Source organism: Panthera onca, chromosome A1 (assembly GCF_046562875.1).
Source record: "Panthera onca isolate mPanOnc1 chromosome A1, mPanOnc1 haplotype 2, whole genome shotgun sequence".
Lineage (NCBI taxonomy): Eukaryota > Metazoa > Chordata > Mammalia > Carnivora > Felidae > Panthera > Panthera onca.
Genome location: NC_138339.1, coordinates 230,669,855 through 230,737,837, shown reverse-complemented (window position 1 = coordinate 230,737,837; position 67,983 = coordinate 230,669,855). Strand labels below are relative to the sequence as shown.

General features: G+C 49.6%; 1 long non-coding RNA gene across 1 annotated transcript; it reads left to right on the top strand.

Moving 5' to 3' along the window:
• The first annotated feature begins 8,039 nt into the window (after window positions 1–8,039).
• On the top strand, window positions 8,040–25,384 carry LOC132682210 (uncharacterized). Its single transcript, XR_013553133.2, has 5 exons — window positions 8,040–9,306; window positions 16,618–21,499; window positions 21,745–21,850; window positions 22,031–22,134; window positions 24,586–25,384. It is a non-coding gene; the product is annotated as an uncharacterized LOC132682210 (long non-coding RNA).
• Window positions 25,385–67,983: the final 42,599 nt, after the last annotated feature.

The following is a 67,983-nucleotide window of genomic DNA, read 5'->3' as shown; positions in this document are numbered from 1 at the left end:
AGTTCCAGGGAGCACCGAAGCTTGGCTCAGTCTAATATGAGGATTGGGTTATATTATGCAGAAATTCATGAACTTCCCACTGTAATGTTTGGGTATGCAAAATTGAGAAGTATTTTGGGTTACTATATCAGACTGAGGGAGAAATTGGTGTGGAAATTGATTTTTCCAAAGCCTCAACATTTCAAATGCAAAACCTCTTTTATCTGGTTACTTCTGGGGAAGTAACAGCTGGGAGCTAATGAATGGGAAGAGACACCAAGATAGCTCCGCGTTGGTTGGCCCTGATTCCACTCACACCACCAGTCCCAGCAGATGCTTAATCATGAGGCTGAGCACCTAGAAAAAGTCTCCTCTGACTGGCAGCGGGTGGCCGGTGTGCTTTGGGGCCACTTTTTCAGAGGCTGTCACGGTCAGATGCTGATTTATTTACATCTTCTTGCCTGATGGCCGCCTTCCGTGCCTCTCCCATCCTCCACGCCTATGTGAACCACCGCAGAGGGGAAGCATTTCAGGCTGGAGCTCAGGAAGAGAGGCTTTTTAATATGAATGGTTTCCTCCTTCCTCAGACACCTAGGGCATTTGCCTTTATTTCTTCTCTAAATATTTCATTTGTGTTTACCCCGGTCCCAGTTTCCTCTACTGCACTATAAATTCCGTGAGACAAATGCCTTTGTTGTACATTTCTCATTTCTCATATATAAGTGTGTGTGTATATATATATATATACACACACACACTCATATATCTGTGTGCATATATATATATATAGAGAGAGAGAGAGAGAGAGAGTTTATTTACTTATTTGGAGAGAGCACATGCAAGTCGGGGAAGGGCAGAAAGAGAGGGAAAGAATCCGAAGCAGGCTCCCCACTGTCAGCACAGAGCCCTGGCCTGATGCAAGGCTTGAAACCATCAAATACGAGATCATGACCTGAGCCGAAATCGAGAGTTGGGTGCTTAACCAAGTGAGCCACCCAGGCTCCCTTCTCTTGTATATATTTTATTTTATTTTTATTTTTGAGAGAGACAGAGCATGAGCAGGGGAAGGGCAGAGAGATGGGAGACACGGAATCAGAAGTAGGCTCCAGGCTCTGAGCTGTCAGCACAGAGCCCGACGTGGGGCTCGAACTCACAGACCGTGAGCTCAGGACCTGAGCTGAAGTCGGATGCTTAAACTGACTGAGCCACCTGGGCGCCCCTCCTTTGTATATTTTTATTTATTTATTTATTTATTTATTTATTATTTTATTTTATTTTATTTATTTATTTATTTATTTTTCCTCCCTTGTATATTTTTAACCATAAGGAGAGTGCTGAGTTTAGTAGATACCCAATGAATACAGATGGATTAATTCCTTCTTTTGATGTGACAGAAATTTTTGGGGATATTGTGTTTTCTCCAGCAGAAAGCTTCATGAGGACAGAAACTATGTATTTATCATTTTTGCACCTTATGTGAGATCCAGTTTAATTTATCGGTCAGGATACATGCTCAGTAATTATCCTGGAAGAGACTGAACAGATAAGGCAATGATGGGCGGGCCAAGTTTTGTGATGGCCTCACCAGAACAATTCATAGTGTTAGAAAATGGCAATGGGTGGTATTTAGATTCCCTTCCTTGCATGGGACCCCTTACCACGCATGGTTTGACCACTCTCTTCTCCCGAAACACTTTCTTCCTTTGGCTTCTGACACGACTCTGCATGCCTGCTTATCTTCCTAACTCAACCTTCTTTGCTGGCTCCTCCCCAAGCTCCCCAACGGCAGAGAGTTTGGGCTTGGGGGGGAGGATCTCTCGGATGTGTTCTTACATTTAAACCGAATCCCTGAGTATTCTTCTTTACATGTGCCAATTTCTAAGATTCTCTCTCTTATTTTTTTTTTTCATCTCCAGGCCTTTTGTTTGTTTTCAAACCTCCAGACTAAAATATCCAGTTGCCCACTTGTCTACGTCATACATCCAAAACAGAACCCCCCTTGCTCCAGCCCCCAAATCACTTTCTCCTCCAGGGGTCGTCATTTCAACCCATGGCAGATCTGTACTAATTGCTTGGGACAAAGCTTTGGAGTCAAGTCTGACTCTGCTTTCTGCACATCCAGTTCTGAGCAAACTCTGTCAGTGTTACCTTCAACAGACATTCAAAAAAAAAAAAAAAAAAAAATCTGACCGTCCTTACCCCCCTGCCAATCTCTGCTCTGTTCTCAGCTTCCGCCGTCACTTCAAGGGGAGCTCCGTGAGGGTGCCCACCTCGTCTGTTTTGTTCGTTGTGGTATCTTCAGTTCCCGGTGCATTGCCTGGCACATCGTAGGTGCTTGGTTCTTGCCTAGATTATTGTAGTAATTCCCTGACTCTGGATTTCCCAACCTCAGCGCTACTGACGTTCTGGGCTGGGTAATTCTGTTGTGGGGGCTTTGTGTGCGCTGTAGGAGGCCAGCATGCATCCCTGGCCTCTACCCACTGGATTCCAATTGCACTCACCCCTTCCGCCTCAAGTTGTGGCAGCCAAAAATGTCTCCAGACGTTGTCAAATGTCCACTAGGGGGCAGAACCACCACCATAGCTGGTCTTCTGCTTTCTGCGGGGACCCCATGGTGTCTGAGCAGCCGGAGTGATTCTTTAAACACGATGAGTCAAATCATTGCTTCCCACCCACTCGGAGTAAAATTCAAATACCTTACAACACCCGTAAGGCCGCTCTCTTCTCCTCTGACCCCGTCCGTCACCACTGCTCTCTCCGTCTCAGATCCACTCCTTCTTTGTCTTCCAGATATGCCAGGCGTGCTCCTGCCTGAGGGCCTCTACACTTGCTGCCCCCACTGCCTCGAATACCCTGCTCCCAGACCCCTCATGGACCTATAAAGCAGCATGGTTCTATTCCTGGGTGCTCCATATTTCTCGACCTTACTGCCTCTTGATGGACAAATGTGCCTAGAATAGCGCCCGGCAGTGGTTAGGTGGTCAAAACACGTGTGTTGAGTCAGAGACAAATGGATGGGTGGATGAGACGCAGAAGACACTGGTTTATTGAGGCCTTCATGGCCTTCGTCCTCTTCTGTCTTCGGCTCTCTTGTAATTCTTGCCAAATCACGATGGGTTCTCCTTCTTCCTAACGTTGAATATACGACCGAAACTCTACAGATGAAACAAACCAACACGGGCGACCAAAAGCTTCACGGGGAATATCTTTCGGAAACTAGCTTGGGCTCTGCCCCATTTATGTCCCAGGATTTGGGTTTCTTTGGGGTTACCAGCACAGCTCAGTGAACGGTTCCTACAGTTTGGAGGTGGACTTCCTGGGTGCATCCAGGCAACTCTTACCCCAGTGTGGTCACGGGCAAGTTACTTTTCCCGCCTGTGCTCCAGGCCTTTGTCTGTAAAATGGGATCGTGTATAACAGAATTCCTAGAGCTATGGTGAGAATTAGGGGAATTAATTATACACGTCAAGTGCTTAGGCATGTGGTAAGCCCTGGATCAATATTCACTAGCATGATCAGTCTGTGTATATGCTGTCTTCATGAGGGTTTCTTCATGATGCTGCCTTCAGAAGGATCTGGTGCCTGGTGATACGACAAAGCTTTGAAAAAGTTTCTGCAAGACTCATATAGTGACAGCCTACATGCCGTTCTGGGCACTGGGGATATGGGTTGAGTAGGACAAATAAGATCTCTGTCCTCCTGGAATTTACATTTTATTTTGAGGATACAGACAATAAACAGATAAATAACAAATTATGAGCTAGTGGTAAGTGTGATGATAAAAATGAAATAAAATAAGGTGAGGAGAGGGGGAGGGATGGGGGAGGGAATTACTTTAGGTTTCATGATCTCGAAAAGCTGCTCTCCAAGGCAATTTTAAGCTGTTACCTGAATGACAAAAGGCAGCAGCCAGCCAAACACCGAGGGCAAGAATTTTTCAAACACAGTAACCAGTTCATGCAGAGCCTTGAGCAGGGATCAGGCTTGGTGTGTTTGAGGAGAAGAAGGCGGGCCAGTGTTGGTAGGGTGGGGTGAATGCCGTTGGGGAGAGTAGAGGCAAGTGAGGTCAGAGAGGTCGAGTCATGAGCATTGTAGCCCGCACCAAGGGGTGTGGATATATTTTTTAGAGGGCTGGGAATCGTGGGAAGGCTTAAAATGGGAGAATGACATTTTACAAAGATCCCTCTGGCTGCTGCTGGGTTGAGCATGGCCTGCCGTGAGGCAAGCCTTAAAATAGGGACACCAGTGGGGGACAGTGACAAGTAAAACACGTGGCCAATGAGGGTGATTATGATGGAGGTTCTGGCACAATGTGATGCTTAGATGCAGCTCCGAATCTTGTTACTAACACGAGGCATCATAACACCAGCCAGCATGTGGTGGTAGCTGTCTCAGACCAAACCTCCCGACCCAGGATGGTGATTTTGCCTTACCCCTTTAGCCCTCTTGCCTTTTCTCTCGGAGATTTTCCTGTAAACTTGTCATGTGATCAGTGTGGGGGAAAAGGGGTGAGGTTAGATTCCTTTTGCCTCTAGAACTTTCTCCCATGGCTCCTAGGAATATTAAGATAAGCTAAAATTGTGTCGAATCCAAAGGGAGAGAACAACAGTGTCTAAGTAAAGGCCCACCAAGAATTCTGTGCCGACAGCGGACTATTTATTAAATATCAGCTTTTGGACAACGACAGTAGCTATATGTGAATGATATTTGTTTTGAGAATCTTGAAAAAAAACACAGAGAATTCTTCTAAACGTTGAAAACAGCAAGGCCCCTTGTACCCCCGTTCCATAAATTCTGTTATGAATGAGGTTGTATGTTTCACATTTAATAAACAGTCACTGGCTTGGAAGGATTTCTTTTCTGGATCTAATGGACTGAAGGCCAAAGTTGTTGTTGTTTTTTTTTTCCCCCGTTCTAATTTACACCACTATTTATAGACCTGCCATTTTCCATACTTAGCATGCTTTCCAGAATGCAGGAAAGAGGCCAAATGAAGTTGCTACAGGTCTTATGCCTCCTGGTTATCCACACGAGGCAAACCGCCCTGACAGTGAGACTGAGTCCCTGAAACAATGGTCTTTGATCAGCCCATGTCAGCTCCCTCCTCCATTTGTCCAGACTAGATCAATTATTGGGCAGCTTGCTTTAGGGTTGCCAGATGAAATTACGGGACATGCAGTTAAATTTGAAGATAAGATTTTAAAAGATGAATAATTGTTTAGTACCAGTATGTCCCAAGTTTTATAGGGACAGATAGTAGTTGTTTATTTGAAATTCAAACTTAACTGGATATCCTGTGCTTTTATTTGAGGAAGTGGCAAGCCCAGCCCTGGCTGGGGATGGGTGTGAAGCATTTTCAGCAGTAGGGGCCACTTAATGACACACATTGGCTGCCTCATTGGGCCTGTCCATCTCTGGTCACCTACTGCCCTCAACCCAGCTGGATTGCAAATGGGTATTGTCACTGGAGTGACCAGCTCTCTTTACCCACCTTCCGGTGTCTCAATTAGACTCTCAGCCCTATATTTAGGACATTCTCTCCTTTCCCTATAGTAGGAACCCTATAGTAGAAGCTATTTTCCATCCATCCATCCATCTATCCATCCAATAAGTATTTATAGAACACCTTTTAAGTACCAGAGACCAGGCAGAAAATCCATAATCTCCCTGGGAACATGTCATGGGGACAATTCATGCTCTGTCTTGGAGCCAGCTTCTTGGAAGGCCTCCAGAGCATAGGAAGCAGCTGTTGCAATGAACAAAACAGCTCTGATCCCAGCATCTCTGGACTTGTCCAACTGAGCCTATATATCTCAGATGCCACGAGTTGCCCTGGAACTAGCCCTGACCTGTGAGACGTGGCACAGCGAAGCTGAAAGCCAGACAGGACTGTCCTGTCCTATCCGTTAGGGAAGGCTACTTGTAACAACAAACAGACTTCGACATGTAACATCACACTAGAAGTTTATTTTCTGTTCAAGTAATACTTCTGGGCAGGTACAGAGATTTGTGGGGGAACCCACTCAGCACAGTCATTCATGGACTTGAACCGGTGGAGGCTCTGTTATCTTCACCAGGTCACTGATCATTTCCAAGGTTGCCTGGGGGTCATCATCAGCCCACCCGGCCATAAGAGGGTCAGGGCGTGGAGGCGTGCGTGGGAGATTTGACCAAGCCTGGAAGGGGCCCACATTGTTTCCTCTCAGATCCCTTGGACAGCCACATGGCCGCTCCTAGTCGCAAGGGAGGCCATGCAACGTGTGCCCAGGAAGAAGAAACAACACGGACTCAGCTAACTTCTCTGAGCCTCAGTTCCCTCATCTGCGAAATACTCCACCGATTGCCAGTTGGTAAAGTGACTGCTGGGACCCACCACCGGCAAGTCTGACAACGTTCCCCAACTCCCCGATTTGCCAGCATCGGACTTGCCACCCCCAGTCTGGAGATAAAGGAGGTCCTATCCCTCTTCCATTTGCCCAACTGCCTGCTTCTTGGTTCTCACCCTTCTCAGACCAGCTGCCTAGAGCCAAGCCCCTTTATCTCACAGGTTGTGTTCCAGGAGTTCACTTACTGGAACTTTGCAACTTGGAGTGCACTCTTCCATAAAAGCAGCTGTACGGGGATCACGGCCAGGGCCCGGCCTCCATCTTCTGGCCCGAGGCAACTCTAAGGGGTGGGCTGGAGAGAGTCGCTGGCACCCGGGCCGTTCCCACGGTAGCATCTGAGAAGGCTCTGCAGCAGGGAGCACGGGTGGAGTTCGGGGCCCCAGAGGCTTTGTGAGTGGCTGGTTCCCATGGCAACCATGGGGTGGCCTCCACAGCTGCCGGGAACTGAGTAGCCCTGGTTAGAAGCTAACAGTAGGCTTGTAAGCCTGGAGCTGCCTGTGGCTGCAACCCAGAGCAAGGCGCCCTTCCAGCTGGGGTCGTTCATTACCACACGCCCTCTGCAGCCCTGCGTCCATGTCATTGAAACAAATACCTATTGATCATCTGCTTGCCAAACACCGTGGTGGATCCTGAGAACCCAGGAATAAGACACAGCCCTGGTGTGCCAGCCTCGAGGGGTGAGATAAACACGCATCCACAACAGAGAAAGACAGTGCCATGTGACCCAGGCAGGGGACAGGTAGTCGGGAGGCTCTGGGAGGAGAGCTTTGGTCTAACCCATGGCCACGGCATGTGCAGACGCATGGAGGGAAGCTGCAAGGACACTTTGACGAGGTCATGTGGGGTGTGTGTGTGTGTGTGTGTGTGTGTGCGCGCGCAGGGGGATGGCATGGGAGCTGTTGGCAGGCATCGGATCTGGAGCACCCTAAGGAACTTGGGTCATGTGGGCCCAGAAGCCTTCTTAGAGATGAGCATTCGAGGAGGGTGAGTCCAGGGGATCCATGAATATTTTCAAAAATTTTATCTAGTTTTAGATTCCTTGAATTCACATAAAGGGAAGAAAACCTTAGGGATGTTTCTCTAATGTTTGGCAAATCTTACCCACTGACAAAACCCACGTCCACTACCCAAATGATCATGACGGTGCTCTGGCCTGGAGACTCAAGTTGTAACCCTCCGCAAAGTTGGAAGACTTGTCATTGCAGGGTCTGTCCTGCAGGGGGCTTCTCTGTACATAGTGGATATTCTCTCTCTTGGCTCTTCACCCCCTGGCATCTGCACTCCAACCTGAGGCCCACCTTAAGGTCCAGATGTCCACCCTCCCTCGATGACCAACTGTCCCGGTTTTAGTACCAAAAGTCCCACGTCCCACGAAACGTCTCAGTCCCAGCGTTAACCTTCAGGCCAGAGAGGAAAGTCTGAGCCCAGACCTCAGGTTTATAGGATGTTGACCGGCAGGTGAGGAACAGAGAGGGAGTTGGCTTTGGAGCCAGGCCTGCCCAACGGAAGCTTGATTTCTCTGCCCAATCTTTTTCTGTGTGATGTTGGAGAAGTTACTTCACCTTTCTGAACACTAGCTTCTCATCTGTTATAGGTGAAAAAAGAATATGTATCTTTTTTTTTTTTTAATTTTTTTTTTAACGTTTTTATTTATTTTTGAGACAGAGAGAGACAGAGCATGAAGAGGGGAGGGGCAGAGACAGAAGGAGACACAGAATCGGAAGCAGGCTCCAGGCTCTGAGCTGTCAGCTCAGAGCCCGATGCGGGGCTCGAACCCACAGACCGCGAGATCGTGACCTGAGCTGAAGTCGGATGCTTAACCGACTGAGCCACCCAGGCGCCCCAAGAATACATATCTTAAGGGAATGGAAATAACGTACGTTAAACACTGTCACGTAGGAAGTGCTCAGTAAATGGTGTTATTTTCTAGGGGAAGGCATATCAACAGTCACCATATAATGTGAAAAAGCGTATTGGGCTTTTATACTGAAGGTTGAGGATACAAAGGAGTAGAACTGCCTCTGGGGGTCAGAGAAGTCCTTCAATTGCTACCACCTGACAAAACTCCCAGATGTGACTCTCCTGCCTCTCACACACCCACTGTGGACTGTGACTAAAAATTCGAGAAAAAGGAAATGCAAAATAGTGAGAACGTACTGAATAGCAAACAAAATTTGAGGAGTGAGCCAATAGACACCGAGTACAAGCAGTCTCCTAACTCCAGTTCAGTTCATGTAGGGGAGGAACCTGTAAGTGGGAGAGTGTAAAACCTGCACGTGCTCTGGAGCAGAGAACTGGGCAGGCCTAGTGGGAGAGCACAGGTATTCTAGAATTCTCAGGAGGTTCTGGAATATTCCAGTATATTCTGGAGTGCACTTCCCGTGGGTGAAGCCGGAGGGCAGGGTGAAGTTCACACAATTATGTTTGTGAGGAGTGGGTTTGTTGACTTGTCTGCTTGTGGGGTGACCCGAGGAAGATCACAGCAGCCTTGTAGTAACATCTGGAGAGTTCTGCCCCTTTAAAGAGACCAGGGCTCTAGGTAGTGATGAAAACTTCCTCTGAGAGTGTAGCCAGGTCTCAACTGTACCACGATTTCTTTCCCGGAAAGCCTGAATAATATTAAATGTGGAAAATTGGTACCTTCCCCCCACCCCCTCCATACTTGGATGTCTCCTCTTCAAGTTCATCTTCTGGGCTGAAGCTGTTGCGAAGATACTATTCTTTCTTGTTCAGGAATTGTAGCTCCATGACACCCGAGAATGTCGTTGACAATCACATGTAGCAAGATGAGTGATGAGCACGTCTCCAGCCTCTCAAGAATCCAACCTTTCAAGAATGCTTCATTTCTTAGGACCAATGGTTCCAGTAATGGTGATGGGGAAGAAGGCGCTGGAAGGAACAGCTGGATCTCGTGCCTTTGCCTCAGATGCCATCCAAAATGGTGGGCAATTAAGCATCAGCCGCATACCCTCCCCAGAGCTGTGTGAGGCGGCAGCTTATTAACAGGGGCAAGTCTGGGTCTGCTGTCCTGTGGGGACCCGAGCACATGTTCTGCCCTGACTTCTCTGTAAAATTCCCAAGTAGGGCCCCAGGAGCTCAGTCCCATAAAAGGTGGGCGTGTGCTGTAATGAGTTAGGCGGAATGGCCAGGGGAGGTGGGGGTAGAGGGCAGGAGCCCATCACCTTCTCTGTCTATTCATCCGATCTTCTGTTGTCGTGAGTGCGTTATCATGGGGCCTCCTTACGTATCATATAGAAACATCCTTTCCACCAAGTGCAAAGAGAGCAAGCTTTCCCCGCCTTTCCGGGTGTAGTTTTGTGGTAGTGAGAGATTTGCAGGCAGATAGGTCGTGGTTTGAGCTGCGGGGGGAAGAGCTCTGTCCAGATGGGCTGACCCCAGCACCACAGCCCCTTCCTGTCACCCTGCAAGGCGTCCCTGTGCGGGATGGGGCTGACTCTGGTGCACACCTGCTGAGCCCCCGCGCTGGCAAGCAGCCCTTCAGAACAGCGCCTGGGTGCCCCCTCCCCCGAGGGCCTGCTAGCGAGCAGGGTAGGGCTTCTGGATCCCATTAGGACGCAGCTGTCCCGGTCTGGGCACCGCGAGCAGAGCGTGGGCCTGGTTTCCATCACTTGGGTGTTGATTTGGCCTGTAATCATCATCAGAGGGCACATTCCAGGTTCGTGGTTTAAGAAAAAGCACACTTTTGCCTGCAGTTGAGGAGCCGTTCCGTTCCGAGCCTTTAATGCTTCTGGCTGAGCACCGTGGCTCCTCCCATCTGAATCTGACCATGCAGCTTTGATTTCCGAGGCAGGCGGCCGTGGTGCTTGGAAAGGCACACCGGCCCCTTTTCTGGATAGCCCCAAATGCTTAAAAGTGCAAATGTGGCCAGATAAATGTGTGCCGGGTTACTGTGCCAGGATTCCGCTGGGAGGCCTCGGGCTCTGCATCTTTATTGGAAACACCCAATAAACCACCGGCCTCAAGGCTCTGTTGTTTTCAGTGCAGGGCTCACTTACATGCAGTCTCCTTCAGGCCACCAGGAAACCTTTGGCCAGATTGTCGTTTGAAGCCCCACGCCAGTGCAGCTTCCCGGACCCCCAGCCTGCTCCAACGGAGCCAGCCGGTTTGCTCTTACACGCAGGGGTGGGTTCTCAGTGCTTGAACTCACTCTCCTCTGCACATCAGGATGACACTCGGGGGCAGGGGAAGTGGATGAGCTCTGCTCTCCCCATTCACCCATCTGAGACTTTCCAAGCCGGCTGGCTAAGGCCCAGGATGTACCCCGGGGGCCAAGGGACAGAGTTTGTCTCCGGGTGCAATGAACCCACCTTCTCCGTTTCTCTAAGTGATAACTAGCCCGGGCAATAGCAGTCAGCTATCTGACAATCAAGGACGGATGGAACTTCTATTGGCCAGCTAACCAGAAAATTAAGGCTTCTGTTTTAAATAGCCTCCCTTAAGAAAAACATTGCACACTTTAGCCACAGGCAGGTTCTGTCATTGCTGCGTCCCCCAAGGAGGCTGTGGGCTTGGCTGACCCACAGTTAGAGGGTGGCCTTCGAGGCTGAGCTCAGGGTATCACAGCAGATGACACAGCGCAGAAAAGCCAGCGCTGGCCGTGGGGGCCAGTGACAGACAAGTGGGAGCTAGATTCTGATGCTCTAGAATCTGGCTGCGGTCAACTCAGGATCAGTGGTGCGGGAGGATTTGAAACAAAAATGTAACCAGTCGGGCGGCCTCTGGTCTTAACAACAGCTGAAGGCAGGAGGTGCAGGTACAATTGCACTATCCGTAAATTCAGTCAACATTTCACGCAGCGCAAGGCCTTTTTCTCAACAAGTGAGCTCGCCCACGGCTAAGATTTCACCACCTGTCAGGGCAATGACCAATGACCCGATCGGTCACCGTGGATGTAAAATTCGTAGTCATCGGGGGCGGTGTCTGTCGACTTCTGATGAACAGTTGAGGGCAACCTAATCTGATTTCACCCACGCACACCTTACATTTTTAAGCTGTAGGATCTCGTGAGTCTTTGACAAGAACGTTAGGCCGTGATATGTCTCTCTCACTGCTGTGCCTACCTGACATAATGTTAACTTGATGGTAAAGTTGAATTTTTAAAAAAATGTTTATTTATTTTTGACACAGAGGGAGAGAGTGCATGCACACAGGTCGGGGAGGGGCAGAGAGAGGGGGAGACACAGAATCCGAAGCAGGCTCCAGGCTCTGAGCTGTCAGCACAGAGCCTGACGTGGGGCTCGAACTCATGAACCGTGAGGTCATGACCTGAGTCAAAGCCGGCCGCTTAACCGGCTGAGCCACCCAGGCGCCCCGAAAGTTGGATTTTGAACTGCAGGCACCGGGAACTTCAGAGGACCCCATGCAGAGGGAAGTTGGGGAGAGAGCGGAGACTGACTCCAGTGAAGGGATAAGTGAGTTCTCCTGGATTCGCCAGGAATCAGAGGCCAGACGGGACGACCTGGGAACACAGGCTGTGATGCCCGAAAGAGAACAGAACCCTTCCAGGCCTAGCTTTGCCACAAGCTGTTGTGCGAATCCTGAAGCTGGCTTGCCGGCCCGGAATAGTGCCTTAGTGTTCTCGCTACCCAAGCCCTTCTTTGATGAAACTACCTGCTGTGTCCCCCGACGCCAGCCACTTGGACCAAAATGGGGCTGTCATCCCTTTCTGTGACTCTGCCTCCCTGGCCTCAGTCCCCTTGAGGGGAGGACGTTGGAGACGGTCCCTCCCTGACATTTATCGGAACTGCAGCTGGTGGAGGAGAGGGGTCCTCACTGGGAGGGAGAGAAGAGCCTGGACGCCGCTGGTGGTCGTGTCCCCCACGTCCTGGAGGAAAAGATCCACTACCTTTTGGTGACAGGGACGCTGACATGCAGAGAGAAGCATGTGGCAGAAGTGGCTGGAAGGTTCTGTCTGAATTTGGGTCCCTGCTCCAGCCGTCATTCGGTTGTCTGAATCGAAGTGCGCCTTGTTTCACCCAAGTTCAAGTTGTGGTCCCTGCTATTCATTCTACTTGCCAGCAGTTTCTTAGCATTCTACATGTCCTATTGTTACCATTATTTCTGGTGCACAGTTTTGGGCACCTTTTGGCAGCCAAGCACCCATTTTGCTCGGCAACTCCCCACGTGCGGGGTTGGCGTGGGCAGGAATCCTACTGTGCTAAGGCTCAGAAGACAGAGAAGGCTTTGCGTCTTACCATCAGAATCCGGTGCCGAAATCCCGTTTTCAGCTCCTGTTTCAACAACTGAGTCAGTAGTCAGTTATACTCAGTTATAAGTAGCATTTAGATCAGAAACCAGATTTCCCCCCCTGCCTTCCTATCCATCCTACAAATCTCCGTTCAGGTCAACAAATAACGGAGGAGAAGCTGTCTGCTGGAGACAGAAAGGTAAGTCCCGTCTTGGAGGCAGACCCGTTAGTGTGTCTGATACACTGATGGCTTCCTACTACCCAAAGGGACCCTTCAGCAGACTCCCCAAATACGCTCCGAATAAAGTGTTGTCTGGGACGAGCTTTCAAGGCCCCACATGACTTTCTACAGCTAGCCCATCATCCTTGCCTTCTGGGCTCCTGTGGCTAGTCCCCACGCTCGCCCAGTGGCCTGCCTCCGGGAGGACTGGCCTCCATGATGCTGAGAAGGTACTTCCCTCACCCGCCGCCCCCGACCGTCCATATCCTACCCACCCGTAGGGTCCAACTCATGTTCTTCCCTCTTTAAATCTTCCCAAATCTGGTTCTTTTACAGCTTCCTGGTGGAATTTCGCCACCATTTATTCTTAAGCTTTCTCAAATATGGTGGTTTTACATTGTGTCCTTACCCTGTATCCAGTCGTCTCTGGGTAAACCATGCTGTCCTTGAGGCCTGCCAGCAGCTAGGTCACGTGCATGCAGAGTATCCCCAGGGCAGCAGACAGGGCTAGGGCAGAAGGTCTGGGTTTGAGTCTCGGTTGTGGGATCTTGGGCAGCTGTCCAACCCTTCTTCTCTAGAGGGCTGCCTCCGCGCACGGCTCCCCCTGGTCCCTCCGCCTGCAATATACCTAAACCCCTCCTCTTGCCGGCCCGGCAGCCTCTGCTGTCTACAGTTCTTGGCTCAAGGCTTCCTTCATTAGAGGGACCTCCCCAGTCACCCTGCTTCCCACCAGAGATCCTCCCTCTGGACTCCCAATCCTGGGCATGCCCCTAACTGAGTCTTGTCACCCCGTGCTGACCTTCATGTTAAGCTGCCTGCCTTCCCTGCCTGCCAGGAGCCCCTGAGGTCAGAAAAGCCATTCAATTTCTCTCTGGTCCCCAGGGTTATTGAGGACCTGGGGTCTGGCAAGGACTTAATACTGGTTCGTTTTATGAATACGGAGGGGGTCTGCCTACCCCACAGCAGAAGATCTCCCAAATAAAGAACAATAAAATAAGAATTATCATAACGACAGCTGACTAAATGGCCACGTGCCTGGCGCTGTTCTGAACCTCTGTCACGTATCATCTAACGGCAGAGCCCACGAGGTAAGGAGTATCCTTATCTCTGTTGTAAAGATGCGTGTAATAAATGACACAAACCTAAAAGTCTAAAATGGACGTATCAGCAAGACTATACTCCTTCCGGATGTTCTGGGAGAGAATCCTTTCCTCGCCCTTTTCAGTTTCTGGAGGCTGCCCATTTTCCTCGGTTCCTGGCCACATGGCTCCAACCTCCCAACCATGGGCTTCTCTTGTCTCATCCCCTACGACTGACCCTGACCCTCCTCTCTCCCCCTTATAAGGACCCTGGTGATGACACTGAGTCCACCCAGATAAGGCAGGGTGTTCTCCCCACCTCAGGACCCTCCGTGTAATCACATCTGCAAGGTCCCTTTGACCATGTGAAGTCACACATTCACTGCAGGTGTTAGGACAAGGGCACCTTCTGCAGCCGCCGTTCTGCCCACCTCGTGAAGACGCCGAGAAACACAGAAGCGTTCCGCGACATGTGCCGAGGGCCATAAAGCACTTTCTGTGTAGAAGATCTTAATTTCCCCCGGAGCTTCAAGCACTCGGGAGGTGCTCAGTGAATGCTTTTGAGTTACTGAAGTGACTCTTACAAAGTGAAGTGAACTGTCCCAGGAGCTACTGAAATACTTGCTCGGAAATCTAAAAAATAGTTTTCCAGCGTTGTTTATTGTCTTTGAATTCTAGAGGCCCTCTTCGTCTCATTTTTCAATGATCCTGTGAACATTCAACCACTGCTTAGTTACTGGTTATTCCCTAGGAGCTCTCCACGAGGCGGCGTAGATGTTTACCATCTCAGGGAACAAGGTCGTCCTGACTCTCTCTGAATAAGAAACAATTGCATTCCGTCTGCAACGAAAACAATGACCGGACAGATCCTTCCATCTGGGGAATGTGGGTCGGAGGCACGAAGTTTCTATTCCCAGGCCGCCATCCCTTCGTTCAGCCTGCCATTTAGCACGTGTTGCGTGCCTTCCGGGGGCCAACCCTTGGACGACAACCCTTGGAGCGCCTCGGCGATGCTCACCGTTCGCAGAAGGGACGAGTGTCTACACGTGCAATTATGAGGTCGTCCAGAAGGAGTAGGACCGGGTGAGAAGAAGCAGGCTGTGCCAGTCTGGCTGCATCGGAAGAGCCGAAGCGCCGACCCATGTAAGGAGGAACTTCCAGAAGTAAATGTGGCTGCCGGCGATCCAGGGAACAGAGGGCGGAAGAGCCTGCGGTGGCCGATGGATCCAGAGGTCTGTGTGGGAAGCAGAGGGACAGTGCCTGCCAATGGGCGGGGCTTGAAGATGAAGGTAGAGTGGGCTTCCTCTCTCTCTGCCTACGGGTAGCACAGTACCTCAATCCTGCACCTATTTTCTTTTGTCTCTGATGTCTTTCCATTCCCTTGAGTCTTTTTTTTTTTTTTTTTTTTTTAATGTTTTTATTTATTTTTGAGACAGAGAGAGACAGAGCATGAGCAGGGAAGGGGCAGAGAGAGAGGGAGACACAGAATCGGAAGCAGGCTCCAGGCTCTGAGACATCAGCACAGAGCCCGATGCGGGGCTCAAACTCACAGACCGTGAGATCGTGACCTGAGCTGAAGTCGGACGCTTAACCGACTGAGCCACCCAGGCGCCCCCCTTGAGTCTTAATACATACATCTTTTGAGATAGCACAGAACATATTTTCCCAGTGGGCATCCACGAGGCATCAGGAAGGGGTTTAGCATCCACCTAGTCGGGAAGCTCGGAGGCATTCCCTGGAGACAGGAGCCTTCTCCCCGGTCTCAAGGATAGCCAGTCTCCGAGAGCATGTCACCGGCAAGGCTTCAGGGTTAAAAAGAGCAGGACTGGTTCCCTTTCTCCGTCGGTACAGGTCCCAACTCTGGCTTCGTCCCCTGGTTCCGGCGCTGAGTAGCTGTAAAACTCTGAGGACACTATTTAACCTCTCTGACCTCTGTTTCTTGGTGACAACCTCAGCCCCTTCTCTGGCTGTTGTAAGGATTAAAACATTCAATGTATGCGAAGTTCTTAGCCTAGCGCCTGGAGCTTAATGGGCACACAAGAAATGTGCCAATTCCCTTCACTGGGAAGCTCTGCCCAAGGAAAGCTTTAATTACCGTTGCTTTCCCTTCCTCCCAGTTCAAGACTTTGTTTCCAAGATAATGAACAGACCGCAGGATTCTGCTACCTGACAGCCATCGGTAGCCGACAGACTCCCCATCTTTGGCCTCAACGCTGTCTCTCGAAGCTGGGACCCTTGGGTGCCAGCGTGTTTCTCCATGGCTCCTGGTGCACCCAGATCCATGATAGTTACACAAGACATGTGCATAAATATTTACCGCGCTCAGAGCCACCCCCAGCATGGGGGGCCTCAGAAGAAAATCTGAGGGGCAAGACAGCTCTGGCATCCTCCACCTCTAGCTTGGGGGATCCTATGTCTCGATGGGAGGTCGCATCGACAGACTGGGCAACTTGTTGCTTTGAGAATCGAGTGATAATTATCTCCGCTCAACATGAGGAGCAACTAACTATCAGGGCACGACACATCACTGGTGGGACTTAGGCAGTTCGACGGGTTCCCTGACCCCATTTCTCTGAGTGTGCAGGTACACGCCCAAGTTCCTGGTGTGGACACCCAGCAAGAATGCTGCCGGCAGGCAGGGGAGGAATAGATCCGCTGAAGCGCCAGCCAAGCACTTGGTATGAGATTTCATCTCATTGATGCCGCAGGAACATCATGACTATTATTATTTTTTCTGTTTTGCAGGTAAGGCCATCTGTGGCTCAGGGGAGGAGACTAATGTACCCAAGATCGCATATCTTTAAAAGGCAGGGCCAGGATCTGGCTCCTGGCTCCTTGCCTCTAAAGGCTTGGCACAGAGGAAAGACGAACACAAGAAGAAAATCCCAGCATCCTTGAAAGCCTCCCGAGGAGGTGGGTCCCACGTGGGTGCTACAGTGGCCAACATGCCCCGGGTGCATCCGATAGTCAGAGGTTGGGAATTCTTCTTGCTACAGGCATCCCTGATCCCCGTGCCTGTCCGTAAATTTCTTCCACCCAATATGGCTCCTGCAGTGTCTCTCTAGGAATGTGAATAGGATAGGGCCAGGCCCACATGCCAAACAGGCAGCCCCGGGGGGACAAAGGCCATCTCCAGGGTAACTGAAATCCACACTCGTAAGCACTTTATGGAGAGACTCTAATACTCTCTTGGATTCTACCCGGGAGCACTGAGGTGAAGACACCAATGTGCGCAAGAAGATTCAGAGTCCAGAAGGCTGGCAGGCACAGCCTGCTGACTGCTCCATGGGGACAGCGTGCCTTCGGGGTCCCCTGTGGCCTTCGGGCATGCCCTCTCCCATGGGAGCCCAGTATTTCTACATCTGGAGAGAAAGCCTTCGGGGACCATCAGAGGAGGCCAAGAGGCCTGCATGCCTCAGGGGCTCAGAGGCAGGTGCAGGAACCCTTCCTGGTCTTTCCTGCCATTCCCCTACCCTCCGGAGAAATTCTGAGTTTGTAGCGGGCAGTGCTGGTGGTGGTCGCGGTGGGGGAGAGTCTGTATTTTTAACAAGCTTTGCCGGTGGTTTTGATGTGGGAGGTCTGTGGGCCCTATTTTGAAAACTCCCGCTTTCCCCGCCGACACAGCTTCCAGTGGATTCTCTGGCCACGGTGACACTTCTGAGAGCCATTTGGAGTCTCAGGACATTCTCTAGAAAACAAATCTATGCCGAAGTCCGTAGGAATCTTTACCGGATTCATCATCGGGGAGTTGTGGAGGGCCCTGTTAAGGCCCTGGGGGCTGGGCTGTGCAGGGAGCAGTGCCCTGACCAAGAATAGCGTCCCCTCTCCTTCCCCCAGAACCCACCCAGGGATGGCCAAGCAGGGGCTCGGAACAGGAGGGCGTCCCTGCAGGGTTAAGGCCCTGAAAGGGTTAACAGTCTCCCCAGAAGCCTGGATTCCAAGGAGAGTTGGAGCACTGGGCCTTTCTGCTGGCCCTCTGGGCACACCAGCCAGCACCTGTTCTGGTGCCTGCCCCTCGGGGCTGAGACCCTGAGCCTCCCCCCTCCTCCCTTCCCCCTTCCCCCATGCGGGGTGCTCCGTTCCGGACACAGTTAGCCAGAACCCTCGGGACAAAGAAGCTTCCTTTGAGAAACACATGCTTGGAGGGGGACTAGGTCTGTGTCTACACAACAACACTTCCCAATGTTCTGAAAAGGAAAACAAAATAAACAAATGTGTGAGGTAGCGATGAAGACATTCAAAATATTTCCCTCTAGAGCCGGAGAAATCTGACGGTGAAAAAAAGAGAACTGATTTTGCTGCCCCCCCCCTCCCCCACCTTACACCCGCTTCAATTTAGGCTCCTTATTGCTTTCTGGATCTTTCAGGGTTATAACCGCTATCTCAATGACTAATAGAAAACTCCATTAGGCCCTTTCTTTATGAAGGGAATTAATGACTTTGAAAATTTAGTGCTTTGTAAACATAGTAGGGAAAGCATTTCCCCAGGCTCGCGGATTCCTTGGCAGGGAGGGAAGCTGGTTAGGAAAGTAAATGTTTCCAGCTTGCTGAGAGGCCCCCCTTCACCAAGCACTGTCTGCTTCTTGTAAAGCCCGGCCCCACAACACTGGGATGTTTCAGAGTCCTAAAAAAAGGAGTCAAAGTAAAACCCAAAGAAGCAGGAGGCAGAGAGAATGAGACGCATCTGCGGAGTCGAGAAAAGACCAACTGGTGGAATTTTCTAATATAAATGAATTTTTTCGGTAAAAATGTGCGTCCTTGGTACATCCACCTTTTGACCCGAATTAGAGAAATTGGTTGTTTACCCAGCCCAAACCCACAGGGTAATTACCCTCTCTGTTCTCTTAAATTTTTAGGCCTGGCCAATGACATAACACCTTCAGAAATGAAAAACCTCTCACAAAAAATAAAAATAATAAGAAAAAAATAAAAAGCCTCTCAGGACAGACATTCAGAAGCGAGCCCGGGAAAGAAGGGACTGTGGGATCAGGACGGTGGGGTTTCATTGCTGGCATTCACATGGCAAGTTGCTAACACTTGAGGGAGGGGAGGTGACGGGGGAGAGAAGGGAAAAAGCTTTCCTCGTCTACCAAGGCTTTCTCCTTCAAAGCTGCCTTTTCCAGAGACCAGCCTTTTCTGGCCCAGTCCCTTCCTCCTCAAGAAAACCGCAGCAACACCAGTTCAGCAAATGCTCACATCACTGAAAGTCAGTCAGTCCCACTCGAGGACCCGGGTAATTTAGGAACTACCCAGGCCCGACCCAGGGGATTCATTCATTCCTCCCCTGCATCTTGGTTAGGTTGTGCTAACTCATTCGTTCATTTACCAAACAGTGTTGAGCACCTATTGTGTCCAGTTTGGGGTCAAACCTTTGAGATTCAGGAAAGGAGGCCTTCAAAAAGGCTATCAGTCCTTGTAACAGCAACACCAGCAGCCAAAACGTGTATTGCTTTGGGAGTATCTGAGTTTTTGAGACAAACCGCTGTGACTTTCTCTTCGTTTCTTAATCCGTTTCAAAGGGACCAGCCGGGTTGGTGAAATGATATTGCTGGTTTGTAGTACTTAGGTCTTCTGAGAGAGAGAGAGAAGAAAAAAAAAAAGTTTAAATGTGTAAACCAAAGTGAATTTTTTTAAACAATGAATCTGTTGCTTCAGCCACCCGAGACGTTAGAATATACTTTCTGAAATTAGAAAATCAGAAAAGTGAGGTTGGGTATGACATACAAAAGAGAAAAGTCTAGAAGACGCGACTTGGAGGTGTCCAAGTAACAGGGTAAGCAAATTAAGGGTGATAGGAAGTGGAAAGTTATCGGAACATGTCACCAGTCAGGCAGTCTGGCAGAGAACGTTAAAAGTCTCCTTTCCTGCCTAGGATCACGGGTAACAAACATTCACGCACACTTCGGCCTGGTGCTGTGCCACAGAAAGAACGTATCTGATGTCTGTTTTATTTTATTTGCCGTTTGCTCTGTTCCACAAAGGATTTAAGGCAGTTTACAAAAGAGACACAAGCCATAAGCTTCATACACACTAAAAACAAGAGCAGGAGAAAAAAACAAAGAATGGAGACGTAACAAGGAGCCAGGAGTGAGGTGAGGAAAAATACAAAGTTTACCGAGCCGGTTGACAGACTTCCTTCCAAAGGGCCACAAGCCGGGCACCAGGAGTAAACAGAAAAGGGAAACGGATGAATGTTGAGATAAAAGCAGGTCAACTGCTTAGGAAATCACTATTTTTGGAACCAAGGAAAGAGGGGCATTTCTCCTAAGCGCCTTTCCTCACCCTCTGGTTAGTTACTAAGCCACAACCTTAATGGCATCCTGTGTCTGACCCACCCCTCCGGCAGTTCAGAATTTAGACCTGTGGCTCTTGCTTGAGATTTCCGTTCACTTTTTCTTGGCGCATCGTGTGCTCCTTGAACACCCCACACCTGGGAACATATTTATTCAGTGTGGACCTACTTTGGTCCGGACGATGGAACCTTCCAGAATCTGTCCTACACATTAGGTCAACAGTGTAGAAAATATCACCAGTGGCCCAATTTTTCAGCGCCCACATTGTAACGAAGGTGCTGACAATGTGCGTACTAATGAGAAAAATTAGTACGAAGCAAGGCTACTCGACAGGTCTGGAGGATCTGGACACCATACCCAGGCAAGCCCCCCAATCTTCAGCCTGTTTGAGGAGGGGACAGGACTCGGCGGCATATAGGCAAACATGAGACCCATCCCAGAGCTGATCTACACGCCCTGGAGACCGAAATGGGTGGTCTGATGTTTCAAAATGGTAACAACCCTTCATTCTATCCGTTAGCTGTTTTCCCGCTCTGGTCACATTAAGTGTGTTTAATTGATGCTGTATGGAAGGTCCCTCATGTTAGAGGATAAATAAGCTGTTCCCTTGATTTATTTATTTATTTATTCAATATATGAAATTTATTGTCAAATTGGTTTCCATACAACACCCAGTGCTCATCCCAAAAGGTGCCCTCCTCAATACCCATCACCCACCCCCCAAGCTGTTCCCTTTAATAGAAGCCTGGAGCTTTCCTTGGGAGGAGGTCACTTTGGGAACAGCCTTCTCATTAAAGGGCCATGACAACCAAGGGTTTCCCCACCCGCGCCCTCTCGGACGCTCCCGGAGTAGGGAAGGGCGGACGCGCCCTCTAGTGGCCGCTTTCGGAACGTCCCCCTCGGGCGCGCTCTGCCGCTGCGGGCGCTCTGGGAGGAGAAGCCCGGCATCGGCATCGCAGAGGTTAACCAAGAGCTTGCTGGAGGCCGCTTTGGCTCCTTCCAGCCAGGCTGAGCCTTTCCGGGAGGGTGATCGCAAAGAGGCCTGGGCTGATGGCAGGCAAAAAACCCTGTTAGTAAAGAGGCGGCGTAACCTCACTGCACAGAGCAGCGTGCCTTTGCTGCAGGAACCCCCCCCCCCCCCCACCTGCCGCAGACCCCCAGGGGTCTCCGCATCCCTGGGTTCTGTCTCTCTACAGCTAAGCCCCTCTCCCTTTACTGCGGAAGTCCTGGGACGCCCTTGCCAGCCTGGATTCCTTCAGACTGCCTCTGCCCCCTGATGCTGGCAGATTTTTCCTTTTCCTCCGCTGCTGCAGGATTCCCTGGACGACTCAGAGGTGGGATGGGGGTGGGGTGGGGGGGGTCTTTCCGGCCTCCGACCTCAGGATGACCCTTCCTATTATTGAAACCTAGCTAAGAATTTAATAGGTTTTTGCAAATGAGCCCGGGGAACCATTTCTAATAGGATTTCCGTGAGAAAATGTTCCCAAATTTTAAACAACCATCATGCATATAATCCATTCATGAGATAAAGACTTCCCTTGCTTCTCCTGCCCAACATCCCTCTGGCTCTCTTCCACAGGTCAACTTCAGGGACTCCTATTTCCTAGGTCAAGGGCGAGGGGCCCCTGGTGTGGCTTAGGCTGGGCCACTTGGATCTGGATCTACCTGGGCAAGTCTGATGGTCTGTGAGGAGGACGGGCCAGAAGCTGGGTGCAGTGGCTACCCAGGGCATGTAAAGGGCACCGGGGTGTACCGCCCAGACCCCCTTCCAGGAAGGGCTCAGGCCCCGGCCACAATGAGCATGGCGGGGTGACGGGTCCTTCAGGATAGACCTCAGCTTTCAAACCTGGCCTTACTCTGCTTAGGACTGCGGAGGCCAACACGTGGTCCAGGGGCCCAGCGCTTCTGTCCAGCGCGGGACCCTTCTGCTAGTCGTCTGTGCTCCAGAAGCCCAGCGAGCAGCTCCTGGGTAGGTTTCCCTCCTGCCTGACTGCCCCCCAATTCTGCTTCTCCAACCCACCCCCCCCCACCCCCCCCGCCCCCATCTCTCCCGCAGGAGTTTCTCAGCTACCCGCTGCATGCCTAACTCCAGCTTGGGGCCTTTTCCGGAGAGCCCAGCCCAATAGATTGACGTATCCGATGGAATCAATGCCAGGGTCCCTGACGTTTGGGGGATCGCAAACCCCTTTTGAGAAGAGGACACTAACTGTGGAAGTCTCCCCAAGAAATGCGTGCTCGCGTGGGCGCACACACGCTCAGTTTCGCAGACTGCAGACCCCCCGGCCTCCCAGGGGCCTTTGCAGTCACGTTGAGAACCCCGGACTTGAGGGAGGTGGGGAGGGTGTGAGGGCTGGAGGGCTGGAAGGGAGGGGGAGGGGAGAAGGGGGTGGGGAGAGCTAATGGCAGAGCTTCAAGCATTTGGAGAGGAGGCTTAATTCTAATTTCTGCCTCAGATCTGACCCTCAGCGCAGCCTCCCATGAGCTCCTGGATGCGGTGAGAAAAAATCGGAAGCCAATTCCCTTAAGTGCTCCACAAGGCCCTGGAGGCAGGCTGCCCGGCTTGGCCCCATATGGCTCTGGCACAATGAGGGCTCACAGAGCAGACTGGCTCGGCCTTGGAGTGCAGGGGCCCAGTCGCCCATCTGGCAGGGGTGGGGGAAGGGACCCCCATTCTCTGGGGAGACCGCGTTAGACACACAGCACTTGCTGTAGCCCAGGCACAGAGAAGCACTCACGCGTAGTGAGTGGCTGATTTCACGCACACGCAACCCCACGTGGTGGCTCCTATCGTTATTCCAGCTTATACCTAAAGTGACTGATGCACAGAGAAGCTTGGCAACCTGCTAAAGTCACACAGCTAAAGAGCAGCAGAGGTAGGATCTGGACCCACGTTGTGTGGGTCTGTGTTTTCTATCCCTGTCTGTGCTGGCTCTGTGCTTGTCAAGAACTTAGACACTGGTGTCAGAGGGCTTTGGATACATTCCCAGCTCCTCCTCTGCCTAGGTCACGTGAGCTCACTAGGTCTCCTGCCTCTTTGTGACTCAGTTCCCTCAACGCAGTAGAAAGTGGTATTAATCCTACCTCATAGAGACGTGTGTGGTGTGAGTGAGCCAATCACGTCAAGGGTTTTTGCTGCCACACAGAAAAATGATCCAAATGATGTGGCATACAGGTGAAGTCTTTGGACTTATGCCATCCACAGAGCTCGACCGACGTGCCCTCTTTCTTTCTTTCTTTCTTTCTTTCAAGTTTATTTATTTATTTTGTGTGTGTGTGTGTGTGAGAGAGAGAGAGAGAAAACACAAGCGGGGGAGGGGCAGAGAGAGAGGGAGGGAGACACAGAATCCGAAGCGGGCTCCGGGCTCTGAGCTGGAAGCACAGAGCCCGATGTGGGGCTCGAACCCACCAACCGGGAGGTCACGACTTGAGCCGAGATCGAAAGTCAGACACGTAACCGACTGAGCCACCCAGGCGTCCCTCAGAGTCCTTTGTGCCCCAACTCCTTAGGCCAGCCCGGCCCAGCCACATGAGGCCTTGAGGTAGGAGGCCTGAATCCAGCCACAGAGTTAAGGAAACCAGGTGAGGTTTTTTCCACGGATTCCTTGCCCGGCACACAGCTCCAGCTCTCCCGATTGCCTCAGTGCTGTGTCTTCCAAGAGTTTCCGTGCCAGGAGCCTGCCCCAGCCCCTCCACATTCCTGCCAGTGCCTGAATTAATAATGCTGTCGTTTCCCTCGGAGACGAGGGACGTGTGGGAGAAGGATTGAGGGTACGCTGTCGTCCCCCCAGGCCTTCTGGAAAGCCGGAGTCGACCCAAGGAGGAAGAGAGGCCCCACGGCTGTGCCACCTGCCTTACATCGGCCCAGTCTCCCAGTCTGTGGACTTAGAACAGTTATGGGGAGTGTTGCTTGCTTTTGTAAAAAGATTCCCTTCTAGTGAGTTTAAAGGCCTGGGATTAATACAAATTTAATCAACACGAAACTTTTCTACCACACATGTTTTTTGTGTGTAAGGGCATATGCACTCACAATCGGGAGCACTGAGCACCCGTTCCACAAATATATTTCTACAGGCAGATGAAAGAGATTCTCAGTTGTGAAGACAGTTCTAAAGGCAGGTTAGATGAAAGGTAGGGGCTGAGGGTAGGGGCTGTGTAGACAGCAGAGTGCGGGATGCAGGACCGGGAAGAAAAGAGGATTTTTTTTTTTTTTTTTGGAATGGATTTTCCCCATTTAAAAAATCATGTCTTTAAATTATGTTTTATATATTTGTTTTAAAACATGATATGAAATAATTAAACGCACAATGTAATTTCACTGTAGAATCTGAGTTCTGTCAAACAGGACCTCAAATACTCAAATGCCTTCAATGGAGGCTTTTCTTAAACGAACTAAATTTCTGTGTTTTACTTCTCATTTCAGAATTCATTAATCCTGTCTCCTTAGAGGCCTTTCTCCCCCCTGGCATGTCAAGGCATGAAGAGCGAGAGAGTGTGGTTCTCACATTAGCTGCAGCAAGGAGGTACCTCTAAGCACTAAAAATAGCCAGTTCATCCCGAACTTTCTTTCTCTGTTTGCGGATTCAGAACTCAGCTCACTTAGGATCTTTCACAGGTGCGCATGTCTTTGCACGGTGAGAGGTTTTGTCCCTCTACCCCCGCAAATAAATTGGTGCGCATGTATTTTTCCTAACAAACGACGTTTAATTAAATCCGTTAATTTGACGGTAAGTGCACCAGGAAAGTTTGCTTTTTAAAACTGCCCTAAAGTTAATACTTTTCATCTGTATTCTTTTCTGTTTGCTTTTACTGCATACATGGTGAGTGCTTATGGGGCACCTGGGTGGCTCAGTTGGTTAAGCATCTGACTTCGGCTCAGGTCACGATCTCGAGGTTCGTGAGATTGAGCCTCGCATCGGGCTTTGTGCTGACAGCTCAGAGCCTGGAGCCTGCTTCGGATTCTGTGACTCCTTTTCTCTCTCTGCCCCTCTCCTGCTCATGCTGTGTCTCTCTCTCTCTGTCAAAAATAAATAAACATTGAAAAAGAAAATTTTTTAAAAAACATTAAAAATCTTAAAAAAAAATAAATAAAACTGCCCTAAAGTTAATACCTTTCATTTGTATTCTTTTCTGTTTGCTTTTACTGCACAAATGGTCAGTGCTTATGATATGCCAAGCACTTTATGGGGAAATAACATTGAACAAAATTATGTTGAACAAAGCTTTTCTGAAGCTTTGATCTATCTATTATCTATCTATCTATCGATCTTCCGATCTATCAGTCTATCTATCCATCTATCTATCTAAATATCTATCTATCATCTATCAATTATCTATCTATCTTATATCTCTGTCTATTAATTATCTATCAATCATCCATCTATTTATCTATCTATCTACTATATATCTATCTATCCGTCTATCGATCTATCATCAATCTATCTATGTATCCGTCTGTCTGTCTTCCTATCTATCCGTCTATCCATCTATTTATCAATCATCTATCTATCTATCTATCTATCTATTTTTCTTAGTAGGCTTCAGGCCCAGCACGGAGCCCAACAAGACCCGAGATGAGACCAAGAGTCAGACTCCCAACTGACTGAGCCACTGGGCGCCCCTGAAGCTTTAATTTTAGGACGAGCAAACTTTTGAAATGAGTGAACTGATTTCAGAGTCTTCTAGTGGAGAGTGTGTCGTTAGAGGTAAGGGGCTACCAGGATGGGTCCCCTGGGAAGACCTTTCAGAGGGGTGGGGCATCTGAGTTGAGATGTGAATGCCAGGGTAGAGCCAGCTGAGTAGACGTAGGGCAGGACGGCAAGGGTGGAGGCATGGAGTTGGGACAGGTTCAGTGAGTCCAGAGAACAGAAGCACCGCGGTAGCTTGAGCCGAATGAGGAAACGCCCCCAGAGTGGTTAGCAGGGCTCCGAGTGTCACGCTCAGTGTAGGCTTTCACTGTCAAAGCCTTGGGAAGTTGCGGGAGATTTTTAAACTAGGAAGTGACTTGATCCGATTTATAAAGACCCTCTGTTGTCAAGGATTTGCTGCAAATTAGTTGCGGAAAAGGGGGAAGGGGGTCGTGGTATAGTTACAACAAGACTGGCCGTGGGTTGATAAGTACTGAGGTGAGGTGATAGCTGGGGCTGGGGGATATTATACCCTCGTTTGTTTTGTGTGTGCTTGAAAACGGCTATTACAAAATACACGAGAGAAGTCTTTAAACTGCAAAAGAAACAAACTGGGGAAGGTACCCTCTAAATGGCAAATGGGCATACCAGACAACTAAGGACAGCTTTGCCCCAGAGCCCTCCGAAGTTTATTCCGAGTAGCCAATCCTAAGCCTGCTTCCCCTGCCTTGTCCATTCCTTCCTGTGGGAAAAACCACAATAAAGGCTCTTACCCGCAGTCCCCTGTCTCTGCCACCTGCCTGACCCTGATGCTTCCCCGGGTGGCCCTCCTCTTGGGAACTGAAGGTCACAGACTCTGTTTACAATGCAGTTACCTGGTGATCTGCTGGCCTCACCATACCTGAAGAGTCATGCAGCTTATATCTTAAAGCAGAGGGCAGGGGTGCCTGGGTGGCTCAGTCCGTAAGCATCCGACTCTTGATTTCGGCTCAGGTCATGGTCTCATGGTTGTGAGATCGAGCCCCACGTCAGACACTGTGCTGGGCACGGAGCCTGCTTAGGATTCTCTCTCCCTCTCCCTCTGTCCCTCCCCTGCTCTTGTACATGCTATCTCTCAAAAATGAATGAATGAATGAATGAATGAATAAAACAGAGAACAGCTACCTGTTGCTACTTAAGAGCCTGGAGCCTGCATCCAGTTCTGTGTCTCTGGCTCTCTCTGCCCCTCCCCTGCTCACACTCTGTCTCTCTCTCTCTCTCTCTCTCAAAAATAAATAAATATTTAAAAAAAATTTTTTAAATGTATGCCTTCCTACCTTTTCAGTGGGCAGAATCAGGAATCATACATTTTATTTGTTTAAGATAAAATATATCATGGGCCGCCTGGGTGGCTCCTTTGGTGAAGCGTCCGACTTCAGCTCAGGTCATGATCTCACAGCTCGTGGGTTTGAGCCCCGCATCGGGCTCTGTGCTGATGGCTCAGAGCCTGGAGCCTGCTTCGGATTCTGTGTCTCCCTCTCTCTCTGCCCCTCCCCCGCTCGCACTCTGTCTCTGTCTCTCTCAAAAATAAATATTTAAAAAAAAAAAAAAAAACCTAAGTAGGTAAAACAAGAAATAAAACAGCTAAGTTGTATCAAGGGCTATGACGAAGTCCAAAAAAAAAAAAAAAAAAAAATCTGAGACAGAATAACTGATGGAGATTATAAGGAGGAGGCAGGGGGAACTCTCCCCCAGGGCCTCACGGAAGGAAAGGGGTGGGCTACGAGCAGAGGCGGGGTGGAGGTCAGGACTAGGAGAAAGAGGATGCAGAAGGAGGGCATGAGGCATTCCGGGCAGAAGGGGCTGCTTGTGCAAAGGCCCCGAGGCCGTAAGGCTGTATATGTCTGAGTAGCTGAACCGACCAGTATGAGACAAGGTGGGAGCGAGGGAAAGTGGCATGAAATGAGGCAGGAAGAGCGAAAGGCTGGACGAAGCAGGGCCTGGGCAACGGTGAGAATTTGGGCTTTTACTCTCCTTTCAGTGTCATCCTGGCCTTTTTGTTTCAACGGGCCCACCTTCATCTTCATCCAAACGTTATGGAAATCTTACAGACGGCCCCTTTCCGGTTTTGCCCTGAGTGGGTGTTCATCCGCTCCAGGCTGGGCGAATCCCCACGGAGCTTCATTTTCTCCATCTCCTCTAATTCCCAGCTGAGGGGGGCTGGCACCAGACGCAGACTATGTGGCTTCCCGACACACCAAAGGCAGGAGCCGGGCTTGTTGGGTAACCGGACCGGTCACGGCTGCTGGAGCTTTCCATCGGCGCTCCCCCAGGAGCCGAGTCAGCCAGCTGCTGCCGGAAACCTCCACACCCCGTGCTTTGGGGGTCGGGAGAGGCACACGCGTGCACGCACACGCCGGCACTGTCCCCCCAGAGCGCGGGCTTGAAGCCAGCATCAGTGGGGAGGAACCCGGGAGGACAAGAACGCAACAATTCCCTGGCCGCACTGCAGAGCGGGCCTGACGCCTCCCGCCCCGGGCGTGGGGCCAGGTGGGCAGGCCCCGCCAGGGGGTGACGGAGGCCACACCAGGGCATGACCGAGGCCTGCCCTGACATGCTCTCCGACACCAGCTGGCAGCAGCCACGCTCTGCCCTTAGGAGCGCTCGCACGACACTCCAACCCATCAGCTGCCGCGAGAGCCACATCCCTTCTGACAGGCGGGCCGAGACGGGGCCAGCGCCGGCCAGCGGGCAGGTGCAGAGGGCTCCATCCTGCGGCTCTTCTCCGAGGGGGCACCGCATGTTTCTTCCCCGCCCAATTAACTCCCCAGAGACCCATCCAGAAGGACTGGATTTGTCATGAAAACCGACACGACAGGATTCGTAGAGAGCTGGCTGCCACAGAGCGGAGGCTGGGATCCAAGGCGCTCCTTCCCAGCGGGTCATTTGCCTGACTTCAGCAGAAATGCACAGCAGAGAACCCAGAGCCGCACGAGCACCTGCAGTGGAAGAATTCAGAATCACAAGTAATGGGTCTAAATTGGCAGGCTTTCACGACAGTCCCACAAATCTCCAAGTAGACAGCTGCCATGGGTCACGTAAAACGTACGTAGCTTTAATATACAGTTTCATTTTGCTTGAATATCAGCCTGGGTGCAGAGAATCAAAGAACGGCTCGGGGTAGAGAATTCAATATGAGAATCCAGACGGGGCTGCCAAGCCCTATATGTGCTAATGTTGCAGTGTCGACACTGGACGTAAGGTCAAGATTAATTCGGTGAAAAACAATCATTTCACAATGTCATAGACACCTTCTGAGTTGCAGAGCAGAAGGCATCCAGGAGGGTAGATGAGGCATGGGGTGTGTTTTGCCAAATGGCCAAAGTGGGGAATTCTTTGGACGGACAGCCATATTTTTCTTTGCCTCAACTGCTCAAGTCGGCTGCTGCAGCACAAAGGCAGCCAAGGACAGTGCGTAAATGGTGACGCTGTGTTCTAATAGAACTTTATTTGTGGACGCTAACATTTGAGTTTCACATAATTTTCACATGTTGTGCAATACTCTTCTTTTAACTTTTCCCTAACATTTAAAAATGTAAAGGTCATTCTCAGCTCATCAGCAGAGCAAAAAATAGTTGTTATTCTGACCCCTGAAATGATATAAGGATTCCCTATAGCCATTGTGCACCCATTTTCAACAAAAAAACCAACTCATGGTCGACCTCAGTTTAGCTGTTCTCTCATCCCTTCTTCCTCCCTGCTGCAGTCTTGGAAGCAAACTCTAATCACCAAATTATTTCATCCGTATCCGTATTTCAGTATTTATCTCTAAAAGAGGACTCTAGGGGCGCCTGGGTGGCTCAGTCGGTTAAGCGTCCGACTTTAGCTCAGGTCACGATCTCGCGGTCTGTGAGTTCGAGCCCCGAGTCGGGCTCTGGGCTGATGGCTCAGAGCCTGGAGCCTGCTTCCCATTCTGTGTCTCCCTCTCTCTCTCCCCCTCCCCTGTTCATGCTCTGTCTCTCTCTGTCTCAAAAATAAATAAACGTTAAAAAAAAATTAAAAATAAATAAATAAAAATAAAAGAAGACTCTAATTTTAAGCATAAAACCACAGTGTCATCATCACATCTGAAAATATCAACGATAATTCCTTAATATCAGAAAATATCGAGTTAGTATTAGATTTTTCCAGCTGTTTCATGAATGTTTATTTTTATTTTTATTTAAAAAATTTTTTTTAATGTTTATTTATTTTTAAGAGACAGAGACAGAACATGAACAGGGGAGGGGCAGAGAGTGAGGGAGGCACAGAATCCGAAGCAGGCTCCAGGCTCCAAGCTGTCAGCACAGAGCCCGACGGGAGGCTCGAGCTCACAAACCACGAGATCATGACCTGAACCAAAGTTGGACACAACCGATTGAGCCACCCAGTCGCCCCTCATGAAAGTTTATTATTACAGGTTTTGTGTTTTCTTCCCCACCGTTTATTTGGGCTGGGATCTAGAGGAGATCCTTAAATGGCAATTGCACGATCTGTTCCTAAGTCTCTTCATCTGTGAGTTCCTTCCATCTCTCTGTTATTTTTCTTTACAAATGATTTGCTAAAGAAATTGTGTTTTGTTCTGCAGGGTTTCCTATAGTCTGTATTTCTGATTGCACCCCTGTGTTGTCGGACATAATGCATTGTTCTCCGTATTTCCTAGGGTACAGCGGTATTTTCTGCCATTTGGAAGTTAGAGGTAAGAGCTTGATGAGATTCGAGTTTTCTTTTGTTTTTGGTCTTGTGTTCTTCCATCAGGAGGTACGTAACGTAACGTGTGGTTATTTCTTTTTTGTGTGTGGTTGGCAGCTGTTGACAATTATTGCCTAGATCAATTCTTATTTTTTTAAAAATAGGCTATTTTTTAAAAACAGTTTTAAATTTACAGAAAAACTGAGCATTAGTACAGACAGTTTCCCAGATACCCCCTCACTGCTCCCCACAGTTTCCCCTAGATTAACATGTTGCTTTAGTGTGGTACGTTTGTTACAACTGATGAATCAATATTGATACAGGCTTATTTTGTCCACAGTTTACATTAAGGCTCACTCTTTGTTTTGTACAATTCTATGGCTTTGACAAATGTATAAGGCCATGGACCCACCATTACAGGATTGTGCAGAATAATGTCACTGCCTTAAAAATTCTCTGTGCTCCACCTGTCTAACCACCCCACACCTCTAAACCCTTGGCAACCACTGATCTTTTTACTGTCTCCACAGTTTTGCCTTTTCTGGAATGTCATATAGTTCGAGCCATACCGTGTGCAACCTTTTCAGACTAGCTTCTTTCACTTAGCAACATGCGGATTTTTTTTCCATCTCTTTCTGTGGCTTCTTAGCTCATTCTTTTTATTGCTGAATAATATTCTGTTGTATGGATGTACCGAACTTTGTTTACCATTTCAACTACTGAACCTTCCAGTTTGGGGCAATCATGAAGGAAATTGCTATAAATATTTGTGGGCAAGTTTTTGTGTGGACATAAGTTTTCAACTTACTTGGGTAAAAACCAAGGAGCACTATCATTGGATCATGTGGTGAGAATATTTTAGTTTTCAAGAAACTGACAAGCTGTATTTCCAAGTGGTTGCATCATTTATGCATTCCCACCAGCAATGAAAGAGAGTTGCTGTGGTCCTATATCCTGGCCAGCTTTTGATCTTGTCAGGTTGTTTGATTTGAGCCATTCTAATAGGTGCATAGTAAAATCTCACCATTGTTGTAGTTTGTGATTCTCTAATGACATTAGGGGAAGTAGCATTTCATATCCTTGTTTGCCACCTTATCTCTTCTTTGGTGAGGTGTCTGTTCAGACCTTTTGCCCATTTTTAAAGTGGGTTGTTTGTTTTCTTATTCTTTTCTTTTTCTTATTCTTGAGTTGTAATGGTTCTTTAAATATTTTAGATACAAGTCCTTTGTCAATTACATGTTTTGCAAATATTTCCTCCCAGTCTGTGGCTTATGTTTTAACAATGTCTTTTGCAGAGCAGAAGTTTTTAATATAATAAAGCCCTGCTTCTTGATTTTTTCCCCCATGGATCATGCTTTTCATGTTGTATCTAAAAACTCATCACCAAACCCAAGGTGATTTACATTTTCTCCTTTGTTGTCTTCTAGGAGTTTTATAATTCCGCATTTTACATTTAGGCCTGGAATCCATTTTGAGCTTGTTTCTAGGAAAGGTGTAAGTTCCGGGTTCATTCTTTTTTGCATGTGGACGTCCAGGTGTTTCAGTGTGATTTGTGGAAAAGATTCCTTTCCTCGCGGAGTTGTTTTGCTTCTTTGTCAAAGATCAACTCACTGTATTTATGTGGGTCGGTTTCTGGACACTGTATCCTGTTTTATTGATCTCTTTGTCTACTTTCTCACCAATACCACACCATGTTGATTAGCATGGCTTTCTAGTACGTCTTGAAGTCAGGTAGCATGACTCCTCCCACTGTGTTCTTCTTCAGCACTTTGTTAGCTATCCGGGGCCTTCCGCCTTTCCATAAAAACTTTAGGATCCGTGTTTTCATATCCACAACATAACTTGCTGGAATTTTGATTGGGATTGCATTGAATCTATGGATCAGGTTGGGAAGAAGTGACTTCATAATAATATATTTTTAAAATTTTTTTTAACATTTATTTATTTTTGAGAGAGAGAGAGAGTGAGCAGGGGAGGGGCAGAGAGAGAGGGAGACACAGACTCCAAAACAGGCGCCAGGCTCTGAGCTGTCAGCACAGAGCCTGACGCGGGGCTCGAACTCACGAACCATGAAATCATGACCTGAGCTGAAGTCAGACGCTTAGCCGACTGAGCCACCCAGGCGCCCCGTAATAATATTGATTCTTCTTACCTGTGAACATGAAATATCTCTCATTTATTCAGATGTTCTTTGATTTCTTTCATCTGAGTTTTGTAGCTGTCCTCATATGGTTCCTGTGCGTATTATGTTAGACTTGCACCTGTTACATTTTCTTGGTGCTAATGTAAATGATATCATGTGATTCAGTTCACATTCCAGTTTTTCATTCATCCATTCATTTTTTTAGGAATTGAAGAATGGTCATGCTCTTCCATTCCTTCTTCATTTATTAGCTGACACACTTTTATGTAGAAAAACTCCTCTTATCAATTCGTTGGCTACTCAGACATACGGAGCATTTAGCAAAGGAAGGATAAACGGAGTGGTTCCCTAACACCTCCAACATTTACCAATGAGTTTTTCCTTAAGTATTATCATGAAAAAACATTTTGTATATTTCAGCCTATGGCATGTCATATCCGTAATGGTGCTCAAAGCATCCCCTTAGCAATGGGGGCCTTTTCAATTGACATCTGACGTGATAGTTTCTCTGATAGTTTCTTTATTTCCTTAGCTGACAGGATGGTCCTGATTCTTCCTCTGACCTGTTATCAGCCATTTCTCCAAGGAGCCCAAGTGTTTAGAAGCCATCAAGATATGCCTCTCTGGGGCGCCTGGGTGGCTCAGTTGGTTGAGTGTCTGACTTCGGCTCAAGTCATGATCTCATGGTTTGTGAGTTCAAGCCCCGCATCAGGCTCTGTGCTGATAGGTCAGAGCCTGGAGCCTGCATCCAGTTCTGGGTCTCTGGCTCTCTCTGCCCCTCCCCTGCTCACACTCTGTCTCTCTCTCTCTCTCTCTCTCTCTCTTAAAAATAAATAAATATTAAAAAAAATTTTTTTTAAATGTATGCCTTCCTACCTTTTCAGTGGGAAGAATCAGGAATCATACATTTTATTTGTTTAAGATAAAATATATCATGGGGCGCCTGGGTGGCTCCTTCGGTGAAGTGTCCGACTTCGGCTCAGGTCATGATCTCACAGTTTGTGGGTTCGAGCCCCGTGTCGGGCTCTGTGCTGACAGCTCAGAGCCTGGAGCCTGCTTCAGATTCTGTGTCTCCCTCTCTCTCTGCCCCTCCCCAGCTTGCACTCTGTCTCTGTCTCTCTCTCAAAAATAAATAAACTTTAAAAAAAAGATAAAATATATCATGAGTTTATGCAGATACGATCATTTTAGAACTGTGAGGTTTTTACTTAATCTTATTGGCTTTGTAGATGTCTTTTCTTTCTTCCATGCTGAAATTGCTTTATCCCACCATACGCACGTATCATCTCAGAATAACAGTGTTATTGAAAACAGTTTAGGTTTTGTTTTTTTTTTTTTCTTTTCCAGCCCTTGTCCTTAGGGTATACCTCATTAGACATCTACAATAAAATAATGGTGTTGGAAAATTTGCTGGTATAGTTCCTCTTTGTGTGGTTATGCCACCAAGAAGGTGTGGAGTGAAGTTTACTTCAACTTGGTTTTGCTTTTTAAAAATTCACGTATTTAAAAATAGTTAACGTGCATTCGTCTCTTCATATTTTTTAGAAATATTTTTGCTAGCTTATCTTTGGAATGAATTCCTAAAAGCGGAATCACTGCTTCCAAAGGCAAGTACATGTGTGATTTTGCTCAATACTGCCAACTCCCCCTCTATTTGGTTATACTATTTCACATTTTACTGGAAACAAGAATCTGATGTCCCACCTTGAAGTTTCTTTGTAACGTGTGTTAGGGCATGTTATGTGTTTCCTTATATTTTGTTTTATCCTGGAAACAGCCCCAGGAGTTAGGTATTGTTCTCACCCTGACTTTATAGATGGGGGGAACTGAGGCTCAAGAGGGCTGAAATGTCCTGCACACAACAAGAAAGGAGTTGATTATGGCCCTGATTGTATGCGTAGCCGCAAAGGACCCTTGGGTGAGACTCAATATCCTGCCTCTTCCCCCAGTGGCTGTCTACCTGCCAGCTTCCTGGAGGCTATGGGAATTTGCCAAGTATTTTTCCAGTGCAGGTTAGAAGTGTGAGATAGCCGGGTGCCTGGGTGACTCAGTCGGTTGAGCGTCCGACTTCAGCTCAGGTCATGATCTCGCAGTTTGTGGGTTCGAGCCCCGCGTCGGGCTCTGTGCTGGCAGCTCGGAGCCTGGAGCCTGCTTCAGATTCTGTGTCTGCCTGTCTCTCTGCCCCTCCCCCACTGGTGCTCTCTGTCTTTCTGTCTCTCTCTTTCTCTCTCTCTGTCAAAAATAAATAAACATTTTTAAAAAATTAAAAAAAAAAAAAGAAGCGTGAAATAGTTGACGTGCCCTGGGGCGTGCCTCAGCCAATGGGAACAGGAGCCCTGCATGTGAAGGCACAATTGCGAGACCCTTCTACATCATTCCTCAGGAGACTCCAGTAGGATTGAGCCCCCTGTCACAGCGGTAACCTGCTCAGTAACTCAGCTTTAGTGGCTTTGCCTTCCTTCCTGTCTCCCTCCTTCCTTCTTCCTGGGATCACTTTCCAAATAAGTGAACTGGACCCGAGTCTCTGATGTAGGCTTTGTTTCTGGGGAAACCCAAACTAGACAAACAGAAAGAGCATCTATCCAGCTCTGAGCCATGCTGAGCCGTGCTTCTGGCACCTGGAGGGCCTGGTGTGTAGAATGTAGCATGTAGACTTTGGTTTCCCCGGAATGCAGCCCCCCAGTCCTGTGGGGCCATCGCATAGCCAATCCATGGTCTTCTTCCCTATAACTATGGTCACATCGCACTCCTGGAGCAGATGTGCCGGAAAGTTTGGTTTTATCAAGGACCACTCCGTGATGTTTGCTCTAGAGAGTCTCCAGCCCTACCCCACCCCCAACTGCCCCAACTATTGCCTTGTATGAGCTAAAAGGCTATGTCTGGAATAGGACCATAGGTTCTTGATCACTGGTGTGGGGATAGGGCTGTGGCTCTGCACTGGCCTCAGTATTCCTTGGTTAAGAAGGTATTTGCTCATGATGCTATGGTCTTTCTTTGATGTCTGGAAGGGAGCCATTGGACACAGGGTCTTCTAGGTACAAAGCCTAAGAGAAGGGAAGGAGACCCCAGGATCTATTGGTAATGCCAATGCGGTTGCCTAGGTGCCTTGACTGTCTAGATGCCCTCTGCAAAGGCTGAGTGACCCATGAGGTATGTACTTGAAATTGTACTTGAATTGAGATTGCTTAATTCAGAGAGGGACCACTTCTCAGAGACAGAATCACTCTCACCTTACATGGCCCGGCCTGGTTGGTTCCCTTTGAGGCCATATACCCAGAGCCCTTCATGCTCATGGGACAGCTCCTCACCTGAACCTCATGGGGCATTTCCCACCTCTACCCATGTAAACCATTCACACAGAGACCAAAGTGCTCCTCTGGAGGGTTGCAGACTCAGTCCTCTCTGCCCTTTGGTAAGAGGAGGAGAGAAATAGGTTACATGAGGTATAGGATTTGTACTCAATAAATAGCTCTTTGTGTTTCTTTGTTTTGTTTTTGGTTGGATTCTCCTCTCCCACATAGAATCTGAGGGTGAGGGCATAGCCCCGGCAGGGACGGTTGACAATGAATTTGTTCATTCATGTATTTACCAAATGGCTCCAGGCAAGAGGCCCACAACAGTGACGAGGATGGTCCTGTGGGGACTGACCCAGTCCTTTTGGTGGAGAGGGGATACACTTAAGTAAGAACACATTCACAAGGGAGTGTCAGTTAGGATGAGGGGAGTGGAGGGTACCATGGAAACAATGTGACAGGAGCTTTAAAGGATGAGAGGGGACCAGGGGATTCCCAGAAGGGAGAGCTAAGCCGAGGCTGGAGGTATAAGATTGAGTTCCACCAAGAGGCAGGACTGGGGAAAAGAAGATCCTGGACAGGAGCAGATAACACATCCGGAGGCAAGAGAGGAAACAAGGCATTGAAGAAGTGGAAAGGTTTGCCGAAGGCTGTGAATTGTAGTCCGTGTGAATATAGTTATCAGAGTTGCAGATGGCTTCCTCTGAAGTCTGGCAGCAGCTTCTGGGCCACCAGGTTCTGAAAATTCACATCCATGGTATGATGGTACATATCTTACATTCTACCACTTTCTGGGGCGTGGTGCTGCCCGCTGAGACATTCTGACTTAGGAAGAAATACCTATCTCTTCACATCTTTTTATCTCCCAGCCTGGCGTGAGCCACGATGGGCCAAAATGTGGGAGTGACTGGGTCCACTGGGAAATTGGGAATGCTGGCCTCCCAGTGAAAAGCAACATAAAAAAATGCAGGCTAAACAGCGGTTTGATTATAGAAAACTCTATCTGGGAAGAGAGAGGAAAGAAGGCCTACTTTTCAAGAGTGTTCAAGAACCCGAATTTGCATTTGTTTACGAGGACAAAAAGTTGGCTGGTGAGTTAAAGGACTGGTAATTATACTGTACCTCCGTCAACATGTTCTCAGGGGGCTGCTAAATAAAAATAAAGATCTTTGCCCCAAGATCATATGTATCCTGGATCTGCCTGATAGAGGTTAATAAAATTAGTGAGCAAGATAAATGTGCAGAGAGACTGGAGCGCGCTTCTTTGATTTTGTAGAAGAGAGCCACGAAAATAAAACTCTGGGGCCCATTCCATCTTAATCACGACAGACACTGAGCCGGCCTCCTGCTTCGCTGAGTCAGCCTGATCTCTCGGAACGGACCAAGGCACAAGTAAGCACATTTGACCGAAACTTTGTGATAAATGACTTTAAAAAAAATTGGAATCCTGTGTTATTAGTGGTTCGCCATAATTAAGCCTACTTCTGAAGGCTTCTCTTACGAAGAAATAGCAATGACCCTTTAATTTAGCTGTTAAAATCATAGATGGATTGCATAGAACAATGAACCGGTGTGCATATTAAATTTAGGAACGTTGATTTCAAGTTCCGTGACTCATACCATTTCTACATGGCAGAATTATTTTCCAGAAACCCGAGTTTCCTTCTATTCTCTCTCTCTCTCTTTTTTTTTTTTTTTAGTGTTTATTTATTTTGAGCATGAGAGAGAGAGAGAGAGAGAGAGAGCAAATGGGGGAGGGGCAGAAAGAGAGGGAGAGAGAATCCCACGCAGGCCTGAGCTGTCAGTGCAGAGCCTTACTCCGGGGCCCAACTCAAGGCCCGACCCGGGGCCAGCGCAGGCCTTGAACCCACAAACCTTGAGATCATGACCTGAGCCGAAACCAAGAGTTGGATGCTTAACCAACTGAGCCACCCAGGCGCCCCATCAGGGTCGTATGGCCGTGGACCTATTCTCTCTTTTGTCTTACTCGTTTATGCCCGTGACGTCAATGACCAGCTAGACAATGATGAATTCCCAACGTCTTCTGGTTCACATCTCTCATCCACAGATCTCCAAATGGCTGCTCAGCATCACCATTCACATGCTTCACGGCCACCTCATCCAGCAAGTCTGGTCCACTTCTAGCCAAGGACACCACGTCCGTCACATTATGCAAGTCAAAAGTCTAGAAGTTTTTATTGATGCCCACCCTCCTACCCAGAAATCCAATCATTCCCAATGCCTGCCTCTCCTACCTCCTATTTAACTCTTGCATCGGTCCCTTTTTTTCCAGCTGCCCTCCACCCACTTTCCTAGTCTGATGCCAGCTACTCACGGCCCAGCTGGCTTCCTGACTGGTCTCCGTGTCTACCTCTGCTTTTGCACCTCCTTCATTGTGTTCCCAGGTTGCTACCTGAACATTTCTCCTGGGTGAACGTCTGATTGCGTCGTTCTTTCTTCGAAACTTTCGATAGGTCGCAGTTGCACTCCCCAGTGCAAAGACAGCGTTCTAAAGACAGCTGTCTAAAGACAGCGTTCTCGAAAGGGGCTCCCAAGGCTCCATCACACCAGGTCCTACCTGCACCTGTCCTGGAAGCTCCTGTTCAGACCACACCTGTCTTCTTTGCACATCGCATCACAGGGCCGTGTCTTCCGCCCGTTCTTTGCACATGCCGCCCCTGTGGCCTTCCTGATCCTGCCCATCCCTCGTGTCTGAGCTCAGGCACACCCCTTTCTCACTCACACCCTCTGTGACCTCCAGCCCGGGCCAGGTGTCTTGTCACGTGTCTCAGAGAGCCGCTCGTCTGTGCTAACACTCAGCGCGGCCTCTGGATATACGTCGATCTGTCATTACTTGAGTCTCCCTTGCTAGCCCGGGCCTTCATGAGACTAGGAACTATGTCTGTTTTTAACCAGCGTATGCTCAGCCGCTTGCAAGGTGCTGGGCACGACGTGCCTGCTCTATACATGCCCGTTGAGTGAATAAAGCCACCAAGTTGCCTCCAGAAAGGGCCTTTGATGTCTGTGCCAACTCATCAGAATAATGGCAGCTCTGGAAAAAAAGTACATATTTGATGTCACAGAGAAGAATCCTAACAGAAAAGAATGCTCTGAACCTTCTAAGGCACATATACGAGGGAAACGGAGTCTAGCTTCTCAGCTTAATGACGAGTGTGATGCTTTTTCCCCCGTAGGATTGTGACGAATGTAACGTGACCGTAGATATAATTAGCCCTGGTGTTCGTGCCTTACCTTTGGCACTTATCAGTTGTTGTGGAGGTAAATCTTGAGTCCTAATGTATCATTAAAGTAGATGTTAAAATTGCCATGACATCATAGCAATAATGATGGGAATATTTATGACTGAGCTTTCTGACGTGTGCACTTGCAACGTCTCCTCTGTTAAGCGTTACTCTAACTCCGGGGTAATTGTTGGGCTGGTTATCTGTTAAAACAATGCGGAGACACATTTCAGGCAGGAACTGGAAGCCATCGCACGATCGCCTGCTCTAAGCGGAAAATAATGAATACATTGAGATTTGCTCCCAGCGGTTCAGAACTAATCCTGAACGAATAATAAACTAGGTCATACAGTTAGGTCTACAGAGACTAAGTACATCCTCTGAGCCATTAAGACCCTCTGAAAGCAGTAGTGCTTCAGAATGGGAGAAGCTAGTTAATTTCCACGTAGGCGGATGACCTCAGGGAACCTCAGTCAGATTTTCAAAATGTCACAAAGACATTGAACGCTGGTGTCTTGGATTAAGCAAGGGTCAAGAGTACGGTGGGAAGAGGAGGAACTCCGTGTGTGTGTGTGTGTGTGTGTGTGCGTGGTGCATATATGCATGTTGGCCAAGAAAAAATTTGCGGGTATATTTTGGGCGCATAACTCCCGTTGATAGTCATAGGAATTGAACACCCAGACAAAGAGAGAAATGCAAACTCATCCCCAGTGCTGAGTGTGTATGAGCTACATAAAAGAAGATAGAACCGGGGACTTGCCAGGTGAGTCCAAGAGGAGGAACATATCTTGAAACATTAATAGGCATTGCCTCCTAAAAAATGGAGAGACGGAGACATGGAACATGGCACACAAGACCCATCCGTTCAACAATCTTAATGCTGATGGATGTGGTAGTATTCTCCCAGCAGTGTGTGTGGCCCGAGAGATGCGCTGTTCCTGCTTTTTGCGCTTGGAACACCTTACACACCGATGGACATTTTTCTGGAACTGGAGACACAAACTGACATAGCTAAATAAGAAAAGTGAGGGCCTTAATCTGGCTTTGCTCCAGTTTGCTCACAGCTTCATCTTCTTAATATTTCAAATAAAAAGAAAATCTCTCATTTTCATTCATCAGGCTGGGCCTCTGCCGTAAAAGCAAAATCTAATTCATTTTAGCCAAATTTTGACCATTTTGACTCATTTAGGGGGTCAAGGAAGTAGAATGTGTTGGATTGATTTCTTTCCCCTTGGACTTCTCCAGGGGGCCCGTTGTACAGGGATTCGCAGGTAGAAGTCATATCTATTTTCTTGGTTATTAGACGCCTTCCCTTTCATCCTGAAAGGGAATGTCTTTGAAATAAATCTAAGGGAGTAGTTCCTAAACCCAGCTGATGAATAGAATCACCTGGGGGACTTTAAAAACATACAGATTCCTGGATCCCATCCCAGAGCTGCTGAAGTGGAGACTGTGGGCAGGGCCGGGAAAGATTGTCCCCAGGAGATTGTCGTGCAATCAGCCTGGGCCAGCAGTTGGCGGAGGCCTCCGGCTTCTCCCCCAGCAGAGTGACCTGAAGGAAATAACCCTAGGGTCACGTCCCGGCCTTTTAGAGGAAGAGAAATTAGCCTCTGAGGCAGCAGGTGGCTATTATCTCCAAGTCTTTAGAGCATTTAGAGCATCTCTAAGTCTTTAGAGCATTTTCCGGCTGTTTAATTGGGAGCGATTCTGGTCCAGTGTATAACTGGATGTTCAAGGCTTCAGCTTTCCTTGGGTGGCTCCCAGGTAGCTGCCGCCTAATAGGTTCGTTCCACTCCAGCCCCTGTGCTCTGCTTCCCAAATCCAGAGCGTTCTTCAAGGCCCCGCCAAAGATCCACCTCCTCCATGAAAACAGCAATGACTGCGTTAGCATCGTCTCCCTCTGAGAATACCCTGGGCTAGTCAGAGGCATATAATTTAACACTTAATTGTTTTCTAATTGCTTCTGATCTGTTCTGTTCCCTCACCCTATTATAAGCAGCTCAAGGGTGGAGACCACGGTTCTCAGTGACTTTAACAAGGCCGGTTGCCTGCTTGGCTCACCACCCTGGCCCCAGAGTCCCAAATTGGCGTGAAGCTGGTTCTCCATGAATATTTGTGGAATTAATGGATTTGGTGGTGGAATGACTACCGGAACATTTAGTAAGGAAACCAAGGCCTGTTAACAAATTACCCCATAACGTGCTCTATTCTATTTCATTAAATCACCTTGTGATAGATACGCACCAAATGCCTCTGCTGTGCCTGGCACTGTCCTAGGTGCTGGGGATACCGCAATGAATGTCTTTTATCATGCAGGATGTGCTACCTTTTCAAACAGGGCAAATTAAAAGCTTACGAAAGTGGAAGTGCTCTTCCAAGTTCTGGAAGCTATGAGAAACAGGGCTGAGATCGGCTCAATAATAATCATAATTCACCCAGAGAAACATAGGATGACCATCCAGTGCCTGTGATTAGATTTCGCAAAATTCTAGCCCAAAGTAGCCCAATGTACTAGAACAGAGCCACAGAGAAGACTGGTTTTCCTCCCTTCCGGAGCCTTCTTCACCACACTTTTGGAGCGATAGAGGCCTCTACAAACTAGCATTGTGGCTCATTTTCAGTTTGGTGTGTTTTCTGTTAAACGTTCAGCTCTGGGGCAGCATGCGCTGGACAAGGCCAAGTCGTGCCCACAGGCCATTGGCGTCCTCTGATGTCTTGTCCCTGTGTGGCAGAGTTCTAGAGCCGAGATGTCATGACCTCCCTCTGGGCAAGTTGATTTAAAACCAACCAAGACTGGATGATTTGGCCTAAACAAAGCATAGTATTGGTTTTGCAGAAATGAATTCCCTTTTTCTATAAATTGACTTTGGTTTTCAAAATGTGTGGAATCTGTGGGCCCTTCCTGCTCCACATTTCACCTTTCTGTTACCTTTCCGTGCACACATAAAGTCAGCGGCAGGCATGTCAGGGACCCAATGCCATGCTTTTCTCAGCACGTGGCTTCAGCCACTCGGGCTTGTGGTAATTACGGGACGAACTGATTGCAGGAGAAGCAGCCCACAGAGATTTCTACTGCCAAGTAATTAGGGCCAGAGAGGTTCCACAGGCCATTAGTGTCACTTTTGGGAACAGGATTTTACAAACATTGTGGCAGGCACTTGATCCAAAGTCCCATGTCTTTTCAAGTAGGAATGAATATCAAAAAGAGAGAGAGAGAGAGAGAGAGAGAGATGAATGAAAGAACAGAGGGAGAGAAATTAATCCAAGCAGAGATCAGGAGGAAAGACAGAAGCAGAGAAAGCCTTAGGTTTGGGTGGTTGTCCATTTATCAAAGACGACAACCAATGTATGTATTCATGTAAAGAATCGCTTAGTTGTTTTGACCTCGTGGTTGTCCCTGAAGAAAGGGGTGATTGTCACAAGGGAAGGCAAACTTTGCTAGGCAAATTGCTATCCAAATGACAGCACTTTGTTTCACATTGGCATCTCTTCTTTTGGGAGTCGATTGTTCTAATGCGATCCCTGGAGTCCTAGGCAGGGGACTGCGTGTCACCGAGCCTCTGGTGGTTCACTAAGTCATCCTCAAGAGTTCAAGTCATTCTTCCCTGCAAAGGGTGTCTTGGTGAAGTTTGGGTCATTATTTTGAAGCATTAGTAAAATAGATTCAGTTTCAACAAATGGTCTATCCTCTGACGTCCAAGGGGGGATAGGGCTGGGAGAGGCAGGGAAAGGACGTGTCCTCCACTATCACATTCCAAGTATTTTCAGATATATTGACATTCTGATTTCCTTTCACCAGAGATGCCACCACATTCTACCATGGCGAAAGTCAGGCCTGTCCCTGGGTGGAGCCCAGCGTGGATTTCTGGCCACGTGTACACCTGGAATTTCCTGATCTGATGTCACTAAATATTTTCAGTAAAGGCAACTATTATGTGACAAAATAAAAAAAAAAACCCTTCATTTTCATACCTTTGTAAAACTTGATGATAAAACAGATCAGAAAAAATGATGGCAGTCTGTGCTGACATTTTTGTTTTAGAAACTGGGTCACTCCAGGGGACCCCAGAAATCTTAGGCTACGTACTCTCACCTTGGTTATCTATCTACCTATCTATCCATAGCTAATGTATCAATTATCTATCACTTATCTGTCAACCATCTATCATCTACCTATCTTTTGACCTATCCATCTATTCTACTTACCATTTATTTATCTATCACTCACCTATTTATCTTGTCTGTCGATCACATATATTATCTATCATCTGTCTATCTATCTATCATCTATCTTTGTGGCATTCATTTCTGCACAGCAAACTCTCCCCCAGGTTCTGGGAAACTCTGCATCATGTCCTCATATACATCTCAGAGTGCAGCATTGGTCTGTAATCCTTACGTTATTCCTCCAGACTGGGCTGGTTCCTCGGGGTTTAGGCCTCCTGAAAAATACTGAAAGCTGAGGCCCAGCCAATCAACACCTCAGTAGGGGTTGTGCTAAAATTGACTCTGTTTGATACGGTCAATGAAGCTTGTCTTGGGAACAAACTGTTAGTTCCCCAGCTTGAAAACGATTCTCCTTGTGAAGTTCCTGTGGACAGGCTGTTCTTTGGCACAGCTAACATTAGCCAGCCGATGACCTCCAGGGGCCAGAGGCCTGCTCTGTCAGACGAGGCTGGGCCCTGGGCTCACATGAAGTCACAGGTGGGGCCAGACCCTGTGAAAGCTAATGGATTCCTACTCTGTATACATCTCAGGCTTTTCCACAAAGCCCTCTGCAAAGCCCACAAAGCCGCCAGAGGCAGAAGGTCACTCTTCTCTGGTGCTCCCCTTGGCGCTCTGTCTTTGGGTCTCCAATAATACTTGCATAGTGACCATCTATTTTCACTCCTGTCACCCGTGTCACCCAGCCCACGCAGACCCTGGGCTTCCCCAGGACGGAGGCTGTGTCGATTCATCCTTGTTTTTTCAAGACTAGAAGAACTCTCAGGTCTGCATGGCATCGCTTTTATTTCATGTTTGTTGCACAAACACATGAAGCATAAATGAGAGGGCGCGGGTGCTGGTGGCGTGGGACTCCTCTCTGACAGTTGTCGCATCTGATTTTCAATCTCCCTGTCTCACCAGTCTCCACCGAGCTCATACGGAGTCTTTCCCTAACCTTCAGATCTCTCGCAGTCCTCCTTAGTTCCCAGGGAAAACGTGACAGGGGCGGGGAGAGGGCCAGCAACGTACCCTGTATCAGGTGGCAGAGACCACATGATGCTGGGGTGACAAGCCCCCCCCCCTGCCACCCCCCGACTCGGTGCTTAAAACAGCAAAGCGTTGTGGGTTTTTTATTTTTTATTTTTTAATTTTTTGAAATTTAGTTTCTCACTCTAAATGTGTATCACTGATTGTCTGGACCTCTCTCTGGGACCCGCGTGAGGGAGAAGCTGCTCCGATCAATAAGACAGGTAAAAATATGGCAGCGGATCTCTCACTGGCTCGTGAAATCTTCTCACAGAAGTGTGAGGAGTGTTTATGTTTCATTGTTCAAACCAAATCACACAGCCACACAAAATTTCTGGGGCGGGAGGCGGCGCTAGGAAATGCAATTCTGTCTTGTGCCTAAGAGGAAAACCGAAAATATTTGGTAGAAGGTACTCGTGATTACCACAGCTAGAACAAGTGTGCCTGTGTGTGTGTGCACACGTGTGTGTGTGTGCGCGCGTGTGTGCGTGTATCGGGGGGAAGGATGGGACTCAACTGCCTTGCTTCCTGTTTTGCGGAATGTCACCTTACTATGCTGGGGCTCCTTTGCTCCAAGTTTTCTGACCCCTTAACACCTCCTGCCACAAAAGGAACCCCAAAAGGAAGGCGACACCTAGGATTCTCCTTACCCTCTGTCCAAATACTCAGACCTTGAGAACCACCCTCTACGAGGGGCGCTATCCGGGACTTTCCTTTACCATTTATATGTATCAACCCCACCCCCAGATCTACTGTGGTGACAGAGGAGGGAACAGGAGGGAGGGCTGACAGCCTGGTGGGAACGCAGGTCGGCAGGGCTGAGGGCCCCCAAGAGCTGGGGCTTTAAGGCTCAGGCGGTCTCTACAAATGGTCTATTGCCCTGTCCCGTCCTGTGAGCTGGAACCCACTCCTCTCCTGTTTGTTCCTGCCTCCCTGCGATTTCAGCCACTGGGTGAGAGTCTCCTGTGTCCTGACTCTTACCTTTTGTTCTCTTTCGGCTTGCCTCTCCCTTTCTGACCCTGGGCTGATAGTCACCCCCATTCCAAAGACAGCTCTCAGAGGTGGCTTGGACTTTAGCTCCCCCGCCATAGTCTTCCTCGACTCTATCCTTCACCACCAAACCCCTCCAAGTAAAATAGAATCTCAATAAGACTGGTGCACCTGCTAAGAAGTCAACGCCTCAAGACAGGCCTTCCAGACCCCCATTCCAACCACTTTTAAGGCCTCTTGCACAGGTAGGTGTTGTGGTCACATCTGTTCCTGGACTCAGTTACTTGACACTTTGGTTTGATGGCCTGGGCAGAGCTGTGACCTGCCCCCAATCAACTTGGCCAGGACAGACCTGCGGTAGTTCAGGTCCCTGACGGTTGTGCCCTGTGGGAAAGCTCCGGAGAATTAAACATAATATGATCACTCTTACCCAGTAAAGGTAGGATTGAGAGGGGAGAGGAGTGAATCTCTTAAAGCAAAGGTTCTCAAAGTGTGGCCCCTGGACCAGCAGTACCATTGCTGTCTGAGAACTGCTTGGAAATGCAAATTTTTGGGCCTACCCTAGACCTACTGAAAAAACTCTGGCGATCAGGAGGCAGAAATCCGTGCTTTACCAAGCTCTGTGGGGAATCCCGATGCACGCTGAAGTTGGAGAACCACTGGCTTCAACTGGGATTGGTCTTCAGCCTTCTGCATTCGAAGCTCTTGGGTGGCCTTTTAAAAACTCATATCCCTGTGGGGCACCTGGATGGCTCAGCCAGTTAAGTGTCTGACTTCGGCTCAGGTCAAGATCTCACGGTTCGTAGGTTCGAGCCCCGCACGTGGCTCCACACTGTCAGCGTGGAGCCTGCTTGGGATTCTCTCTCCCTCCCTCTCTCTCTGCCCCTTCCCCACCCGTGCCTTCTCTCTCTCTCTCCCAAAATAAATAAATAAATAAATAAATAAATAAATAACTCACTCACTCATTCACTCACTCACTCACTCACTCACACCTTGAGACCAACCTCAGACCTACTGGATCAGAGTCTCTGAGATCCACCAAGAATCTCCATTTTAATAAATGCCCCTGGGGAGCCTATGGTCATTAAAGTTTGCAGAAACACTGATGGAAAGCCTAGGGAGTCAGGGCCTGGAAGGCTTGGGAAAATCGGAGTTATTCCAACCACAGGAAACAAGACCAAAAAAACCAGACAAGTATTGGGCAGCCAAGTAGCATAAATGCGGTCAGTTTTTGACCATCTGCTTGGAGGATTTAGGGGCCCTTTAACTCCCGTACGTTTCTGTTTAACCTCAGTTATGATATCACAAGCTCCCAATGGCTTTCTGGCTGGACATTGGTATCTCTTGAAACATTTGCCTTAGTTCTTTCTGAGAGCTGGCCTTAAGGAGAGGTCCCAGGGCCCCCGGCCCAATTCCTCAACCTGCCACCGTGCAGGTGGAGGCCCCTTGGGGGACCTGTTCTGTGGGCACCGCTGTCACCTTACTCTGACCACAGAGTGGGGAGAGGACGTCGCTCTCCTGGGTGTAGAGCGGTTCCCTCCCTTAATGCCTCTTTGTAGAGCAGAGACCAGGCTGAAATTACAAACAGGGCTCTACCGAAGGTTCTGGGGCAAATGGAAGGGAAGCATAACACAGAAAATGTCCCCCTGTCCCATAGACCCAGACCCACCACGGCATATCTCACAGGACAGGCCTCCTGCATTCTTCCAGACTTGCATAAATGTTCACCAGATCTCTGTGCCTCAGAAAGAGGACCAACATGGACCTTGGGCTTGGAAGTGAGCTAGACGTTTCCTTTCCTGTCCAGGGTTGGTTGCCTCTGGGCACGGCTGGCTGGAGGGGCATTAGTTCCTTTCAAGGAAAGGTCCGCTTTCACCCTCGGTCCCTTTTAGGTGTTCTGAGAAGCGGAGGCCAGGACAGGATGACACATGAGAGACGGGTTGGGGGGAAATGTGTGGAAAGCACAAAGGGGGAAAGAGTCAAAGCGGGCAGAGTCTACGGACAGGGAGGCAGGGCTGACATCTGTGGAGGGACAGGGAAGGAAGATTGGCTGGTCAGGGTCTCCAAACGCTGTACAGTTTGGAGAAGGTCTTTCCAAGCTTCTGGGGAGACCTCAAGCAAAGGACGTCTGTTGGAAAAGTCCGGGACGAGCAGCAATGTCCCGGCCCTAGAACCCACGAGGCTTAGTCATTCGCTGGAAGCCTCCAGGGGAAGTGAAGTCTTTGGAGGGGCCAGAGGTGCGGCAGCTGGAGACCCTTGGCCAGCTACGCCCGCCGCAGCAGTCGCTCTTGGAGGTAGAGCTGAAAGGCACTGTCCGTGGCCGCCACGGCACGCCCTCCTTGTGCCAGGCTGAATTCCTTCTCCAGGCACGTGTGGGGAATATGGTTCTTGTGGGCCTTTCTTCCCAAGGAGAAACTTAGGAGGAGGCTAGAGGGAAGAACTCCATCTTCTATCAGTGCAAGCAACACTACAACTATCAACGTCTTTTTTTCTTTGCTTCGCTTTTTAAATTCCCTCCTCCCAGGGCACCTGGGTGGCTCAGTCGGATAAGTGTTTGACGTCGCCCAGGTCATGATCTCACGGTTTGTGAGTTCGAGCCCCGCAAATCCTGGAGCCTGCTCCGGATTCTGTGTCTCCCTCTCTCTCTCTCTCTCTGCCCCTTCCCGGCTCGCGCTCTGTCTGTCTGTCTCTCTCTCAAAAAATGAATGGACGTGAAAAAAGCTAAAAAATAATAATAATAAATTCCCCTCTCCCTAAGCTATCAGCTCAACAGGTCACCCCCTCATCCCTGAGGCTCTGGGTTCTTGGTGACCCCATCCTTGTTGGGGCCAGGACAGATGCTACATGTGTTCATCCACAGTTGCAATTGGGCGAGGGCATGCCAAGAGACATGCCAAGGCCCATCTGGGGCTCCCCACATATTCCAGCCCACCCTTGCTGAAGAAAGGCAGTCCCGCCTCCTCCTGCCGACCAGCCAGTCAATCACCCCTGCCAAGATGGCGGTTCTTCTTCCTATTGGCCACTGGACACAAGGTGTCCAAAGTGCCCTGGCTGCAGCCATAACTTGTACTTCAAAGGGACCCTTGTGGTGTCCCCTGGGAAGAGTGTATCCCCTTTGGGGGCCAGGGTCTCTAACCCTGCAGAGCCCAGAGTTGTGGGGACAGAAAGCACAAAGTCTCTTCTGTGGCCTGAATGTGTCCCCTAAAAATCCATGTGCTGAGATCTGCTAAGGAAAGCCACACTCCTGTGCCTCTCAGCCCTCCCCCACAGTGATACTTCACCTCTGACACCAGACACGTGGGTCTCCCACACGTTAAGCAACCCTGCACCACCCGCTGGGTGTCCTCCAATTTAACTCAATTCAGACGCTCTCCCCCTGGAGCAAGCTTCAGATCCCACAGGTTGTGGGCTCAGTCCCACAAGACTGCCCCCTGCCTTCAGACGCCAACCCAAGTCGTTACCTGTCCTTCTGACCGGTGAACTGGAAGACTCCCTTCTTGGGTGTGATTAATTTGCTAGAGCAGTTCACAGAACTCAGAAAAAACTACAATTTATTTACTAGATTACCAGCCTGTTACAAAGGATATTAAAGAATACAAATGCACCATGGACGGGCCAGGCTGCCCCCAAATGTGTCGCTTTGGCATATTGACTATTTTTCTTTATTTTTTTTTAATGTTTATTTACTTTTGAGAGAGAGAGAGACAGAGCGTGAGCAAGGGAGGGGCAGAGAGAGGGGGAGACACAGAATCTGAAGCAGGCTCCAGGTTCCGAGCTGTCAGCACAGAGCCAGATGCGGGGCTCGAACTCACCGCAAGGTCATGACCTGAGCCAAAGTCGGACGCCCAGCTGACTGAGCCACTCAGGCGCCCTGGCATATTGACAACTTTAAATAAAAGTTACTTAAGAGCCAGCCTGTGCAAAAAGGACACTCTCCCTCCTCTGTCTCCCTGGAAGCAGGAAATAAATCTCCTTTGTGAAAGGTACCTTCCCTGCACCAGGAGGTAAGAGACATCCTTATCACTAGAGGTGAGAAATTCAGAGCAGAGGAGGCTATATAAACACTTTTTGTTACTTTTACTAATTTACTCCCCCAGTCCAAATCCTGTTTAGAAGTCCTTACTAAATGAAGTTCCCCAAGTTAAATTTTCTCTGTCCTGTCAACTCCTCACAGATTTACTGTCTTGTCTAAAAGGGAGAAAAACTGCCTACTTTGGTCGTTTCTTTGAGTCTCAATTTCATTCTATTGGGGCTCCTTGCACACATAATAAAACTGTTTTGTTTTTTTTTTCTCCAGTTACTCTGTCTCATGTCAATTTAATTCTTAGTCCTGCTGGAAGACCTGGAAGGCGGAGGAAGAATTTTTCCTTCCTTTCAACACTCAGGTGAAGGGATACACAGGGCAAGGTCCAGAAGGGTCCAAAGCTCAGGAGCTTGTGAGTTTGGGATGTACCACCCTCCTGACATGTAGATGCATTCTTGTTTACCAGCCCAGAAACTTTCTGAGCCCCATTCTTTTGGGTTTTTTCCTGGAAGGTTCATTGCATTGATGTAATTGATTAAATCGTTGGCTATTGGTTATTGATCTCAATTTTTAACCCTCTAATTGCATAGTTGGGTTCCCTGGCACCTTTCCCAACGTCACCGCATTAACATAAACCCAGGTGTGGAGGAAAGGGGCTTGTTATGAATATCAAAGACACCCATTTCAGCTTTATCTCTTTGGACTATTTTATTGTCCTTTTTTTTTCTTTTTTAGTGGGGGGGTGGCAGGTGCATGCACGCAAGCAAGAGAGGGGCAGAGGGAGAAGGAGAGAGAGAATCTCAAGCAGGCTCCACACTCAGTGTAGAGTCTGACTCAAGGCTCGATCCCACGAACCGTGAGATCATGACCTGAGCCCAAATCGAGTTGGATACTTAACCAACTGAGCCACCCAGGCATAGGAGCTGGGAACAAAGATGTCCCTATAGCTCTTATCGCTCAGGACATTACAAAGTGCCAGGAACCATGGAAGAAGACCACATATAATAAATTTCAACATCAAATCCTAATGCCCATCATAGGTATTCGGAGGTGAGGTCTTTGGGGGGCGGTGAGTAGGTCATGAGGGTGGAGACTCATAACTGAGATTAATGCCCCAGTAAAAAAGGCTCTAGAGAAATCCTGGGCCCTTCTGCCACATAGGAACATAACAAGAACTCTGTGATGCAGAAGAGGGCCCTCACCTGAGCACGCTGGCACCCTGACCATGGACTTGCAGCCTCCAGAGCCAGGAGAAAGAAGTCTCTGTTGTTCATAAGCCACCCAGTCTCTGGTATTTAGTTACTGCCCTGAAAGGACTAAGGCAGTCCCCGAGTGGGTCATTGGGAGTCATGGGAAGTGGGTTTTCTATTTGCTATAACTAATTACCTTAAACTTAGTGGCCACACTAAGCAACACAAATTCATTATCTTATAGTTCTGTCGATTGGCAGCTACCATAGGTCTCACTGGGCTGAAATCCAAATGCTGGCCGGGCCACAAATCTCTCTGGAGGTCCTAGGGGAGAATCTGTTTTCTTAACTTCTTCACCTTTTAGAGGCTACTCACATCCCTTGGCTCGTGGCCTCTTCCTCCGCCTTTAAAGCAAGTGACATTGATCTCTCAGCCCATTCTTTCACAGTCACACGGCCCTCTGACCTTAGCTAGGAACGATCATTCAACAGTAAGGACCCACATGACCATGGCATTACTGGATAATCCTGGACAATCTCCCCATCTCAAGGTCCTTGACTTAATCCCATCTGCGAAGTCCCTTTTGCTTTCTCAGGTAACCCATTCACAGGTCTGGAGACTGGGCCATGGACATCTTTGGGGGGCCCTTTCTCCGCCTGCTATAGTGGGGTGGGTGCAAGGCCTGTGCAGCATCTTGCCACTCAGGAGAAGTGCCAGTTCTGAACCACCTCTGTAGGTGCTGAGCATTCAGGGGGTCTGCAGAGCTGAAATCCTAGAGGACATCCCAAGTTTCAAGATCCCCGATTTTTTCCAACCATTGCCCCCCAATTAGCATAAAGAACCCACTTTGAGCAGGCTGACCTCACTCTGTTGTCTAATCTGCTAGGGCTCCCACTGACCACACCCAACCAAAGACCAGAGGGTAAGGCAGCCCCTCATGTGGTCAGACAGGTGAGTTTCCTAGGACAGGGAGCGGATACTGAGCAGCCGGGGCCGGGGGTGGGGACGGCAGCCACGTATCCCCTGCTTGTGTAGGTCAGGTGCAGCCCAAGGTCACGCAAACAGCTGAATAAAGAAGATAAATAACAATTCATCTTTCATTGGTTGACTCAGCAAATATTTTTTGGAGTCAGTGTAGTGCTAGGTGCTGGAGATAGAAAGATGAGAAAGTAGGTAACTTTGTTCCTTGTTGGGCGTTCTGAACAGTTAAAGCCACTGAATGAAGTAAGGCTTGGGAGCTGCCGCAGTGTTTATCCGGGCCTCCGATGGCTGACAGATAATTGAGCTAGAAGACACAGGTGCTATTCTGACTAAGAACCTGCCTATGGGTAATGATTGAGAGATGCTAGAAGGATCCACTAACCCACTGGAGACCGAATCCCATAATTTGAGTTCAGAGATGGGTCTTAAAGGATTTTTTGCTTTTTAAAAAATTTTTTTAAAATGTTTATTTATTTTTGAGAGAGAGATAGAGCATGAGCAGGGGAGGGGCAGGGAGAGAGGGAAGGCCCAATGCTGGGCTCAAACCCATGAATCATGAGATCGTGACCTGAGCCGAAAGCAAGAGTTGGACGCTCAGGAGACTGAGCCACCCAGGCGACCCCAAGATATTCCGCTTTTAAGGGTCCGCTATGAAAATGCAAATCCAGCCCTAGGAATGAGTAATTCCTTCCGTCTTAGGCTCTTAACCCTGGCTGGACTTGGTAATCACCAGGAGAGCCTTAGAACACAGATACCTGGGCCACCCCTAGAGCTCCTGTTCAGTTGGCCAATGGCAGTCGGGGCTGAGAGCCATGAGCGCCACTCCCTGAAGCCTCCATCTGTTGAATCTGTTCTCCGAGAGCCAGCTATGAGCAACACTGGGGCCAGGGGCAGAGGCAGACATAGGAATCGAGAGGGGAAACCAGAACGCCAAAGACCTTTATGGTTCTGTCCAGTGCTGCCCACACGAGTAGAGACGGCTCCAGAACCTGCAAAGGGTCTTGTGATCTAACTGGCATGCCAGGCGGGGGCAAGGGATCCTGTCTGTTGGGATGAAGATGTTTCGGTGGATGTGTATCCAAGGGTGCACATTGTTCCACGGGAAGGGGGGGGGCCCTCTGGGGCAGGGCCAGTGCAGGGTGACATGAGGGAGGGGGGCCCTCAGGACCCACAGACGTGGGCTGGGTCCTGTCTTTATTCAAAATTTCGATATTTTTGTTCATCATGGATGTTTTGCATTAATTTTGGTGTTTTAAAACACTGCATTAAAATATTATTTACCCTGATCGCTAAATTCTTTGGCGTGTGTTCAGTTTTGCACCAGACGCCAGGGAGACCCACGCTCCTTTCTCCCCGGGCCCTCTTCTGGGAAGGGGAGCACCGTTCACTGCAGCATTAGTGGGGGCAGCTTACGGCTGTGGGACCCGGCTTTCCGGTAGGGAGGTCTTGGATATGAACCTCGGCCTCAGCTGGGTGACCTTGGACAGGTCCTTAACCTCTCTGAACCTCAGTTTCATGCTCTGTCACTTGGGGCGAATAAATCCCCTACTGGTAGGGTTTGCCGTGAGGGCGAAAGGAACGAAGGTGGTCTAAGGGCAGTGGGTACCCCGGGGCCTGGTACGCGGTGAGGGGTCAATAAAGGACCCCTGTTTCAGGACCCGGCCCTGGGCCAGCCGCGTTGGCTCCAAGGGCGGACGGACGGGGTTCCGCCGCTAGGGTCCCCGCACCGGGCCTTCCCTGCGGCTCCGGGTCTGCTTCTCCTCTTTTCGGGTGTGAACGATCCTTGGCAGCCCAAGGATGGCCCCAGGTTTCCCCCTTCTGGGCCAGGGGTGCCCGAGGGGGAGGGGGAGGGGGAGGGGGAGGGCGAAGGTGCGGCCTCCCCCGGCTCCCCCTCCCCTGGGGCTGCCTCCCCCAGGCTCCTGCCTCCGCACCATTGTCTGGCTCCTTCGGAGTCCGCTGCTCACAGAAGGCCCCTTTGTCCCGGCCACACCTGACTGCTGGCGGAGGTGGCCACTGGTGAGGCGCTCCTGGCATGCAGCCAGGGCGCTTTCAGCAATAACAGCATTAGTCATGCCTCTTCCAGAAACCGCCTCGTAAACCGCTTCTGGGTCTGGGTGGCCCTGCGCGAGTGCTTTTCATTTCCTCTCCGTGTTGATTTTTAAAGGCAGGCTGCTTTTTGGTGCCAGAGCCAGTGCGGGTCAGGCTTGGGTCCGCTCCCTGATGGTCCTCAGGAGGGTCGCCCCCCCCCCCCCCCGGGGGCCCCTGCGGAGCTGGAGCTGAACCTTTTGCTGCCACGGCCACCCTGGGGGCCTGAGGGCTCCAAATGTGCGTCTCCAGGGTCGCCCTGGGGTTCTGACGAGGACGATCACTTTGGAGCCAGCTCCTTTGTTCCAGCAGCGGGACGCTGCCTCAGGGGGGACACTGCTCAGGGCTACTGGGTTTCCTGGTCATCGCCAGCCTACCATCCCGAGGGAGAGGGCATCATGTGAGTCTTTAGAACAGGCACGATGGGAGTAAAGCTATTTGCCCTGCGTGTGAGAATGTGACAGCCCTGAACTAGATGGGGGGGGGGGGTTGCTTAGGGGTGGGGGCAGGAACATTTGAAGCAAGGTCGTCGTGCAACTAGAAATGGGAGCAGGGTGGCTGAGGGCGTCGTTAGGGTTGTTCAGAGAGACCTGCATTTTCCTCTTCTCCCAGGCATGAGGTGGGATGGCATTTTCTTGTCTTGTTGAGCTCGGGCATTTGCATGGGAGTGACTGTAAGTTTTCAAAGCCTCTGCTTTGCTTTGCAACATTCTTTCCCTTTGCCATGGCAACTGGCGATGTCCTAGATAGTGGCCTCCCCCTCCCGCACCGCCCCCCCCCCCCCATCAGCCTGGGTCCTGGAGCGAGGACCCGAGAGAGGCGGACGGCTGGCTGGCTGACGCTGGGGGTTATTTGCTATCTCAGCGTGACCCAGCCCTTGGGGACTGCGGCACTGACCCGCCCCTCCCAGCAGCTTCCCGGGCCTCGGTGACAGGCCGCAGAAATAAAATTTCCTGTCCTCCTGTTAAACCTGCAGAGTTTCCCTTTGCGACTGTGCAGAAGGAAGTCTCTGCAGGGGGTCGGAGGGCATCCTGACCCTGTGGCAGACCGCGGCTCTCTACACGTCCCCGTCCTGCCCATGTTTGGGAACTCAGATGGAATATTATTTATACCATGAAGTCTTCCGCAAATAGGGGAGACAGGTTGGGCGTGCAAACACCCAGGACCCACAGTTAAATTTGATTTGCAGATAAACAGTGCAAAACAATGCGTAATTTTTTAGTGCAGTATGTCCCAAGCAGTGTTTGTGCTGTAGTTATATTAAAAACAACAACAACAACAACAACAACAACAACAACAAGAAACCAGCATTGTTAATCTGGAATGCAAGTTTAACTGGGCATCTTGATTTTTATCTGACAGTCTTACCCATAAACCTTCCTTTCCTCTAAATACAGAACATTTTAGTTCTATTTATCGATTTCTATCAGACACTGTGACAACCGCGGTCCTGCTTTATCTGTCCCGTTGGACTTTGGGCGTCTGGAGGGCACAACCATACGTGAGGTGCTGTCGTCTCCTCCACGGCACCGAACCCAAACCCCTCACACAGCATGGGGATTAACTCGGGGGATTGGAGGCGACAAAAGGCTCCCTGAGGTCCCGAAAGAAAAAAAACATCAAAAGTAGAGAGGGTTAGACGTTTGTGCCCTGTCCCATTTTCCTGCCTCCTTCCGAAGGTTAGCAGGACCTAGCGTTTTATATCTTGCTGCGGCCGCGGTCCCAGCTCCTGGAACAGAAGGCCTAATTTTGTTTTAGGTTGCCCTCATCATTTCCAAGCAGACCCATTTCCGACCGCTTTGCTTCAGGTCCCCCCGCCGCTCTGGGGAGGGCACGTCCCTGGGCACAGGAGGCACCCTGTTTGGGAGGGTGAGAGGTCCTGGGGCCTTCCAGAGCCTCCAGCTGCTACACTGACTCCCAAGGCACCCCTGCTGGTGCGGGGCTGTGGCAGTGACCCTAGGAATGACCCCCATGGCGGACTCTGCCCGAGCAGCAGGGCCTCTGGTGGAGCGCACGCCTCCCCCTGCAACCTTGCAAACTGGCGTGGGAGCCCTTGAGGTCCTGCAGGCTGGACTCCTGCTGGCACCTGTCATTTAGCCGTCGGAGAAGTGTCAACATCCTGAGAGCAGACGCTTCTCGCCTCTCAGGGCCAAGACTCGGCTGAACGTTTACCTCGCTCTTCCTTCTCAGGGTGAGAAGGTGCATACGCCTCTCCCAAGCTGTTTCTGTTCCTCCTCCATCACAGAAGCTTGGATGGGACGGAGCTCCCCCCGCCCCCCTTGCTAGCCATGTTTGCCCACAGTTCCTGGGATATTGTGGGGGAAGGAGAAGACTAACCCGATTTGCAGAATGGTGTGGAACCTTAGACTACTACCTAGTACCGCGAGTTGGGATCCTTCTAATCCGACTCAGAAGAGTAAACGTTCATGAAAGCTTATCCAACCAATGAATTTCTCTGCATTGCATTATTTCCCCCCAGATTCATTCCAGTCTACATTTCCTGCCATCTCCATAACAGCCTGTACCCCCAGAATGAGCACAGGGAGCCATGATCAACAGAACTGGAATGGGGATGCTCTTGGTCCTTCCGCGTGTGGGTCTCTTATCTTCTTCTTGTAAGCCCTTGAAGTATGACACTTGCATTTGGCCCCGAAAATGGGCCGAGGTGGATCTCCTACGGGCCCCCAGCACTCTTGGTACTTACGTCCCTGTGACGACATCCCAACGGCAAGGTCCCAACAGCCAGTGTCCGTGCATCACGCACACACAAGGCGCACGCGAGGATACACAGCCCTGCAAAGAGAACATGGCGACACTGAAATGAGGAAGTGAGTGTGAAGACGAGCACCGGGTTCCAGACCTCCTCCGACTCCACTTCCCAGTTTCTTCCGAATTTTCCTTCTCCCTGAATCTTACAGGTGTTCCTTGACTTCTGCCCCAGAACAGCCCAAGCATGGGACAGACTCCTCCCTCTTTTTTTTTTTTTTTCAATTAGGGAGAGAGAGAGAGAGAGAGAGAGAGAGAGCAAGAGCCAGTGGGGGACAGGCAGAGAGAGAAGGAGACACAGAATCTGAAACAGGTTCCGGGCTCTGAGCTGTCAGCACAGAGCCTGACATGGGGCTCGAACTCACGAAGCTGACACAGCAGATCATTGAAATACAAATACTGGGTTTTCTGTGCTTAAAAATCCTCTTGGCCATTTCCACCACTGCCTGCCTTAGCCTCCCGTGGTGCTGGGGTGTCCTCCCCTCCAGTTTCTTCCTGCCCCAGACCCCCCACTCACAGGAAGTTGTGACCAGGAAGGAAGGGCTTTTGAGATCCTGCTCATGTTCCATCTTGACTTTGGTGATGGTTACGCAGAGATTTGCTTTATAATTATTTTTAAAATGTCTGTTTATTTATTTTGGGCGGGGGAGGGGTAGAGAGAGAGGGAGAGAGAGAATCCCAAGCAGGGCCCAAGCTGCCAGCACAGAGCCAGATGAAGGGCTCAATCCCATGGACCGCGAGGTCATGACCTGAGCCGAAATCAAGAATCCAACGCTCAACCGACTGAACCACCCGGGCGCCCCAAATAACTGTTTTTGAAACGGGACATATGTGACTTGCCCACTCTCCTGTATGTATAATAAATACACCTTAACTCTTCTATACGTACAAAAAAAACACCGCTTACATTAAAAAAAAAAAAAAAAAGGAGGAAAAACATTCCCGTTCATTTCTTATCATGGTTCTGCTCTCTCTTGTTTACTTCCTTCTAACCACATCTTAGGGCCTAATCTTCAAAAAAGAACAGTTTATCTGGGTATTTTGCTAAGTGGAGGCAGCTCTTCCCTGAAGAGGCATGTCTTAACATGAGATAAAACTCAGCAGGACGGATACCACACAATCCTGACAGCAGCCTGGGTCCAGGATGGCCACAGTGTTGGGTGTGAGGGGCAAAAGGCAGGGGACAAAGATAGGGCAGCTGGGCTCAGTCTGAAGGGCCCGGCAGGCCGGGCTGCGGCATGTGCCTCTTACCTTAGGGGCGGAAAAGGGCCATGGGTCTGAGCGGGGGTTAGTTCAGACTGCATCAGAGGCCCCGATGGGGGTACTTTAGAGCCTGGGGGGCCAGCCGGGAGGGGATGCAATGAGTTCAGGTGGGAGGGTGGGCAGGAGCTGGCTCAGCGGGGTGCAGAGAAAGGGACGGACAGGATCTGGGCTTCGGAGATAGAGTGTGCAGGGCTGAGCGGCCCCTTCAGTGTGGCTTGGTGGCGGGGAGAGCCCGAGATGCTGTCAGGTTTCTCGCTGGTCCCGTCACTCTGTGAGATGGAGAAGGTAGAGGGAGGCAGCCTGAAGGTGGGCGCGCACAGGCAGATCGCAAGGAAACGGGGATTGGAGACTCAGAGCCCCGAGGCAGGCACAGAAACAGGCTGCTAGCTCTTTTCCTTTTCGCTCCTCCGGGGATCGGAATCTACCTCCCGGTTAGTTCAGATGGCACAGAGCCAATTGTGCCCCTCCGTCTCTGTCACCATCCTAGGCAGGGACGAAAGTGGAGAACAGGCAAGAAAGAGGAGAAGAGAAAAGAAAGGAGCCCGAGGCAGTACAGGCAGAGGAAAGCAGGAGGCAGGAGGGGAAGAGGGAAAGGGGGGGTGTGGGAAGGATGGAATGGGGCACGAGCGGCTGTGGCTGCCATAGGCAGTAATTCCTTCCACAGAGGGTTCGTTCATTCATTCACTCATCCGTTCACTCCTCCATTCGTTCAGGAAGTGTTGTTTGCGTACCTACTACGCGCAGGCTCTGTGCACAGGCTCCGTGGAGCTTCCCCGATAAACGGATCAGATGTGCTCCTTATCCAGGTGGAGTTCATAATCTGATCGGCGAGGCAGCTAATGCGCAAATAAACACAAATTAAACATACGATTACAAATTTCGATAAAGCTGTCTACGAAGGAAGAGTAAAGGAGGCTATGGGAGAATACCAGGGGGTCTGAGCTTCCGGAAGCGCGTGTGATGCTCTAAGGCAGAGTCTGGGAAGGCCTGTCAGTGGAACGATGAAAACTTCCCGGCCAGGCTGTGACAGTCAAAATAGCTGGTAACCACCAACCCCAGATCTCTATGGCTTAACATTAAAAGTTGACTTTTCACTCGCATTAAATTGGCCGAGGATCCGGGTAACCCTTCAGAGCAGCTGTCCTCCACATGTGGCTCGGCGGGTCTACGGGGCTTTGATCTTATGGCAACTCCACATTCACTTGTCTTCCAAGAGCACTGCGGTGGGGAATGGAACGTGGAGACGTGCACCCCAGCTTTGAATGCCGCTGAAGTGACACGAGCCCGCTGACATTTCACTGCCAAAGCAAATCTCATGGCCACCCCTAATTTCGAGGAGACGTGAGCCCTTGAAATTGGCTGTCTCCTGGAAGGAGAGAGACCCAGGAATCTTGGCGAGTTCCAGGAACGTCTACCGCATAGGCCAGGAATGGGGAGAAGGGCATTCCAGGGGGCAAGGGGCTCAGAAAACACACGGTGGGTGGAATGGAGTGAGCAAAGGGGGGGTAGTGAGGGTTGATTGAAGAGGTGGCCAGGCTTAGCTCGTATACGGAAAGGATTACATGTTCTAAGTACAAATGAATGTTTTAAAGCAAGGGACTCTGGGCCTATGATTCATTGTTTAAGAAGGTGGTTTGGGCGATTGTATGGAGAAGTGGAGAAAGAGGCTCTTTGACATAGTCCAGGCTAGAAACCGTAGTGGCTCACAGGAGGCTGGTAGAGGGGGAGACATGGTAGGATGGAGACCAGCTTGGTGGTAGAACTGGTGAAGTTGGGTGGTAGATCGGAATGGAGGGAGAAGAAGGGTCCGGGAAGACAGTACGTTTTGTGGCTTAAGCAACTTGAAGAATGGAGATGCCATGTACGAAGACAGGGAGGCTGGGGGAGGCAGAGGCTGTGAGTGTGTGTGTGAGAGGTGTGTGTGTTCATGTGCACATGTTTAGGGGGAGCTTGGGGGTTGAGTTTTATACAGTGCAGGTGGCGCTGCCTATGGAACAGCCAACAGAAATGCCAGGTGGGCAGCGGAATAGAAGTTCTGGATCTCTGTGATATCAAGACCAGGTGAGCGAAACCTCCCTGTTGCACCTATAGAGAAGCAGGGGACTCAACACAACACTGGATTCTCTTCTCTCACTCCAAGGCCAACTACAAATGTTGCTGGCTGTTTTAAAATGTGGGGTATTGGGACACTTGGGGTGGCTCAACCGGTTACACGTCCGACCTCGGCTCGGGTCACGATCTCACGGCTCGTGAGTTCGAGCCCCACGTCGGGCTCTGTGCTGACAGCTCGGAGCCTGGAGCCTGCTTCAGCTTCTGTGTCTCCCTCTCTCTCCGCCCCTCCCCTGCTTGCACTCTGTCTCTCTCTCTCTCTCTCTCAAAAATAAACATTAAAAAAATTTAAGTATAGAAATTTGGGGCATGGGAAGGCCAACAGAACAGGAGACGACTGCCATGGAAAGACAATGAATCAGACCCAGTTTCCAGGAAAAGCAGGCCTGTCTTAGCACACAGGGCCACACAGGGAATCACCAGCGTCAGTCAGGAGACAGAGGGAGGAGGGGAGAGCTGTGAGCCAGGGTCTTCATTGTAGTTTCCATGGGAAGGAATGGATGAGGCAGGGTCAGCAGATTTAGGGTCGGCTAGTTTGAGTAATTTCAGCAGGCTCTGGGACACAGGGCTGACCCCAGTTGTCCGGTCCTTGGCTCTGGGGTCATTAGTGCAGATGGATAGGGGCCCAGGGTGTGAGACCCCAGTGGAGGAGGTGGAGTGTGTGTGCGAGCTCTGGATTAGCTGGTTTGCCTTTGAAGAGCCTGTTCCTGGGCCAGTTATTTACCAACTCGAGGACTCGATTCAACCCGGAGAGGTGGGGGTCAGTCCCTCCGGGGCCAGCAAGGCCCCACAGGTCAAAGCGTCAAAACGCAAGCCGATAAAAGACACGGTTAATGACCTGCCACCTTGCGTACCACATTTCCCCGCTGTGCACCTAAAGGTGACCTGACGTGCAGCCACGCTTCGAGGAAGGATGTTTAATGACATTTGAAAAAGCACTCGCGAGCTGTGTTGTCAAGAGATATATCCCCACACACTTACCACCCACACTCTGGCCAGTCACCTGCTCTAAGAGCTGCATGTCACAGCAAGACCTACATAGCTGCCCCCTCCCTCCCAACCCCCACCACACCGCCGCAGAACAAGTTCGTCTCTTGGCCTCAGTGACCCTGTAAATGAGGCTGGCATAGGCCAAACATCTGAATACGATGCAAAAGCCTCGGTTTTATATTTAATTCTAATTTGCTCTTCTGAGAAGTGTTATATTCTCGAGAGAGAGATGGGTTGCCTGGGAGATGTGGTTCTCAGTCCAGAATCTCTGTTGTCTACGAAGCGGTGTGGACATTATTTAAAGCCCCCATACAATGGGACGACTGGAGAAGAGATCACTCGAATAGATGAAGGTGTTGGGGAGGCAGAGGCATGGGCGTGAGCCTCCCTGCACGTTCTTGTCCTGTGTGCCAGACTGCAGGGCTTCTGAGCTCGTCGCAGACGCCTAAGTAGGTCAAGGTGCCCACGGTGTGACTTCCACACAACCGCAACCGTTCGCTCCCCGGGAGGAGGGGGAGAGGCTTGTCAGTCGCTTGCTACGAGGTTTTCTGCTCGCTCAAAAATGCCGGCCCTTGACCCCGAGTCCCTCTGCTGCCGTGCTATCCAGTGGGCGCCCAGCACCCATCCGGGCCCGTCGTGTGGCTCTGCAGAGTCGGGGCGGGGAGCTGGTGCAAACATAGCGACCCTCCGTGAGGTGAGACTGCTGGGAGTAACAGAGTGTCTCCATCTCTGACCCAGGAGACCCATGTCTTCTGTCGGCATCCGTGAAAGGTCTTTGCTCGCACGGAGGTAAGATCTCAGCCACTCCCCGGGTCTTGACGGAAGAACGCAGCCCTCGTTTTCAAGTGTCACTAGCGTGTGCAACAAAGCAATCATCAGCCCCCTAACAAGGGAACTTGTGGCTTTGGTGAGAAGGACACCTGGTGATGAACGCTAATGGCTCTTTTAACAAAGAACAGCAGCTACGACTTCATTTGGATCTTGGGCTTGGGGCATAAATAAGATGACATTAATCTGAAAGAAAGAACCAAAATGTAGTCAGAACGCTCTGGGTTTTCTTTTCTTTTTTTTTTTTTTTTTAAAAAGCATTTCTTGTGATTACAATGTTCCTGGCAAATTAATGATGCTTTGTGTTAAAAAATGAAAACTCCTGTGGCAAGAAGGCTGGCGGGAGAGGAAGAGCTTAAGCTCGGGGTCGATCCGCCGAAGCCAGGGGCCACAGCTTTGTGCCGTCAGCGCTCCCCACCCCCGGGGCGGCCCCCCTGCGCGTCCGGGCAGGTTGTTGGAGCAGGTGCTGGCGGTGGGAGGGTGGTGGGCTAGCCCAGCCCTGCCCTGCACCCTCCCTGTCTGAAGTGGCTGTCAGTTAACAGTGACACTCTCCTCCCATCCCCAGGGGGCCTGGATGACGCCCCCTTGGGTACAGGGAGGGGAACAACACGACTCCTCATTTTCCTGCGTCTCTTTCAATCGCTTCTCCCTTGCACCCGGGTTCAGTTGGAGACTCAACAACTGTCCTCAGCCCCCAGCGCCTCTCATTGCTGGGGCAATTTGACAAGTGTGAGAGGAAGGCGAACCCCCAGCTAAGGGATAGTGGACACCCTCTCCTTTGTCAGTCTCCGTCTCTGACCCGCCAGTAAGTGAGCCTTGATGTGGCCGGTCTTCCCCGGGTGCAGAGTGAGGGCAGCTAGGTAGGTGTCTTAGCCTATTTGGGCTGTGCTGACGTAGTCCCACAGGCTGGGTGGCTTGGGAACAAGAGTCCTGGAGGCCGGAAGTCCAAGATCAGGGTGCAGCATGGCGGTGGGAGCCCCGGCACCTGGCTGTGTCCTCATACGCATACGGTGGCCAAGGAGAGCCGGAGCTCTCGGAGCCCGAGCCCGTTCCCGTAGCCTCTACCTTCATGACTTAAGCAGCACCCAAAGGTCTCACCTTTGAATACCATCACCTTTCGGGGTTAGGATTTCAACGTACGAAGTTAGAGGGACGCGAACATTTCGGCCGCGGCAGCAGGTGACTGAACGTTTATAGTCCTTCTAGCCATCTTTGCCAGGGCACAAACGAACAACAAACCCCTAAGTCCCCAGAACCCTGTCGGCCTGCACGGTGGCCCCTGATTGCCAGGGAAACCGGAGCCGCAGAATAAAAAGAGGGCAGTCCTTGCGGCTCTGGCGGGGCTCCTGAGACACGAGGACAGTGGCACACGGTAGGACAGGCCTCGTGGGGGCGGCGAACGCCAGGCGCGCTCTGCTGGTGGGTGCCTGTGCTCGGCGTGGTCCGTCCCTGCTGCTCGGTCATGCCTGCCCCACCTTCCTGAGTGTCTGCGTCCCCATCCTGGGACTCCTGCCTGCTGTCTTGCCCAGGGCCTCCTTCTCTGCTTCCTTCTTAGTCACATCGTGGCTCTATTTCTGTCCTTTTGTTCTTCCTATGTTTTTTTTTTTCATGGTCTGGTTTGAGTTCTTTGTGCACCGTGTATGTGTGGGAATCATAAGTTGAAACAATTTTTTTCTTTTTTCTTTTTTTGTTCCATGCGATTAGGCAAAAAAGCCCCCAAGTAGCTTGGAAACACCCAAGCCTACTCGGCTCCTTGCCCACTCGATACCTTACCCGATCCTGCAACGGTCCTCTGAAATACCAGCAGACTCATTTTACAGAGAAGCTGGGGCTCACAGAGGTCAAGTAAGCGGCCCAGAGCTGCACGGTGGTGTGGAGCTGTGACTGGCTCCCATGCTCGCACTCCTCATCCCTGTAGAGTGGCGCCCCGTTAAGTGTGGCCGAAGGGGCGTGAGCCGGGAGCGGAGGGAAGAGCTTGACGTTGGGGCCACCCGCTCGCGCGTGTGGGTCTCGACCCCTTCCCCTACCGGCTCCGTGACTTAGCTCCCCTGGGGTTCACAACGGGGGATCTCAGAGGGTCGTTGCAAGATCCTCGTATGCGGCAGCCAGTGCTCCCACGACCCGCACCCCACGCCCCTGCATCTCCTCTGTTCTTCCCCTTGCGAAGCCCACCCACCTTCGTCACTGGTGCCACCTTCTGCTGCAACACACCAAGGGGGCCTTACCTGAGGATCCTCGCTTGTCCCGTCTCTCTGTATCCGGGACCTCATTTCTCCAGAATCACGGTTGGCTCACTCCTCGTCTGCTCTAGGGTTTTACTCAAAGGTCGCCCTCTTGGCGAAGGGTTCCCTGGCCTCTGTCCTGGAAATCTCAAACCTTCCCCCCAGCGACACTCTCAGCCTTCATCCTCTGCTTTATCTGCTCCCCAGGACGCCCGGCTTTCCAACATGGCACACACCATGCTAATTCTGCCTGCAAATCTTTCCCAGCTGGAAAGTAAATTCCGTGAGGTCACACAATTTTGTCTTTTTGTCCACTGCTGTCGCCTCGACTCCTAGAACACCACAGACGATAAACACTTGTCAAGGAAATCAGTATTATTATGATTACCTCTTTCTTTCTTTTTGTATAGGACTGGATCAAGAGCCCTCAAAACAACAGAAACAAAACCAAAACTATCTTCAGTGGCCGGCAGGTCCTTGGCCCATCTCACAAGGGGTTCACTGGCTTCTCTGTGAGTAGAATGTCTGCAATTTCATTCTTTTTTTTTTTTTTTAATATTTATTTATTTTGTGAGGGGGGAGGAGAGAGAGAGAGAGAGAGAGAGAGAGAGAGAGAATCCCAAGCAGGCTCCATGCTGTCAACACAGAGCCCGATGCGGGGTTCGAACTCACTAACCATGAGATCACAACCCGAGTCGAGTGGGGCTGAGCCACCCAGGTGCCCCTTAAGAGTTTGTTTTTAAGTAATCCTTACACCCAACGTGGGGCTCTAACTTACAACCCCAGGGTTAAGAGTTGCACGCTCTGCTGACTGAGCCAGCCAGGAGTCCCATCGTGAATCAGCTTTCTTATTTCTTTTTATCTGTGTTCCATCTGAAATATATGTGTGTGCTTACATATATATATATATTTTTTTTGACAAAAATTTCCCCCTAGAAAACACACATAGGGTTCTTCTTAACTTCCCTTTTGTTGGGAGGTATCCCCCCTTCCACAATCCCCCCTTCTCCCTGTATGGTCCAACTAAGGGGGTCTCTTTTCAATGACACTTGGGGTAGACTGTTTGACTCTTCTTCCGCTGGCGATGCCCCTCCTTCAGAAGGATGAAGCATTTCCACATTATTGCTCTCAGGCTGGGCCATGAAAGCAAGGAACAAAAGTGACAGGTGCCACTTTTTTTGAGCAGCAGCCCTCGGGACCACTGACCGGTCTGCCGCACTTCCTTTTCTCTTTTCTTTGGCCACGAGCGGCTGCTCCTTGAACTTGACTCCGTGGGTGAGGTTGGTGTGGAGCTAAGCCAGAGCGAGTGGTGATGAACACGTAGCGTGAAAGGGAAAAAACCTGTATTTTTATCATAAGAACAATAGAGAGAGAAGGGCAGAGAGAAGGAGGATGAGAGCATCTTGGGCACTGTTTTCCCTGAGGCCACTGGAGGTGTCCCGGCTCGTGCCTTCCTAAAGCCCAATTCTTGGATTCTGTAAAATAATCCTTTGTTTTTCTAATATACTTCCTGTGTTATTGTTGTTGTTGTTATTTATGTTTGCTCGAGTTGGGTTCTACTAATAGTAACAGTAGTAAAAATAATAATAACACCAATAATTTAATTAAATTAAATGTTTACTATGGGCCAAGTACTTCATATTTAGATGACTTTTATTCCTACAGAATAGTTTATAATATAAATAAACTATAAGATATAGTGTATCATATATAATTCCTACAGTTTACAGATGAAGAAACTGAGGCACAGAGAGATCAAGTAACTTGTCCAAATCACGTAGCCAGTAACTAGCAGAGTCGGGATTTGAGCTTGAAATCTGACCCTCAGCCTGCACCCTTGACCATAAGGAAGTAAGCTCTCTCCCCAAAAGACTCATGGTGTTCCTTCTGTGAGCAGCCTCCCAGCATCCTTTGTTTAGGGCAAAGTTTCTCACGTCTGCAACTTATATTTGGCTCATATTTACTCTGACCTTAACCATGGAGGAACCATATAGAATAAGGGCAGACATCATCTGTTCCCCCCAGATATCTTTGGGTTCTAGATCAAAACATAGAAAAGGAAAGAAATTCCATGGAAAGGACTTGTAGTCACATTACTGTGCCTGTTGTTCTAGACGCATATGTTTTTTGGTGATAGGATACTAGTTTACCGCCAAATCCTATTAAAGGCAAATCCATAAGTAAAGTAAACTTTAATTGTATTTCTGGTTTTTCATTCCTCTGCTTTTCTAGTTCCCACCCCTCCTCCATCAGCCAAAAGTTTTTGTAGCATTGAAAATAAGAGGAGAGGGGCCCCAGAGTGGCTCAGTTGGATGAATGTCTGACTCTTGATTTTGGCTCAGGTCATGATCTCATGGTTCGTGGGATCGAGCCCCAAGTCTGGCTCCACGCTGACCGCGTGGTATTCTCTCTCTCCCTCTCCCTCTGTCCCTCCCCAGCTCGTGTTCTCTGTCTCAAATAAATAAATAAAACTTAAAAAAAAAAACAAGAGGATAAAAGGAATTTCATCCAACAAGAAGAAACAAGATTCAGCTTTCCTTTAAGATATTGAAGAATTACATCTCATAAAAATGCTCATAAAGGTCTTGGTTAAAAATAAAAGCACTCATATTGGCTCTAATATACACAGACATAGTGCTAAACTCCCCTAAATGTCTGAGTGGAGATTAGAATTCTGGCAGCATTTACGGAGTTCTTTATTAATAGCTTTCTGTGGCAGCAAAGTTTGTCATGAAGAGATACCCTTTGGCCAGTACAGAGAGAGGTGTTCGGAGGCACAGACGGTCAGGAGCTGGCCCAGACTGGGCCAGGGTACGGGCCTAAGTAGTATTTGGGTACGCTATTATTCTCTCATGATATGTGAGAAATCAGATGTACTTTCACCTGCCACAGCGCGTGCCCAAATATTTCTGAATAAATTAAACATAAGAACCTCTTGGGGTGCCTGGGTGGCTTAGGTAAGAGTCTGACTCTTGGTTTCGGCTCAGGTCACGATCTCACGGTTCCTGAGTTCGAGCCCTGCCTAGGGCTCTGTGCCGACAGCAGAGAGGCTATTTGAGATTCTCTCTCTCCCTCTCTCTCCGCCCCTCTCCCCCTCAAAATAAATACACAAACATGAAAGAAATTACGAATCTCTTCAACATATTGAACACTCTCTGTAGCAGGGTAAGTGTTACATTTACCTTACCTCATTTTAATGCTCTGTGACGGTTTGTTTTATGTCTTGACTTGGCGAGGCTATAATACCCAGCTATTTAATCAAAGACAAATGTAGGTGTTGCTGCGAAGGTATTTGGTAAATACGGCTAACATCTGTTATCGGTTGATTTCAGTTTATCTTTTCCCCTCTTTTCTCAAGTTTTTATTTAAATCCCAGTTGGTTACCGTACAGAATAATATTAGTTGCAGGTGTAGAATTTAGCAATTCATTACTTATAATAGCCAGTGCTCATCACAACATCAGTTGATCTTAAGCAAAGGGAGATGTCCCTCCATCACATGGGTGGGTCTCACCCAATCAGTTGAAAGGCCTTATGGGCAAACACTGAGGTTTCCTGGAGGAGAAGAAATTCTCCCTCAAGACTGCAGCGTCAACTCCTGCCTGAGTTTCCAGCCGGCCCTACGGGTTTCTGAGTTGCGAATCACCACAGTGGATGAGCCAAACATCTTCAAATAAATCTCTTGATACACATGAAGGAGATAGACAGAGATAGAGATAGACTGCTTTTCTGGAGAACTCTGACTGATATCTTCTGGCAATCTTACCATTATCTCCATTTTTGTGGTTGAGGAATTTGAGTCTCAGAGACCTGGTCATTAAGGAACCTGCCCAGTCACCCAGCTCGCAAGAGGCCGACCTGGGGTTGTTTTCAGAATCTGGCTTAAATACAGCGATGCGTGGAGAGAGAGAGACAGACAGACGGAGTGCGAGCAGGGGAGGGGCAGAGAGAGAGGGAAACACAGAATCCGAAGCGGGCTCCAGGCTCTGAGCTGTCCACACAGAGCCCGACGCGGGGCTCGAACTCACGGACCGCGAGATCATGACCTGAGCCGAAGTCGGAGGCTTCACCGACTGAGCCACCCAGGCGCCCCAAGAATATGCCATTTCTGTAGCCATTTGCCGAAGG